This window comes from Dermochelys coriacea, chromosome 9 (assembly GCF_009764565.3).
Source record: "Dermochelys coriacea isolate rDerCor1 chromosome 9, rDerCor1.pri.v4, whole genome shotgun sequence".
NCBI lineage: Eukaryota > Metazoa > Chordata > Testudines > Dermochelyidae > Dermochelys > Dermochelys coriacea.
The window spans coordinates 72,854,430-72,926,518 of record NC_050076.1 but is presented as its reverse complement, the minus strand read 5'-3'; the positions used below and the strand labels follow the sequence as shown (position 1 = coordinate 72,926,518).

Below are 72,089 nucleotides of genomic sequence, written 5' to 3'. Positions count from 1 at the left end.
CTTTGTCAAAGACATGAAGGCCTATTCTCATAATAAGTTCGGTATATACATTGAAAAAGTTTTTGGACAAAAATACATCACTGTTTTGCACTTTGCCCAATGAGAAGCCACTCATTCTCACCTGCTATTGTTTTCACTATGATCTCCTGTTGATTGTAAAGGCTACTGATAAATTCAGTGAAATACCTTGGATAGGTAGAATAGGTTAAATATTAACTGTGACTAATTATGTTTAATTAACAAATCAACAACTACAATGGTTAATGGTGACTACTGTGTCTTAAAGTGACATTTTTAAGAAATATCACTACCTTATATCCTGATAATTAAGGAACTATTTCCATCTCATTTTAACATTCATAAGACACAAACCTCAAAAGTTACATAGATCTAGTCCGGAAAAGCATTAAAATGTTCATAGATGGCAATACAAGCCAGATTTATTCTGTAGTTAAGGTTACCCAGTAGTTTCCATTATTACCCCTGGATATCAGTGATAATGTTTTTGAACTTTCAAATTTTTATTTCAAAAAGTCTGAGCAACAACAGTACAGCTGTTTCCCCCCTGCCCCAATATGAAACAGTTCATTGTGTGCAGATAGCTGATACTTGTCTTCTCAAGCAAGCCTTTTCTCAACTTCGTTATTGCAAGAGGAATCTGGGGGATGCTACAAGGACACCCTGAAAGTATATCTCAAGAGAGGCATTGACCCCTTGAATTGGGAAGAGCTGGTTGGCAATAGATTGCAATGGCATTGCAACACACATCAATCCTCAGCCTGTTTTGAAGAGAATCACCTTGCTCAAGAGGCTGAGAAATGGCATAGGAGAAAGGAAAGTGTACAGCATCCCAGCCAGCTGTTGTGCTCTCTCCAAGAAATCACCTGTCATATAATGTGGAAAAACCTGTAGAGCATGTTTTGGATTCCTCAGCCATCTTAAGTCTCATCAATGATTCCCTCCCTACTGGCAGACATCCTCATATTGAGGGATAGCTGCTGCCAACAAAGGGGAAAACAGTTTATCTACTCACAGTGGGAAAAATTCTGGTTCCGTTCAAGTCAATGGCAAGACTTCCACTGACTTTAATAGAACCAGGATTTCATCACGTACATGAAAATAAACTGGTGGATTTGTTGATATACAGTGTAGTACCATTTGATGTATCACTTTTTAGAATTAAAAAAAATAATAAGTATGTGGTCACCCTCAAAAAACTTGCCATTTTTGCCATAAATAATGTTACCTCAATAGCTGTCAGATTCTCTGCTATAAATATAGGGATGAATAGGCTGCAAACAGAAAAGGTTATGTATTCCATTTAAGGCAAAGTTGACAAGTTTTTAAATCCAGATAAATGTATCCTATTGATTACAACTGGTGCTGTTAGTGTGATATGGTAGAATGACATGGTTTAAACTTTTTATCTCCAAGTATTTAAGAAGTACCACATATGTTCAAATCTACTTTTACCTCCAGAGCAGCAAAATATCATAGTTATTTCCTTTTCAAAGTAAAATAGGAATTTCTTTAGGAAAAAAACACCACAAAGTTGCAGTGGGGGAGGTTTAGATTGGATATTAGGAAAAACTTTTTCACTAGGAGGGTGGTGAAGCACTGGAATGGGTTACCTAGGGAAGTGGTAGAATCTCCTTCCTTAGAAGCTTTTAAAGGAAGGCTTGACAAAGCCCTGGCTGGGATGATTTAGGTGGGGATTGGTCCTGCTTTGAGCAGGGGGTTGGACTAGATGATCTCCTGAGGTCCTTTCCAACCCTGATATTCTATTAAACTAAATACTTGTCATAGGTAATGGAATATAAAAAATTAGTCCAGTCCTGCCCTTGGTTTCATTTTGCATCTCATTGATTTTTGCCTCTAATTTTATGGAGTTCTACTCTGGTAACACAGGGATGAATTGGGCCAAACAAACAACAAAAAAACACACCATGCTTCTTGCATATGTATCTGTTTGGACTATATACACAAGTGCCTATAAACATATCTTCAAAGTCATATTATTAAGCAATACTGTTTTCTTATAGCCTAAAATATACACACATTTCCCGACAATTACTTAGCCATTTGAATACTTACAATAGAAATGACAGGAAGAGCTGAATTTGAAAGCCATCAAAACTTTACTCCAGTTTTCTTGCTTTTGTATTTTTTCCTGTCTTTTCTTTTTGTAGATAAATCTCATTTTCCTTCAGTTTAACCAGTTCACCTATTCTTTGTCTTGCCATAAAAAATGGCTGTCAAAACTCGACCCATATATAAATAATGTAACACAAAACAGTAAAAACAGTATTATGCTACGTTAAGAAGACTTAAACATTCATTTTCAAGTTGACTCCTAATCTCTTATAACTTTTCATCAATCAGCAATGCTACCCTCTTCTCAGCCTTTCCAATAAATTTGAAGGTTCTGAATTTTTGGCAAAATATTGAGCACTTCTCTGGCAACTACTGCACATTATTCTTCCCCGCTGACAAAGCAGTAAGACCCATACCAACTCCAGCTCTGGCTGGATGCATTTCCCTTGAGTGTGAAAGCCACGATTCAGCTGGAGGAATAAACTCTACCAATATACATTGTGTACATTCTTGCGAGAGGTCTTTTAGTCAGAATAAAATCATGTCCTGATGCAGCCCTACATCATTTCAAACCACCTGTGACATTCATTGATTAAAAGTTTAATCCTTGAGTGCAGCTCCAAAAAACACAACAAAAGCAATGCTGGGCCTAAATCCAGCAGCAAGCAGCCATGGCTTTCCAAGGCTCAGCTACAAGCAAGTTTGGCAGAATGGCAGAGTTGACGAGGAAGGTGAAACAGCCTTGTTCTGTGCAACAGAGTTGCAGAGCAGCTTATCAAGATAAGAAATCACATCCATTCCTAAATGGGAATTAAGTGGTTACTGAGGACTAGATAAATATACCTTTCAAAATAAGAAGTGTTCAACTTCTATAGCTACAATGATCCACAGGATATCAACTGGATAGAGGCCTAGAAAAAACCGATTGCAGTGCAAATATAAAGTAGAGAAATGCTTACAGACAAAGATTCTTGTGCTTAATTAATAAAGAACTTTTTTCCCCACTTGAAGTTCTCTTATTTTGTGTATTACACTTCTTGGGTAACTTTGCAGAGTGGTATGCTGATAAGTGTGCAATTCCAACTAATAACCAGCAATGATTGTTTGAGTCCTTGTGCACCGTGTACAAAAATATACCCCATTTAGAAATTCTAAATTTGCTCCAAATCAAAGTTTTTATTGTTGCATGGTTGCAATATTTTTACTATTGGACTCTCTGTTTTCTATTTCTTTTGTTATACTGAGCAAACAACATATGCACCACTTCAGTTTCAAATGGTACTTGGCTCAATGTGCACACTTTGTAAAGGTCAAATATGGGTTGTAATCCCATGCTCTGCCACCAATTTGTTGGGTGACTTTGGGTACTTAGTCACTTCCCCCCACACATTTCTCCACTAGAGAAACTGGTATGATCGTACTTACCTCCTTGGTAAAGGAGTGTGAGATCTACAAACGTAGAGCAATAGATAAGACTTTCGTGGTAGTGTTATAAGTTTTTTTAAACTAGTTTAGAGGGAGCATCTGTACCACTTACAGCACAATAGAGTCAGAAGACCTGTATTTTAAACCTGACTGGTGCTGAGTCAGTGAGGACCTGCGGCAAGATTTAGTTTTGGTTTCTATATTGGAATCTTCTCCAGTGATATCTGGAAGCTTTCCTATCTGCATTTCTCCATGCACTTCCTTTTCTCCAATGCTTCATTAGCTTTCTACATGGATTTTAAGTGTTCCAGTATTCCATTTGCCTTCTGCCAGCCTGTTTGTATTCTTTAGGAATGTTTCCATGATGTCCTGGAATTTTCCACCTTCTCCATTGCTTCCCTGTACTTCCACTCTGACTAATTTCTCCTCCTCTGCCCGCCCCTCCCCCCCAAGAGAGGGATCTTGGATTATAGAATCCACTTCAATTTCTAGGAGTGATTTCCATGTAATGGATGCATAAGGATGGTCTAGAAAGGAAGGGTGGCCTTGTGGTAAAGACACTATCCAGCTCTGCCACAGATTTCCTTTGTGATTTTGAGCAAGTTACTTAGACAACCATGCATATTTCCATTAACATCAATAGGGTTTCATGTAGGCACAGGAGTTTGCTTATACACCTATCTTTTCAACACATACTCTCTGTGCCTCAGTTCCCCATCTGTGAAACAGGGATAATACTTTCTCTCACCCCCTTTTTCTTGTCTATTTAGATGATAAACTCTTGTCCTATTTACCGTATAAACACATAAGCCTAGTCTCAGTTGAAAATTCTAAGCTCTAGTGTAAGACTTCTAATAGTAGTCATGTTAATACCTTACTTTGAACACTTTAGATGACTAATGTTGGTATCCCCAATTTAAATTACTTTCCACTGGGTTGACACAATGTGGAATTATAGACCAGTCAGCTTAACTTTGATACATAGAAAGATATGGGAACATGTAACAAACAAATCAGTTTGTAACCACCTAAAGGATCATAGGGTTATAAGGAATAGCCAGCATGAACTTGTCAAGAACAAACTGTGCTAAACCAAAACAATTTCCTTCTTGGACAGGGTTACTGGCCTAGTAGATTGGGGGGGAAAAAGATGTACATGTGATATATATTTTGATTTTTGAGAGATTGACAGTCCCACATGACATTCTCATAAGCAAAATGAGGGAAAAGCCATCTAGATGAAATTACTATGGTAGGTCCACAACTGGATGAAAGTTTGTAGTTAAATATTACTTATCAAAGGTCCACTGTCAAACTGGGAGAACGTATCTAGTGGGTTCCATGTGGGGGTGGGGGCTGTCAATCCTGGGTCTGGTACTATGCAATATTTATTAACTATTTGATAATGGAGTGAAAAAAATATTTAAAAAAATTGTGGTGGACATCAAGCTTGGAGGGGTTGCAAGCTCTTTGGAGGACAAGATTAAAATTCAAAAGAACCTTGACAAATAAGAGAATTGGGCTAAAACCAACAAGACGAAATTCAATCTAGACAAGTGCAAAGTACTCCATTTAGGAAGAAAAAAATCAAATGCATAACTGGAGAAGAAAGTGGCTACAGCTGAAAAGGATCTGAGGTTATAGAGGATCACAAATTGAATGAAAAAGAGGCAACAATGCGAGGCAGTTTCAAAAATGGCTAATACCAATCCAGGGTGTATTAACAGGAGTATCACATGTAAGATGTGGAAGGTAATGGTCCTGCATTACCCGGCACTGATGAGGTCTCAGCTGGTGTACTGTGATCAGTTCTGGGGGCCATGTTTTAGGAAAGATGTGGAAAAAATTGAGAGAGACTACAGAGGAGAGCAACAAAATGATAAAAGGTTTAGAAAATCTGACCTATGAGGAAAAGTAAACAAACTGGGTATGCTTAATCTTGAGAAAAGAAGACTGAATTGGGTAATCTAGAATTCTTCAAATATGTTAACGGCTGTTATAAAAAGGAGGACAGGGATCAAATAATTTTCTTTGGTAAGTTAAGACAAGAAGTAATGAGTGTATTCTGCAATAAGGGAGATTTAGGTTAGATGTTAGGAAAAACTAAGAGTGGTTAACATCTGGAATAGGCTTCAAAAGGGGATTCTACCACTTCCCTCACTTTTATAAAAAGTTGGACAAACACCTGCCAGGGATGGTATAGATTTACCTGATACTGCCTCAGCAGAAGGGGCTGGGCCTGGTGACCTCTTGAGGTCCTTTTCCAGCTGTACATTTCTAAGGGAATTATTTCAGAGGAAGATGAAACTGGTTAGTGGCTGTCAGTTCAGAACTACCTTTCATCCTTTGATTAGTTCTCATATGCTTTTAAGATATTCAGAACCTATATCCTCCTTAGTCTGAAATCTGTTTTTCAGAGATTTTTTGAAGTTAAATAGCTGCTAACCTTCTGTGGTAGTGGAGACACCATTTACTGCTTCTCATGCAAAAATGCAAAACCTTGAGTTTCAGAAATAGAATCTTAATCAAGACTACCCTCAATTACAACAAACATACATTTTTGAGGTACAATTTACTCCCTCAACCTCTCAAAATGCAGTATATATGAAAATGTAGAAAAACCATCCAAAATATTTAATAAATTTCAATTGGTAGCTTATTGTTTAACACTGCAATCACAATTCACTTTTTTAATCGCAATTAATTTCTTTGAGTTAATCGTGTGAGTTAACTGTGATTAATCGAGAGCCCTAATTTTAATCAAGTAAGTCTTGACATCCTGACCCGCTTGCTGTTCTCATGTCCCACACTGTACAGAGAATGACCCAACACAGCTTCAATACTTTAGTGTGATGGACTTCCTATAGGAAATGTTAATCTTATAACCGTTATAGCAGTCTGTCTCAAATTCTCACCGCATCTTTCAAATTCTTAGCATATGATTTGCTATCTCCATTGATAAGCAATGCTCGTTATGCTAATCTCTTTACATTCCTTTATGAACACATCATCAGCCTTAGGCAAGTGCACATGCAAAAAACTGATCATAGCCATTTACTCCATTATACTTGCTAGTTATATTATTTTCCACTTTATAATAAGCAGTAAACGGATTTCTTTATTTCCTGTGTCTATTCACACGAGTTTCTCCTAATAGCTCTACAGCACTTATTGAACTGCAGGTTTCCAAAAACTGTACAGAACCAAGTAAGAGATACACTACTGGCCTGCTCTGCAGTTATCAATTTTGTGAAGTATTTCCAAAATTGCTATTTTCCCCCATATTTGTAACTTATCGATGTCCAATGCATGTCTGATAAAAATCCAGGCAGGCCCTGTGATAAGAATTTCAAACCTTAGTAACCTGTAAACTACCAGATTTTTTTTAACCTAATGCAGAAGCAGAATGATGCAGTTTTCATGGCTGAAGATCTTATCAGGTTCCATAAACTTCAAAAACAATTTAGAACTATCAAAATATGTGAACCTCATTTTTATGCAGTCCAATTTCTATCATATGTTCTTCATTTTTCCAATAACTGCCATTATCAAAGAAATGCAGTGTTAATAATGTTAAACCATCTTTCAGCTCATCTTTTGACAAATAGCCTTCTCTGGCTAATACCAGTAACTCATGGAGTAGCTCCTTAAAATACTACCAGTCTATTAATTTGGAGCCTGTAATCCTGGAAAAGAACATTTTTAGGCGTCCTCAACTATGCATGTTTCTCCACTGCTGTAACCTTGTTTCACATCCCAATTCTCTGAGATGCAGTGATCGCAGAAGTTAGGATGTGATTTATTCTTTCATTTCTTTATATTAACAATTTATATTGTTAAAGTTAACCCAAGAGAACCAAATCAAAAACATATTTGGTCAAAATAAGGGTACATAACACTCTCCAGTACACAGTGCAACTATCACAGCGATAATAAAATTAGTGGTCCATCCACTAAAGAAATAGCTGGATGGGAAACTGAAGTAAGGCATAGAGTTTCAACACATAGTATATTAAAAGGGTAAGGAACACAGCCTTGACCCTGCAAGCACTTGTGTACATATTTCACTTTAAGCAAGTAAGTAGTCCTGTTGACTTCAGTGGAAAAATTCACAAACTAAAGCATATATAGAAGTGATTGCACGATTGTGGTCTATAGTGGAACAAAACTCAAATAAATTATGCTACTATTAGAAGTTACTATGCATCACTTTAGATTGCCCTTGATAATATAAATCTATATAGAGCTATTTATGGGACACAGGTATCGTTAGTGACTTAGATAGATTAGATTCACTACCTGTGAATAGTATATCGTCAACATAGATTTAAATGGATGTTTTAATGAAGTTACTCTTCTTTTTCTTGATGTGCCAAAGCAGGTCTCTGTGCCTACATTTTAATCACTTGAATCATCTCAAAACTAACCAACATCTGACATGAGAGGAAGCCAAGAATAGAACTTGAAGCCACTTGAGTGAAATGGTGGGTTAGCATATCTAATTTGTTGCTGTTATTATGGAGCACAAGTTGAATTTATAGTGTACTAGATTTAGAATAGAAAAAGAATTACTGGCTCAGCAATTTAATTTGCAGTTAAGGCCAATTGCGCTGCAGATAGAGTTTTATTTTTGATCATACAGGGCTAAGGAGAAGTGTATAAAAGAATCCTTATTCCACTCAGTTTCAAGTTGCAGAAGAAATAGGGAGTAAATTGAATGTTTCTGTGATATTAAATTAACTGGTTTTCACGATAATCATGAGTCAGCCTGGGCTTTACAACTCAAGTAAAGGGATAATGAGTAAGAGCAGAACTTATTTCTGGTAATATTTCTCAAACGAATTAAATTCTTCTCAGCTGATTTCATTTCAACGATACATTTTCTACAACTACTCACAAATTAGACCAACAATCTACCAGCAGACTCAGAAGACCACAATTTTTTGGAAACTCTTAGAACAATGCAAAAATGTTACAAGTTTATATAAATCTGAGCAACCTTTCATCTAATACACAAGGACTAACCACAACCAAAATTTAAAAATAAATGACATGAAAATCCACAGTGGAAGACAGATGGGATAGCGAAATATTCCACTATTAACTTTTTATCATGCTGGAATTTGCAGAGGAAGGCTTTAATTGCATCAAAGCTTTAAATTAACCTTTCAAGTAAATTTTTCACTGCCTCTGCTTCAGCTTGATTAGCACAAATTACATTTCATACTAAACATGTCAAGCGATTTTCACAAAATGTGAAAATCTATGGTTTTTACTGAGTTCAATAGGTTTTTTTATGCCAATGTCCACATGAAAGTACTGCAAACTTGTTAATTGGAATTATTGGTAGCTTTCCAGAAGGTATTTGTTTGTTTACATCAGATGAGGAGCATAACAGCAACAAAAATATTTTTGTGATTACATTACTGTTGGAAGTAACTCCTGTAAGCAAGTTTACATATCAATGCCTTTTGGGTTAGGATTTGAACGTGCCAGTCAATATTGCATCTGAGATGGCTGTTAAACTTTTCTTGGGTTAGAATAGCCCTATAAAACTAGTTTATAAAAAAGAATGATCAGAGATAGACATCTCTCTACAAAATCTTCAGAAATATAGATATAATATTAGCTATAGTGTTGTTGAGATAACATCTTTTCTGCCATATATCAACCTTGAAGAGCAAATTAAACAGAATATCTGCAAAGCCCGCCCATTGCCACAAGCAATTTGTATGCAGGTAGACTCCTTTTCAAAGGTGAGCTGTAAAGCTTTTAGAAATAAAGCAGTTAAAGATTCCTAATCACTAACAAAATGTGTTTAGGACCAGAGCAGTGGTTCCCAAAACTTGTTCCGCCACTTGTGCAGGGAAAGCCCCTGCAGGGATGGTTTGTTTACCGGCCACGTCCACAGGTTCAACTGATCGCAGCTCCCAGTGGCTGCAGTTCGCTGCTCCAGGCCAACGAGAGCTGCTGGAAGCAGCGGCCAGTACGTCCCTCAGCCCACGCCGCTTCCAGCAGCTCCCATTGGCCTGGAGCAGCAAACCGCAGCCACTAGGAGCTGCAATCGGCTGAACCTGTGGACATGGCAGGTAAACATACCGGCCCGGCAGGGGCTTTCCCTGCACTAGCAGCGGAACAAGTTTGGGAACCACTGGCATAGAGTATTATGAATATGTTCACATTTTAAACTGCAAGTCATGTACACTTGTACTTTTCCTTCAAGAACTGAAATCATCAAAACTGCTTCCAGGGCCTATAGTCACTGTGTTGTAAGTAACAACTCCTGGAATGTTGCAGATACTGGCACTGTGGCAGGTTGACATGTCCAAGGAAAGTCACACTGATACAGACATCGCTGCCTCTACCCTCCTTTAAAAATATCAATCTTTAGTGGGTAGCTTCTCTCCTGTCTCTTAAAAGTTAGATCACACTCAGACCTCTTGGTTGGATTGTTTTCCTTAGGGAAAAAAAATGTCCGAGAGTTGTTTTGGGAATCATGTTAGAAGAAATTCTTATTTGTCCTGCACCACGTGTGGGAGGGAGTGCAAGGAAGATAGTAATAACTCTCTAGGTCCTTTTCTTACTCAACATGCTAATAAATTTTTTTAAAAAAGTGTAAGAACAACTTAGGAAGACCTATTGTGGAGAACAGTGAGTCTAAACAAAAGCTGATGTCATGGAGGAAGAGTAATTGGGTTTAGAGAGTAATCTTTCCGAAGTCCAGCAGAGGAAAGCTGAACTCAAATGAAGAAATGGAATTATACAATTACATTACCGATTATGATAGGTCTAACTCATGGACATTATTCAAACTAGTAGATGCTCAAAAGGAGCATCAACCTGCAGTCATAAATTGTCTCTTCAATTTTTTCTGTACAGTGAGTGTTGGTTGGTAATATTTTCTTAACTATTGAGTTTCTGGAGGAATTACGGTACTTTTTGAAATCATAGCAAATCTTAAAATAATTTTATTTGGGTATTAAATGTGTTTGAGTGATCCATTAAATTACAGAAGTGTGTGCTTAATCACATCTGAAGGAGAATTAAACTGTACAAAAGGTTCATAATAATTACACTTTTCACAGTATAATACTTCTTTGAACACAAGGTATAAACATGCATTTACTGCAATTTTAGTGAAACTTGCTGAATGAAAGTGGATGTATAAAGGTAACTTTGTTTATTATATTACCAAGTATGTATATTTGCACACCCTTAACACAAACATCACCTCATTGTTTTTTTTTTCCATTCTGCATGCACTATTTGTATTATCTACTACTTTTGCCCACTCATTTTTTAAAAATATTTGGACCTAGCTAAAACAAAAATCCCACCATGCTTGTTAAATAGAGTTATAACCATTTTCTGTAAGGTTGTCTCCCCCACCCTCCCCCATTTTACAGGTAAAGTTTGTCTCCTTGAAGATTTCTGGTATAATCACTGAATTTTAACCCTCTCTGGAATCCAAAGTCTATAGGATATGGATGATAGAGATGTCTTGATGGATTTTCAATATGACAATGGAACTTCAAACCTCAAATTGATAGCATATAAAACAAATCTATTTCATCACAAATCCTGGTCTTATTCCAATTCTCCTCTGAAAATGCTTCCTATCATTCTATAAATCAGCAAGGAAATTGCTGACACGATAATGAGAAAAGAAGGGATAATTACAAGCATGTTGAAAATAGAAAACAAGGTGAGAGGTGACATTTAAGCCAGGAATTTTTCTTTGGGTTGCAGGAACCTCCCCCACTTCCCCAAAAATCCAAGATTATTGACATTTCCAAAGGAGGCCTCACAGCTTGAACATTGCCTCTAACCTTGTTTTCAATTTCCAGCATGCTGTAGATTTTGTATTATTTCACCTTATATAGAGAGAGCGCAGATCAGCTATTTATGGGGTGAGAATTATCTGCAGCAATGAAAACCACAGTACCCAAATAGTCAGCACCTTACAAATTACCCATAAGATCACAGGGATGGGGTCACATGTTTTAAAAGGTCTTTCCTCCAATAAAAATATTTCAAGCTTCGCAAGGAATCAGTTCCTAAAAACCAATGTAATTCCATCAACAACTGACCATTAAAATCAAGAAAATGCTGCTTTGATACTCTTACTCTTTTTGTTTTGATACTGCTTCAGCTCTAGAACGACACATTTTTTTCAAATAGTTTCTTTGCAAAAAAAAATAAAATAAAAATAAAAAGTTTCAGTGAACCCAAAATTATTCACAGATTTGACAACTTGCTGAGTTTTGGCCAAGAAAGTCAGGGTGGATTTACAAGGAACCATTCTTAAAAACAGGAGGATGTGGTAATGCTGTTTCCTTTATAACATTTAGCTCAATGAGATGTGGTAGACCCAGGTTTAGATTTCCCCACACTCCCTCTGCCTGATGCAAAAGAGATTTTTTTTCCAGAACTTCCAAAGAACTGAAACAAACCAAAAAAAAAATCAGTTCTTTATCCAGCTGTAATTCTAGTTTCTTGTTTTTCATCTTTATATTTAAAATAGAACGTCAGACATTTTAGTTTGTGCAGTGGCTATTGACTAAGCATTCCTATATAAGAGAATCAGTTACACTTCTGACTGTTGTGTCACACCTTTCATTTTGGTTTTACTACAGCTGTTGGTTTTATTTTGACTACAAAACATCTGCAGTATAAAAATGGAGAACTATTCAAACCAGCAAGTAAACCCAAACCACTGGCCAACTCCAGGAGGCGGTTTGCCCAAATCAATACATTAGTCAAGTCATTGGAGATAAACTGTACAGACAGTGTACAGTTTTTGGTGTCTAAAGTGAAGTGTATAAATAGAGATGTAGATGACTAAGTGGACTGTTTTCCAAAAGTGCTGAACATTGGCCTTTTGCATTGAAGTCTGGGGCATATGGTAAATTAGGTAAATAAAATGGCTGTGCAATATAATTTTTAAATGTGGGCATCTAGCATATGGCAAATGCAATAAACGAATTTAAATTTGTGTCACAAAATTGGGATTTAGACATGTACTGTAAAAAAAAAACAAACCTCATTTTAAATGTTCTTCAGTACTGAAAGGAAAGATTTGAATATCCTGTTTAGAAGGTACCAAGTATCAGAGGGTAGCCGTGTTCGTTGTTTTTGTGGATACAGACTAGGAGTCCAGTGGCACCTTAAAAAGACTAACAGATTTATTTGGGCATAGTTTTCTTACCCACGAAAGCTTATGCCCAAATAAATCTGTTAGTCTTTAAAGGTGCCACCAGACTCCTCATTCTGTTTAGAAGGCTACATTCTAACATTGAGAAATAATAGTTAAGATGAACAGTATTTAATAAAGTAAAAAAAATCTAGAGGTCCATTTCAGATTATGCTTACTTCCCAAATGATTTGCATTGATCTCCCCACTTGGTCTGGAGAAATAAGGTCTAACCTTCTCTTCCAAGTATGCTGAAATATTTAAAAAGATGTTCTTTTTTTGGGCGTGAGGCCTGTACTTCTATCAGACTAATTGGGAAAGAATCTGTAAAAGATTTTTTTTATTATTTTTAGCTTTTGATCTTTAAACATGTTGACTTCTGTTTTATCATGCGCTAAATATCCAGGTGAGTTATTTTCAAAAATTGACTGGGAAAAAAAATATCTTTCCTGTACATTTTGAGGTCTCAGACCTTTGAGAGTTCTCTATGCTACTACAAATACACATCCAGGAATTTTGATAAAAATGAGAAAACATACATTAATTTCTAGCCGGTCTGTTAGCTTGATTTTTCTACTCTTGGTTAATGTGGTTAAATAATGTAAAAGGCAAGTGTTTTTGTCATAAATCACTGTATAGCTGACTGGTTCATATTACAGTAAGTGAAATTACATCTCTTCAAAACATTAGTGGTATATTTAATCCAGTGGCATTAGTATCTATACAAGTTTGTATATGGCACTGTATAAAAAAAACAAAATAAAACTTGTTTTACTGCATGTACTCAATAAAAGGTGCAAGATTAGGCCTACAACGACACTTCTAACTCAAGTAAAACTCCTACTGAAGGTCTCTAGCTGTTCTGCCAGAGTGAAAGGTGTTGGATTCAAACATTGCTGTCTGACTCGTTTTTTGGTAACAGGGTTCACACAAGTAATTTTTCTCCATTAAAATTCAAATGATTTAACACCTCCTGAGTTTTGTTTTAAGTTTCAGGTGTAATAATGAACTAAAAAGCTCAAAGGGAAACTGAGCCAAAGCTCAGTTTATCATCAGATTTATGACTTATGATAATGAAGCTGGAATCCAGCTAGCTTTGGGGTTTATTAAACATTTATAGAACTCAAATATTTAGAGAGTTTTCATTAAAATGCATAACATCTACTTTTTATGTTTATTTATACTGTGGAGCAACAACATGACTATGGAGAGACATATGAAAAGAGTGAACATACATGTCAAGTTGTAAGCTTTGAAAATATGCAAACTTATCTGAAATATTAAAACAAACAGAAAAGGGCAACACTTCACATTAAAGAACAAAGTCTGGCAATTTTCAAATTAAGTTATTTGGGGTTTCCCCCAGACAGTACAGATGTCTGATACAATCAGACAATCAGAGCAATCAGACAAAAGTGGCGTGGGGATGTTAACTTAACTACTGCGCTCATACAGCTCACTTGTCCTTGCATACATACTTTTTATCCCCAAACCTCTATTTACAGTCACGCTAAACATCTCTGAAAAGGGATTTATATTAGAAGTACACAGCCAAATTTTCCTCCAAGTTACACCGCTGCAACCTTATTGGCTTCAGAATTCAGCCCACTGAGTTTGTTATAATAAAGCAAAACCTACATTTCTATAATAAAAGGAACTGACACTGTAATAGCATACAGGTATGGCTCAGTGTCCCAAATCTGATGTTTCGCTATCATAGAAAGAACCCTGGTGTACCATCTATATGTCTCTATAAGAAGGGATCAGAGAATCTCTTTACTCTTATGATATACAGGTACCCCCTTTAATATTTAGTTCACCTTTTCCCCTCCTTCTTGAGAGCACAAGTGTGGATATGTGAGATTAATTGCTTCACTGGCCATACCAATAAATAAAATAAATTACTTTTGGGTCAACCAAAAATGAGTTTATTTTATTTTGAATAGAAAATTGGAATATTTTTAAAAAGTTACTTTTCAATCAAAACAATTGTGCAATTTGACATGAAATCACAAAATGTTTTTGTCAACTCCTACCTCAATTTTTCATTTAAAAGAGTTTGACAAAAAGAAGTTTGTCAAACTGTTAGTAGGAAATCATCCCAGGATATATAGTCAGTACCTGTACTCCCTCATCCCTCTTAAAACCCAATTTTAGCTACAGTTATACAAAATATTGCCCCTTTGAGTACTGGACTAAAACGTGAAAAAACACACATGTATGTTTACCTCTTGTCTAGACTCGGGCTGTGAAGACATATGTGTTATTGTTGGTTATGAGGCTAAGTCTCAAAGGTTCAAGATTAATAGAACTCTCGGTCCAGAGAGTTCAGATTCCACCAATCTCTTTCTTGGCTTGTCTTTTGACTTTCAACCCCTCCCTCTGAGGACTGAGACCACAAAATTGTGTGGAAAGCATTTCCTTTGTGGTTGGCAGAGGCTGATGTCAATGTTTTCATCATCAGGTTAAGGTACTTAGGTACTCTGCCATGTTTACCCAAACACCCAAGCTAGTTGCCATAAGGACATTTCAAAGGAGTTACCACCTTCATTTATCATTTTCAAAGGTTAATCACCCTCCACATTAGGGGCCAGGTAACTTAAATTTGAAAAGACTTTCTCTAGAATTTTAATTGACGTTTTTCCATGACAAGTCCCAACCCAAACAGTCTGTCATGTACAGAATAGTTATAGTGTCTCATGAAAACATATGCAAGCAAGGGATATATCACCACATAGGTATAGTTAAATTGATACAGTATAAATACAGCTTGACAACTCACTGTTTTCCAAAAAGAGCAAGTCTAACATTGTAAACACATCTTGTTCCCCTCCCCATAACAAATCAAAGTCCCAAAGTTTTCCATCAAGGTTTTTGTTCATCTGGAAAGTAATGTTTGATTCGCTATTAAGTTACTTCAGTTTTTCAGGTTTCAGAGTAGCAGCTGTGTTAGTCTGTATCAGCAAAAAGAAAAAGGAGTACTTGTGGCACCTTAGGAGACTAACACAGTTATTTGAGCATAAGCTTTCGTGAGCTACAGACCTAAAAGTGGCAATTCTTCCAAACTTCAAAAACAGACTCCAACGAGAGACTGCTGAATTGGAATTAATTTGCAAACTGGATGCAATTAATTTAGGCTTTAATAGAGACTAGGAGTGGATGGGTCATTACACAAAGTAAAACTATTTCCCCTTGTTTATTCCCACCTCCCCACAGTTCCTCAGATGTTCTTGTCAACCGCTGGAAATGACCCATCTTGATTATCACTACAAAAGGTTTTTTTCCCCGCTCTCCTGCAGGTAATAGCTCATCTTAAGTGACCACTCTCATTACAGTGTGTATGGTAACACCCATTGTTTCATGTTCTCTATGTATATAAATTTCCCAACTGTATTTTCCACTGAATGCATCCGATGAAGTGAGCTGTAGCTCACGAAAGCTTATGCTCAAATAACTGTGTTACTCTCTAAGATACCACAAGTACTCCTTTTCTTTTTGCGGATACAGATTAACACGGCTGCTACTCTGAAACCTTTCTTTTTCAGTACCTCATGTTAGAAAGCTGCAGATCCAGGGAGAGATGTTCTCAGCCTGGTGCTGTATCACCTATCACTTCAGTGCCAGTCAAAGGGGAAGTATGTTAAAAACTAAAGCACTCATGACATAAATAGGAGACTTGCTATGGATTTCCACAGGTTAAATGAATCAACCCCCTTGTAAACAACATATGATAATTTGTACTTGTCAGCATATATACTATGCAACATATTGTGTCATCTTGACTGGCTCTGTTTTATGGCAATCAGAATAGTAACCTATTACTTTAGCGACTCCTTAGTGTTAGTGTATGACAATATACATTTTTCATGCCTGATGATTCATTATAGAAGTGTCACAAAATATAGGAAAGAATGTTTACAAAAAGCTAGACTAGATCATGAATCATGATAGATGCTTTGTAGTGAGCATTTCAGAATCAAACAGTATTAGATCTGAAAAGGGATACAAGCTGTTTATTTTCTGCAGAAAATAATCAGATTTATCAGGTCTATTGTTAACATAACAGTGCAAATTCATAAAACATTAATAAAAGGAAAACATAAATCAGATTTTGCATCTCTTCAGAGAGCCTGCCAGTTTCTGCATATAAAGCTTCTCTCAAATCAAGATGGTAGTTAAACCAGAAGATGTTGAGAATTTTACTGCAAAGCTTTTTCTTATCAAACAAACCTAGTCCTGACAACTAAAGTTCCTCAAAGGGATACTCTTGTGATGTACTTGATTATCCATTTTCACCATCCCTTTAGTCAGTGGCTACAATTTTTTACTGAGACTAGAACTGCCAAACAATATAGCTTTCCAAATGAATCATAACCGAGACAAAAAAAATGCATGTATTTCCTTGTGTTGGTATGCATACCCAAAGCTCACACTTTCCAGCACCTTATACATGGTCTACAAAAGAACAAGCAAACAAATCAATCACAGAATTCACAGCACATTCTGTAACTAAAAGGGAAGGGATATAGTGTAAGGATATTCCTCTTCTGGATATGAAAGCAGCTCTTTCTTAGAAAAGAAACTTTTAAACCCAAACCTCTAGATCTCAGTTAATACGAAGAACGAAATCAGGTTGTCTCAATCAGAAAAAGCTACAATAAAGACAACAAAATTGCTTAATTCTCTGGCAGTGCTATTGAGGAGGCTGTGCTATTTCACAATGAAAAGACTAGTCAGAACACAGATAATGGGTAAATTCACTGTCAGCCAAAAAGGTGAGTTTCTTATACAGGTAAAGTGCAGCTCAAACATAGATCCTTTAAATTCTTCCTAATTATATCTATCCAAATCAAGAATTTAGATTAAATTAAATAATCACATGATTTAATCTGATAAACATACATCTGAATCTTCATTGTTTCTGCTTAACTAAACGATCGGTACATGATTTCTGTCTAATATCATCTGAACCTTAAGTACATTACTACCTCTGCAAATTCACTTAGAGTTTTCTTCTTGGAAACAACAGATGATACACAATATTTAAGATGGCCAACAACAACTTCTATCACACTGAACACAGAGCGCTCAGAGGGACTATAAAGACAACTAAGAAAAGAGTTTTAGAATGCCAGCAGAGGGCAGTATTTTACCATGTTTTAAACTTCAGAATTAGCTTTGCTCCCTGAAGCCACCATAAAACGGGTATATTTTATGCAAAATATTAATCTTATACTATATTTGATTTAAAATATTCCCTTTTTTCCCCAGTGTTGCATACTGCAGTACATCACTTGGTAAATTAGATGTTTTTAAAATAGTCTTCCTTAAGCTGTTTACTAATAACAAGTGATAACATTTGTTAAGGTAAAATAAAGTCACTTACCTTCACATATCTAGTCACAGCTTCCATTTTATATTGGCAAACGGAAATTTTTAAGGGGAAGCAATACACATCTTATAAAGAGAGACAAGGCCACACTGAACACCAGGTCTCGACACCCTTGGAGTTTGACCTTGATCTGAAGTGTGAGGCTCAAACTCAGGTAAATAACTTCTGTAAAAATCAGAAAGCTGAATGCATCTGTTTAATAGTGAATAAAGTAAACCTAGGATTTTGTGTATTAGTGTAGGTTAATGTAATTAAATAGCTATAAATTGCACTTCATAATATTCTGTATCTGAGTGCAACCTGTATATACACATTATAAACACATTTTAAACAGAAAAATACATCTACAACTTAAAATGATGGAATTTAAACTTTTATGCAATTAGGAAAATGACAAGTACATTTGTCTTAATGTTTACTAACTTTTAAAACATTTAAAAACGCTCCTTTCATCCACATTCTGGCAACTGGGGTTTGCATAATCTGCAAACCTCTAATGCACCACAACTCTACACTTTTCAACTTTTAAAATTAGGTAAAAAACAGGTTTGCATTCCTCTGTCAGTCACAGATTAATTATGCGTTCGCAAAATTAGCTGATGGACCTGCTCATATCTGTCAACTACTTCAGTTTGCTGAATCTACAAACCAATAGGCTGATTTGTGTTAAGTGGCCCTCTAAAGTGTTCCAAAAATTTACCAGTAAGTGCTACAAAACAATGAGATCTATTAAAAAAAGCTAAGTTTGAAGAGAATAGTCTTCTTACTCAGCAAACAACCTTAAAAACAACCAAAAAACCCACCAGCAATTTGTTCCAAATTTCCTGTGTCTCAATGATGGAATTTGTTCACTTGATAAGCTTTTTTTCTTTTTTTTTTAAAGTAGTTTCAAATATTAACCACACGTAAATTCATGCAGCAGTACCTTTTAGTGTGCAAACAGCATGAATCATCATCTGGCTAACATGTCTACCCCACAATCAATCTCCCCAGGTACCGAAGACTCCAGTTTCCCCACGACTGCTCCTGAAACAAAGTTCTGCATTGCCAATGCTAAAATCTCAAGTATTTGAAAACCCTTGTTATGGTGCCTAAAACCAAATTGAATTTTAACATTAAAAAAAACAAAGGATGGAGGGTCCTGTATTGTCTATATTGTTTATTTTCTTATTCAGTTAATTAAAAACTGCAACTTTTAAAAATGTAAAGTAAGCTGCTTTAGAATCTCCATCCTGTTACACCTGTGTGCACAGAGTCCAGGGCCCTTGGTGCAGAATTTCAATCCATCTTAAACACAATATATTCCCCTGATAGAGGCTAAAATGGGTGCCAACAACAATGGAAAGGCCCTTTTTGGGGTCAGAACTAATGTGATCTCACAACCTTTAATGAAATAATTAACATGTGCAGCCTTCCCTGAAATGGCAATATTCTAACTAAATAGGATACTATAAAGATACATTTTGAGAAGTGTTCCTGTTAAAAAATACTAGGATTTATTAGAGTGTCAATAAGCTATCTCCTTAGTTCCACAATATCTGGTATTTCTGATGGGTGTCTACAGCCTCATACCTTTAAACTCAGATCATTTTCTAAATGCCTCAATTCTGAAGGCAATTATGAGGTGCTTAACTTTAAATGTGGAAACTACTCATATGCCTATGATAGGCATAACTGTTTGTAGGATCAGGGCTTGAATGCCCAATAAGGGGGAAAATGTAAATATGATGAATATAGGGCAAGGGGGAAATCAGGCTGTCTTTACAAATTCACAGCCTAGTATTAAGGAATTAAATCAGACCACTAAATGAAAACTTCAAAGCAATGCAAGGTAAGAACAAATACTAATTACATGTTTTTTCTACTTTATATGACTGTTATATTTACTCATTCTTTACTCCCCCCATACTTGATTCCATTTTTCCTCTATATTTAATTATCTAAAAACTAACCAGTTTGCTCTCTTTAGAAACTGTCTGCAATTGTAATACACAGAACACTTAGACATTTTCCACTGTTAATGCTCCAAGCAGTCTGTTGCAATATTTAAACATACTTAGTCTGTAGCAGCCATAAGCTATGAAAAGAGGTACATCAGTTCATGGAGCACGTCAGTTGGTTGAAGGCACTGGGTCTTTCGGCCTGTATCTCAACAGTCATCTACAACCAGGTATAATAATACACATTGTTTAATTTTCCATATCTTGATTTAACAGGGTGAATGCATGCATTCCATCCTTATGTCTGAAATGCTTGGTTTTACAGTATGAACCAGACACTTTGTGTTAGCTGAATGAGGTATTTTATAAACAAAACAAACAAGTTTCTGACACAAACACAGTTGTGCAGAGAAGCTTTACTATTCCACAATTAATAGCCTGAGCACCCACAGGTTTGCACTGCAAGTGGATTCCTAGGTTAGCTGAAGTATAGAACAAGGTGGAAACAGTGATGATGTAATAAACAGACTTGTCCAAGGTATTTCACTTACCACCACACAAAAATTTGATTAAAACACAAATATAACATCATCAGCACACATTAAATGGATTACGAACTGGCTAAGTGATAGGTCTCATAATATAATTGTAAACAGGGAACCACCACCACATAGGTATGTTTACAGTGGAGTCCTGCAAGGACTGGTTCTTGGCCCTATGCTGTTTAACATTCCTCCTCCCCCCAATGACCTGGAAGAAAACAAAGTCACTGATAAAGTTTGCAGATGACAAATTGGGAGAGTGGTAAATAGCATTTCTTGGTAAACTCAGTACAAGTCAACAATATAAATTTTGCTATAGCAAAATGTAAGTGTGTGTGTCTAGGAACAAAGAATGTAGGACATACTTACAGTCACTATTGCAACTGGATGAGAAAAATCCAAAACAAGCCTGGTGCTCTTACCATTGTGTCTAGTTTCCTCTGCCTGCTGCTTTCAAGGGAACAGGGACAGCCCTCACTGCTTCAATAGCTACTCTGCTGTCATCACCATTGGACTAAGTAGTAACAACTGGCTTCTCCAGGAGAGGAAGTATATCCTTCTCTTCAGTGGTGTCAGTGTCTAGCCAGGTTTCTTGTGGTACCCAGTTCAGCTACAGGGATAGGTTGAGAAGAGAGGACATTTCTCAAGTTCACCCTTCCCAATCCTCTCTTGCTATAGGGAATTAATAGCAGCCATCTTTAATCTCTTCTCACGGCTAGACTAAATGTTATGGAAAGCACAGAGGAGCAGACTGAAGATGAGGGTATGGATTTGTGACAGCAGCAGCCTTTCCTGTCCTGTGGTAATGCAGGGTTTTTTGTTTTTTTAAAAACACCTATGGTGGACACAATAGAGGTGCTGTGGGACCATTAAGGTCCCAGCTCTGCTTTCCTCCAAGAACAACTACAGGATGGAGGAAGTGGACATTATAGTCATTGTAATGAATATATATATTCATAATTCATTGTAGTAAAGTATATGGATTAGCATCCCATGACAGTGATGGGGCCAACCTGTCCCACTAGTCCATGGGAAGCAGGATGCCACTGAACAGGCCCCATTCCCAGCACTTGCTGGTCCTCAAACTGATTGCGGATGATACTAAACTGGGAGGAGTGGTAGATACGCTGGAGGGGAGGGATAGGATACAGAAGGACCTAGACAAATTGGAGGATTGGGCCAAAAGAAATCTAATGAGGTTCAATAAGGATAAGTGCAGGGTCCTGCACTTAGGATGGAAGAATCCAATGCACCGCTACAGACTAGGGACCGAATGGCTCGGCAGCAGTTCTGCGGAAAAGGACCTAGGGGTGACAGTGGACGAGAAGCTGGATATGAGTCAGCAGTGTGCCCTTGTTGCCAAGAAGGCCAATGGCATTTTGGGATGTATAAGTAGGGGCATAGCGAGCAGATCGAGGGACGTGATCGTTCCCCTCTATTCGACACTGGTGAGGCCTCATCTGGAGTACTGTGTCCAGTTTTGGGCCCCACACTACAAGAAGGATGTGGATAAATTGGAAAGAGTACAGCGAAGGGCAACAAAAATGATTAGGGGTCTAGAGCACATGACTTATGAGGAGAGGCTGAGGGAGCTGGGATTGTTTAGTCTGCAGAAGAGAAGAATGAGGGGGGATTTGATAGCTGCTTTCAACTACCTGAAAGGGGGTTTCAAAGAGGATGGCTCTAGACTGTTCTCAATGGTAGCAGATGACAGAACGAGGAGTAATGGTCTCAAGTTGCAATGGGGGAGGTTTAGATTGGATATTAGGAAAAACTTTTTCACTAAGAGGGTGGTGAAACACTGGAATGCGTTACCTAGGGAGGTGGTAGAATCTCCTTCCTTAGAGGTTTTTAAGGTCAGGCTTGACAAAGCCCTGGCTAGGATGATTTAACTGGGACTTGGTCCTGCTTTGAGCAGGGGGTTGGACTAGATGACCTTCTGGGGTCCCTTCCAACCCTGATATTCTATGATTCTATGATTCTATAAAGTAATCTGCATTAAACTCATTCCCATGAGTCATATTAGTGCAGTTTAAGGTATTTAGAATGCACTATTTATTGTGTTTGAAACTTTTGTATCTGCTTAGCTAAACCACTGAGAATGAATCACTTACTTCCTCTAACATTCATCTTTGTAATGTGTTTCTCCCTAATCAAATAATCAGTAAGTGTTCAAATCTTATAAAGGTACAATTTACTGTGCAATGCAGTTAAAGAACTTCATTTGTTTTAGTAACAAATTAAAACAGAAATACAACTGGAATGCAATCTAATTCTAGTTGGATATATAATTGTAAAGTGTTATTCCTTTGCCCCCCAAAATCAAGACTGAAATTTTAATGGAGCATATATGTTACATGTAGGGTTTACATCTCAGCATTTAAGACATGCATTTATCCCCATGAAGGAATAATTGATTAGTTTAAGTAATTGCTTCTAATAGTGAACAGTTAAAAAGTGATGAAAACAGGTAACTGTTTAACAATTTTTGAAAGGTTTATCTGCTGAACTGTAATCCATATTGAGGAACAGCCACCAGATGTTTCAATTACAGTGGAATCTGATATTAACAGTTACTTGGTGATTAGAAAATAAAGATCTCTACAGACAGGTGGTCTTAGGAGAGGTGCATTTATCTTGAAGTTGCTTATTGAGGATCAAGCAATGCAGAAACAGGTGGCCTCCATAATGAGCTAGTCATTATGCATCATTCATTTATTCTTTGCCAAGGTGTTTGATCCAACACTATGTATTTGTGGTATTATTCACATTATATAGTTTTTTTTCCCTGATAATGAAAGAGTGTGTCTTCTTTTGTTCAGGGAAAAGACCTGCACTACTTTCTTTAGGCAAACAAGAACCTGTATTATTTGCTTTGAAGCTCAGACTCCTGGATTGTAAGGTACTCATCTTGAAGCATACCCAGAAACTTTAGGCAATATAAAATGTAACTACTCTCCTCCTGAATGGGCTGGGCCGCAGTTAGTGTACAAACAAAAGTTCTCCTATCTCTGCACCAACTCCCTGGGTCACTTCCATGCACAGTTCAAAGTGTAGATAACTTTTAGATACTCAGTCACCAGTGGACTAGTTACCTGATAAACTCTCACTAAGGTTAATATAAATTATGCCTTAGTGTTGAACTTCCTAATACCAGCAGCAAGGCATTCACCGATGAAGACCTTTGTAGCATTCATTCATAGTAGGGAAGAGAGGATTCAGTTGTGATGAATGGAAGAACATCTCTTCATTCAGGCTGCTGAAGAGCAGAGTGGACTCCAAGTTTACTATCACCACACAGGTGTTTTTACCAAGTCCTGGCCTAGAGAAGACAAACACGGAATAAACATGCTATATCATCTCCCCATCCCTCTTTGGAATTCACTGATTTTGATGGTCTAACAGAGCTTAGGCTTGGAGAGGGTGGCTACACAATATAAGGAGTATTTATCATATTTAAACAGCAGGGAGGGGAGAGCTTGGCTTTGTTTAGTAATTTAACACCAGAACTAAAAACGAGACTCACATTTGAGATCTGCCATGGTTTAATCTCACATAGGATGGACATTTTTAGTTTTTAATGCCCCTTGCTGGAGACAACCTAAGTTACTTATTTGTTTTTAGTATTTTATTTATTTTGTAGTCAGGGCCACCTCTAGGATTTTTGCCGCCCCAAGCAAAAATTTTTTTGGCCGCCCCCACTTGTTTTTTTGTCCCTCTCACCCCAACTCCGCCCTTTCCTAACCCTTTCCCCAAACCCCCAGCCCCGCCTCCTCCCCTGGGCTGCCGCTCCCCCCCCCGCAACAGCTCACCTCTGCTCCGCCTGCTCCCCTGAACATGCCGCCACTCTGCTTCTCCCCCCTCCCTCCTCTCTCTCAGGCAAGGGAGAGGCAGCGTGCTCAGGGCAGCAGGCGGAACAGAGGTGAGCGGGGACGGGGGGGAGCACAGGAAGTAGTGGGGGGGCATAGAGGAACCGGTTCCTGCCCCAGCTCACCTCTGCTCCACCACAGCCGCCTCCCCTGAGTGCACTGCCGCTTGGCTTCTCCCTCCCTCCCTCCCTCCCAGGCTTGCCGTGCCAAACAGTTGTTTGGCGTGCAGAAAGCCTGGAAGGGAGGTGGGAGAAGTGGAGTGGTTGCGGTGGTGTGCTCAGGGGAGCAGTCAGAGGTGAGCTGGGGCAGCATGGCCGGCACTGGAATGCCGCCCCTAGAAATGTGCTGCCCCAAGCACCTGCTTGATTTTGCTGGTGCCTAGAGCCGGCCCTGTCTGTAGTTCATGTGCCTAGTAGCTATTGTGATTAGAGGTACAGAAATAAGATGTGAAGCAGGGACCGACGATGAACAGTGTTTTCACAAAACAAACAAAAAAACCCCCAGTATTTTAAAATTATGAATTCTAACAGTTGAATAAATTATGATATGATATAACTGGTAATTACATCTTCTTTGAGCTGTTGGCTAAAAAAAATTAATGTCTAGTAAACAAGTCCCACTGGCTCTGCTTTGGAAAAAAAAATTCAGAACCAAACAATTAACCCAATAGGCCCAGAAAAGGAACAGGAAGTCTAAAAGCATCTTTTATTTACATATTACTTTAAAAAAAATCATTCGTTTTGTCTAGAGATTTGAGAAAGGCACCAGGGAGCTCAAAAGAGAAGCAACAGTTCTAAGTGTGCAGGAAAGGTTTCTAATGTCTAAGGTTTCTCTGCTAAAAAGACAGTCAAGGTGGCTCAGAAAACTGAGGCAACAGTTTCATTAAGTTAAACACGAGACAGGGACAATGTTACTCAGCCTATGAGGTTCCTCCCTACATAAAAAGTGTTTCTCATCTCCCAGTATATGGTTATCCTATTCATAAATAGAATACAAGATTTAAGGGCTAGATCCAACAAGGTGCTAAACACTCTGCTCTGTATCCTGCAAAGCACTTAAGCATGTGCTTAAACTTTCATATTATTAAAGTAATCACATTGATTTCAGTAGCTTCAAAAACTTCAGAGGGACTGCTCACCTGCATCATGTACTTAAGGCTATGTCTACCCAGCCCTGCGGTTCAGAATGCCTGCTGGGGGATGGGAGGGTATGTGTGAAATGCGGGCACATTAGCATGCTGCACTATAACTTTCCCATGTGAACACTGTGGGCACAAAACTAAAAAGTTACCTAGTTCACATTAACATAGTCCTCTTTAATTAACACAGACTAGGTACCTTATTTTTTAGGCTGCTCTTGCAGCATCCATACATGGGAGTTACAGCACAGCACTTTAATATATGCTGCAATTCATACTGTAGCCAGCACTTCAGGGTGCTGTGTACATAAGCGCTAAGTGCTTTGCTGGATCAGGACCTTCAAGGATCAAGTCTTAGAATGAAAATGTCTTTGCTCTCCTGCCCCCCAGTGCCATATTTTTAAACCATTCTTTAAATCAAAAAAATTACAGTTACATGATTGTAAAAAAGGCACATATTGTAAGATTCTCATGACTATAAAAAATTTTAAAAAGCCACCCACTCTTGTCAAGGTGTCCACTAAAAACCCAGTTCTACTCTCATTGAGGGAAATGGTGAAATGTCCATTGACTTCAGTGCTGCACAGTTAGGGTCTAAAAGGGTGTAGGAACAAAGAAAAAACAATAATGATTTTTTGGCATTTATCGTTAGGCACACAAGAAATCAGCTCGCCTTCCGAGACACCAGCATTACAGAGACAGGCAACAAAGGGTTATCCAAGCCATCTTCCTGAGATCATGCATCATCTTCATTTAAAGGAGTTTAGGTTTGGCCCAATTGTATTAATGAAGGATGTGCTACATCCTCGTAGTAAAAAAATCCAACAAAAATAAAAGCTTATCTGCTCCCCAGTCACTCATCTCTCACCTTGCAGGGTCCCAGGATCCAGGCTGATCCCAGAAGTCTACACAGCAATGAAACAGCCTCAAAGCCTGAGCCCAGGGGCAGCTGGTGTTTTTTCTTTATTGTGTAAACATGCTTACTGAAATCAATGGCAACACTCACATTGAATTCCACGGGGCCAGGACTTCACCCACAGTCAGACAGGGCTAAGTGGCTGAAAGCGATGCTGACTCAAGTGCTCCTTTGTGAAAATATAAGGACTAGATACTGCCCTCAGTCAGATTCTCTCATAGAGATCAAAGTAAACTTAGTATGGAGATCAAAGCCAGAACTGGGCTTTAAGGGGTCTATGGGAATCTGAGCCTCACAACAGAAAACCACAAGCAAAAATGAAATGCACATCATTCCTCAGTGAAATGAGATACACCATCTAAAATACAGAAGATGGAAGAGCTTAGTGATCAAAGCTACAGAATGCTCATTTTCCACTCTGCTGCCCCCATGACAAACAAAGGTCAATATGCTTCTATCTAAAAAAATAAAAAATATAAAGTGTCCCAAGAGTAAAATCATTTTCTTAAATTGAATATGTAACAGCTTGCTATGGAATACCTAATGTGTGTGTTCATAACTCAGTTAAGGGTCTTTTATTAACATGGATTAATGCAACCTATTATAGCACATCTTTTAAAAAAACAGACTCATGGTTAATATGAGCTGAGATTCATCTAGAGCTGGAGTTGCAAAATCAAAGTTTTCAGAGAGTTATTCTAACCTTTACAGGGAAACTGGAGAAACATCTTTCTGCCACAATATAGCATCCAAGTGGTCTTATTAAAGAAGTGTGTTTCAGATATAGTTTTCATGCAGTCATGTTTAACAGAGATTAATAATTATGCAGAACATTTATGCAGATAAGTGGAAAGAATCAAATATATTAAAATAGATTTTCAAAGCTTGGTCCAAACCAAGACTATCTATAGAACGAAACTCATTATGGATTTTCTAATATTTTAGGGTGATATTAGAGACTTTCTTCCACTGTTATAGAAGGGCCAAAAATTAATTGCAGCTACTACTGTTTCGCAGCACAGGAGGAGAAGAGGAAGAAGCTACAAAGGGAGACAACTTTCCTGTACACTACAGAGCTGAGCTCCATATCAACTCACAACATAGCAAATCAAAAGGAGCAAAACTGTGGAAATGTAAAAAGTATGCTCTGCAAGTCGACTAATGCCAAATCCAGCTGTAATAGAAGTCAGGATCTGTGCTGTACTAGAACCCCAAAGCCCTCCCTCCACATCAGGCAGAGGGGATTCATTCAAGAATGCAAAGCTATGTTCAGACCCAAGTTTTTCCCATGTGCTGAGTTAATGGGAGTTTTCCCTGTGTAAGGGAGGGTGAATCAGGCCCCAAGTGTAGCGTCCTCTCACTGCAAGTGTGCACTATACAAGAGTGAAAATGAAAAAAAAGTAGTCAGGCTGATTCAGTTTCATATATATTTTACACACACACACACACACACACACACACACACACACACACACACACGAAAAGTACTTTAGATTAAGGGATTTGGCAACACGTTCAGGCCTTCAATACCCCTTGCTGACTGTTTCTTTGGCTCCCCAGAAAAAAAAAGAATCCTTTAACTACAGTCCTATTGACAAATGTATTTGTTTCTTTCTAACACTCCCCTAACACACACACACACACACACACACACACACCCTTCCGAATATAAGAACAGCCATACTCTGTCAGATCAAATGTCCATCTAGCCCAGTATCCTGTCTTCCGACAGTGGCCAATGCCAGGTGCCCCATAGGGAATGAAGAGAACAGGTAATCATCAAGTGATCCATTCCCTGTCACTCATTTCCAGCTTCTGGCAAACAGAGGATAGGGACACCATCCCTACCCATCCTGGCTAAAAGCCATTGATGGACCTATCCTCCATGAATTTGTCTTGGCTTTTACAACATCTTCTGGCAAGACGTTCCACAGGTTGACTGAGCATTATGTGAAGAAATACTTCCTTTTGTTTGTTTTAAACCTGCTTCCTATTAATTCCATTTGGTGACCCCTAGCTCATGTGTTATATGAGGAGTAAATAACACTTCCTTATTTACTTTCTCCATACCACCCAAGATTTTATAGGCCTCTTCTTATAGACCTTATTTTATAGACCACCCTTCTTAGTGGTCTCTTTCCAAGCTGAAAAGTCCCAGTCTTATTAATTTCTTCTCATATGGAAGCGGTTCCATATCCCTAATCTGCTATGAGCACATGATGTTTTCTGGATTACCAGAACACAACTTTGTAGAACTAGTGGCTGGAGGAGACTAGGTCTGTGTCCAATTACATGTAGAACAGAGTCAAATATAATTCCACACGGAAATAGTTACTCAGTTTTTAAATGAGATGCAATACTTGAAACTGATCCTCTTTAGGGGTAGGCATGAGCATTTCAATATGCAGCACTTCTACAGCATTTTCATCCAAGGATCCCAAAGCACTTCATGCGCACTGACCACATAAAATCTTTATATCCCCATAAGATAATAAATTGGGTAGAACATGGCAGCTGGGTAGTCCTGTACAACAAGGCAGGAACAATTCATACAAATGGAGGAGACTACAGTGGATGTTTTAAATAGACAAGAAATAGTTGAAGTTTGGCAAGGTATTAGGACTACCACCAAATTTTTCCATACTTCTCTCTAGAAGTTATGATGACTAGGCACCCCTTTTTTGCTGGAAAGACAATTAGTTTATATTAACTGTTGGCACAAAACAGTTCTGTGAACGGAAGCCTCTTTAAGTGTTGCTGTATCTCCAGCATCTCTTTTTGAAAAAGCTGAGTTAGCCCCATGCAAGCAACATCTGAGCCATTTAACTGCTCTGTCAGCATTTTATAGTAAACACACACACAAGGCTGAGGCATTTATGCCTCAGGCTCAAACTGTGCACACTGTTAATCATATTGAAGATTGGCTAGTCCATATATTTTGTAAAAGCGTATCCACAAAGATGCATCATGGGAAGACAGGGTTCCAATGACTGAAGTTAAATGCCTTTTTTTGGGGTGGCTGGGGGTTGGGGGAGAAAGAGAAGGGAAGAATGACAAAAAAAAGTCAGTCAATAACAAAGCATATTTTAGATCTAATCCAAAGGATGAGCTTCAAACACTGGATTCTAATTTTACTTACACAAATGTAAACCAGAAGTGACTTCAATTATTCCAGTGCAACATGCTTACTTGAGATTAAAACACCATCAATCTGAAAACCTCACTAAAGAACTATTTCTTAAAACACACTAAGGCAGTTTAAAAGGACAACTATAACAAACACCTTAGTTTGTGAAACTTCTCTCTTAAAAGAGAAGTTCTTCAGCTTGAAGACCTGATCTATGGAGTATTTGTTCACAAAATGAAAAACGTGGCCAGAACAAGCTGACTATGGGTATGTCTACACTACGAAATTAGGTCGAATTTAAGAAGTCGGTTTTGTAGAAAGCGTTTTTACACAGTCGAGTGTGTGTAGTCCTGGGTGCTCTTTTAACCAGGCGCCTGGGAGTGACTCAGCCAGGTCATTTCCCTTCTTTCGTCTCATGGCGATTGAGTCCTACCGGCAGCGCACTGTCTTTTAATTTGCAGCTAGCAGAAGACAATGACTAGTAGTCATACTGCATCATCTTCTGCCAAGCACCCAGGAGGTGATGATGGCTAGCGGTCGTAGTGCACAGTCTGCTGCCAGCATGATGTATAAAGATAGATGAAGTGGCTCAAAACAAGAAATAGACCAGATTTGTTTTGTATTCATTTTCTCCTCCCTCCCTCTGTGAAATCGACGGCCTGCTAAACCCAGTTTTGAGTTCTATCCTTGAGGCGGCCATTCAGTTTCTCGCAAAGCCACCCCCTTTGTTGATTTTAATTCCCTGTAAGTCAACCCTGTAAGCCATGTTGTCAGTCGCCCCTCCCTCCGTCAGTGCAACAGCAGACAATGGTTCCACAACTTTTTTCTGTGCAGACGCCATACCACGGCAAGCATGGAGCCTGTGCAGATCACTTTGGCAATTAGGAGCACATTAAACACCACACGCATTATTCAGCAGTATATGCAGCACCAGAACCTGGCAAAGCGAAACCGGGCGAGTAGGCGACATCAGTGCAGTGACGAGAGTGATGAGTACATGGACACAGACTTCTTTCAAAGCACAGGCCCTGCCAATGTGGGCATCATGGTGCTAATCGGGCAGGTTCATGCAGTGGAACGCTGATTCTGGGCTCAGGAAACAAGCACAGACTGGTGGGACCACATAGCATTGCGGGTGTGGGACGTTTTCCAGTGGCTGCAAAACTTTCACATGCGTAAGGGCACTTTCATGGAACTTTGTGACTTGCTTTCCCCTGCCCTGAGGTGCAAGAATACCAAGATGAGAGCAGCCCTCACAGTTGAGAAGCAAGTGGCAATAGCCCTGTGGAAGCTTGCAATGCCAGACAGCTACCGGTCAGTCAGGAATCAATTTGGAGTGGGCAAATGTACTGTGGGGGCTGCTGTGATGCAAGTAGCCAACACAATCAAAGATCTGCTCATATCAAGGGTAGTGATCCTGGGAAATGTGCAGGTCATAGTAGATGGCTTTGCTGCAATGGGATTCCTTAACTGTGGTGGGGCCATAGACGGAACCCATATCCCTATCTTGGCACCGGAGCACCAAGCCAGCAAGTACATAAACCTCAAGGGGTACTTTTCAATAGTGCTGCAAGCACTGGTGGATCACAAGGGACGTTTCATCAATGTGGGATGGCCGGGAAAGGTACATGTCGCTCGCATCTTCAGGAACTGTGGTCTGTTTCAAAAGCTGCAGGAAGGGACTTTCTTCCCAGACCAGAAAATAACCATTGGGGATGTTGAAATGCCTATAGTTATCCTTGGGGACCCAGCCTACCCCTTAATGCCATGGCCGATGAAGCCATACATAGGCAGCCTGTAGTCAGAAGCTGTTCTACAGGCTGAGCAACTACAGAATGGTGGTAGAATGTGCATTTGGACATTTAAAAGCACGCTGGAGCAGTTTACTGACTCGGTTAGACCTCAGCGAAACCAATATCCTGAAGGACGAGCCATCGCTCTCTCAGATCTTGGGAGACAGACCAGTCCTTGCTTACAGACAGCCCCCCAATCTGAAGCAAATACTCACCAGCAACCACACACCACACAACAGAACCACTAACCCAGGAACCTATCCTTGCAACAAAGCCCGTTGCCAACTCTGTCCACATATCTATTCAGGGGATACCATCATAGGGCCTAATCACATCAGCCACACTATCAGAGGCTCGTTCACCTGCGCATCTACCAATGTGATATATGCCATCATGTGCCAGCAATGCCCCTCTGCCATGTACATTGGCCAAACTGGACAGTCTCTACGTAAAAGAATGAATGGACACAAATCAGACGTCAAGAATTATAACATTCAAAAACCAGTTGGAGAACACTTCAATCTCTCTGGTCACTCGATCACAGACCTAAGAGTGGCTATACTTCAACAAAAAAGCTTCAAAAACAGACTCCAACGAGAGACTGCTGAATTGGAATTAATTTGCAAACTGGATACAATTAACTTAGGCTTGAATAGAGACTGGGAATGGATGAGTCATTACACAAAGTAAAACTATTTCCCCATGGTATTTCTCCCTCCCAGCCCCCCCCCCCCCACTGTTCCTCTGATATTCTTGTTAACTGCTGGAATTAGCCTACCTGCTTGTCACCATGGAAGGTTTTCCTCCTTCCCCCCCCTGCTGTGGGTGATGGCTTATCTTAAGTGATCACTCTCCTTACAGTGTGTATGATAAACCCATTGTTTCATGTTCTCTGTGTGTGTGTATATAAATTTCTCCTCTGTTTTTTCCACCAAATGCATCCGATGAAGTGAGCTGTAGCTCACGAAAGCTTATGCTCTAATAAATTTGTTAGTCTCTAAGGTGCCACAAGTACTCCTTTTCTTTTTGCGAATATTCCTACTGTTATTACTGCTGGCTGTGTGCTCCACAATATCTGTGAGAGTAAGGGGGAGACGTTTATGGCGGGGTGGAAAGTTGAGGCAAATCGCCTGGCTGCTGGTTACACACAGCCCTACACCAGGGCGGTTAGAAGAGCACAGGAGTGTGCAGTGCGCATCAGAGAAGCTTTGAAAACCAGTTTCATGACTGGCCAGGCTACGGTGTGAAAGTTCTGTTTGTTTCTCCTTGATGAAACCCCCCACCCCTTGGTTCACTCTACTTCCCTGTAAGCTAACCACCCTACCCACCTCCCTTCGATCACCGCTTGCAGAGGCAATAAAGTCATTATTGCTTCACATTCATGCATTCTTTATTAATTCATCACACAAATAGGGGGATAATTACCAAGGTAGCCCAGGAGGGGTAGTGGAGGAGGGAAGGACAAGGCCACACAGCACTTTAAAAGTTTAAAACTTATTGAATGCCAGCCTTCTGTTACTTGGGCAATCCTCTGGGGTGGAGTAGCTGGGTGACCGGAGGCCCCCGCATCACGTTCTTGGGTGTCTGGGTAAGGAGGTTATGGAACTTGGAGAGGAGGGTGGTTGGTTACACAGGGCCTGTAGCAGCGGTCTGTGCTCCTGCTGCCTCTCCTGCAGCTCAACCATACGCTGGAGCATATTAGTTTGATCCTCCAGCAGCCTCAGCATTGCATCCTGCCTCCTCTCATCATGCAGCTGCCACCTTTCAGCTTCAGCCCTCTCTTCAGTGTGCCACCTCTCCTCCTGGTCATTTTGTGCTTTCCTGCACTCTGACACTCTGCCTCCATGCATTCGTCTGTGCTCTGTCAGTGTGGGAGGACAGCATGAGCTCAGAGAATATTTCATTTAGTGCATTGTTTTCGCCTTCTAATCTTCGCTAGCCTCTGGGAAGGAGAAGATCCTGTATCCTTGAAACACATGCAGCTGGTGGGGGGAAAAAAAAAGGAACAGTGGTATTTGAAAAGACATTTTATAGAACGATGGGTACACTCTTTCACAGTAAACCTTGCTGTTAACATTACATACATAGCACATGTGCTTTCGTTACAAGGTCGCATTTTTCCTCTCCCCACCACATGGCTAACAGCGGGGAACATTTCTGAATGTTCCCTTAAAAAAAAAAAGCACCCTATTTCAACCACATGACCATGAATGATATCATTCTGCTGAGGATAATACAGTGAGATAAAGAATGGATGTTGTTTGAACGCCAGCAAACATACACTGCAATGCTTTGTTCTACAATGATTCCCTAGTACGTGCTACTGGCCTGGAGTGGTAAAGTGTCCTACCATGGTGGATGGAATAAGGCTGCCCTCCCCAGAAACCTTTTGCAAAGGCTTTGGGAGTATATCCAGGAGAGCCACGAATGCCATGGCAAATTAATCATTAAACATGCTGGCTTTTAAACCTTGTATAGTATTTTAAAAGGTACACTCACCAGAGGTCCCTTCTCCACCTGGTGGGTCCGGGAGGCAGCCTTGGGTGGGCTCGGGGGTACTGAATCCAGGTCCAGGGTGAGAAACAATTCCTGGCTGTCGGGAAAACCGGTTTCTCCGCTTGTTTGCTGTGAGGCATCTACAGCCTCCTCATCATCGTCTTCCTCATCCCCAAAACCTGCTTCCGTGTTGCTTCCATCTCCATTGAAGGAGTCAAACAACACAGCTGGGGTAGCGGTGGCTGAACCCCCTAAAATGGCATGTAGCTCATCATAGAAGCGGCATGTTTGGGGCTCTGACCCGGAGTGGCCGTTCGCCTCTCTGGTAGGCTTGCCTCAGCTCCTTAAGTTTCTCATGGCACTGCTTCGGGTCCCTGTTATGGCCTCTGTCCTTCATGCCCTGGGAGATTTTCACAAATGTTTTGGCATTTCGAAAACTGGAACGTAGTTCTGATAGCACAGATTCCTCTCCCCATACAGCGATCAGATCCCCTACCTCCCGTTCGGTCCATGCTGGAGCTCTTTTGCGATTCTGGGACTCCATCATGGTCACCTCTGCTGATGAGCTCTGCATGGTCACCTGCAGCTTGCCACACTGGCCAAACAGGAAATTGAAATTTAAAAGTTTGTGGGCCTTTTCCTGCCTACCTGGTCAATGCATCTGAGTTGAGAGTGCTGTCCAGAGCGATCACAATGGAGCACTCTGTGATAGCTCCCGGAGGCCTATACCATCTAATTGCGTCCACAGTATCCCAAATTCGACCCAGCAAAACAGATTTCAGCGCTAATCCCTTTGTCGGGGGTGGAGTAAGGAAATCGATTTTAATAGCCCTTTAAGTCGAAAAAAAGGGCTTCATCATATGGACAGGTGCAGGGTTACATCGATTTAATGCTGCTAAATTCAACCTCAATGCCTAGTGTAGATCAGGGCTTTCAGAAAAATTCTGCAGATCACTACTGGTTCCAGAACATCAGATTCAGACACAGGAGTGGAGTTTGTATATGTGACAAGCAATGGCTGATAGGAGAAAAAATAAAAGGGATTTATTGCTATACATTATCCAGTACCAAGGGAAGCAGTTTGCTTTGATCCAACATGTGAAAACAACTCCTAGACACAATTTAGATCTGTCTGTGTCTCAGACGATCCTGGCTAAAAGTGTGTTGGGGTTGAGTTTGGGCTGGCATTCGTTTGAATGCTTTAATAAAGAAGGAATAGAACCTATCAAGGGGGATTACTGGCAGAAGTTTTGCTAGAATAGTCACACTACCCTTCCCCATGCAGAATAAAACCAATTAATACTGCAGATGCAGCAAATGCAGTCACAGTCATACAAGTACATTATACTTCCCTGTTCAAAAAGATACAGTGTCCATGTCAGATACCAGCAGGGTTAGGAGAATTAGTTTTGGTGACCACAGTGCCATGCTATTAATAGAGCTAGCCTCCCAAAACTCAAAAAGGGCGCCTGCTGTAGTCTGGCTATTCATATCTTTAAAGCAAAACAATGCAATTTCTATCTTCTAGGTGATTTGGAGTCATAGTCAAACAAGTCTGGATCTATCAGGTGACCTTTACACTCACAGGGCCCACTCCTGTTCTCATTGAAGTTAAGGTATTTTCCCCACATACTTAAATCGCAGCAAGATTTTAACTTTTGCAGTTAAGTATGGTTTTATCCTGTCTTTGCATAACTATACTCTGGTAACATGGCTGCCATTTCTTCCCTCATTTATGCTTTTGCCAGCTAAATACAGTCCAGAGGAAAAATGCACACTCAATTGTCCATAGCTGAAAGGGGATAAAACACCCCTTTTTATCTTGCAGGGATGTTGTAACAATACATTACTCACTGTGACATGGCACATGTTCTGTCCATAGAAAACCCAGATTCTAACCTTGCAAAAATTGTGTCATTGTTCAAGCCATGCAGAAAAAAATAGTTTGGATCAACTGTCTCTTTGCTGTTGCCTCCCTGAAAGGCAAGCCCTAACCACCTCCCACTCTCTGACCATTTACAACATCCTTACTCTAAAAGCCAGACTTCTTGCTCAGTAACTAATCCTTTCTGTAGTCTGTGGTGCTCCAACTCACAAGTAAAGGTACCAAAATTTGCCTTAGGAAGCACGCCTTCCTCAAAAGTGATAATGGGGAATTCTTAATTAAAATAATTACTACATAATCTATAGATGAGGCTACCAAGTTTTATGATGTTTATTCCTGAAAAATTATTGTTCCAGGGTTTCTTCATATATTTCTTTAAGAGCTATGCAGGCTTAGAAATTAATTCCAATTTCTCAGTAGAACTTGAATTATGACTGTCTGTAGTAGTTTTCCTTTACATGATAGCACTTTTCAAAATCAAAGAGTTACTCAGGAACAACATCTGAACAAGTGCAAAAAATCCCATTGAAGGATATACTAAGAAATTCTCTCTCATACTTCCGTCTTCAGTTAGAGAAAACTATTACTAGGAAAGTGGCATGTAATGCATAATTTTGGATTTTTTGTTTTGCTGGGGGTGAGGTTCTCTTGTATTTTGAAGGGGAATTTTTTTTAAAAAATACGGCTTTGCTGATTTTAGTTTTAAACAATCTAATAAGAACTGACTCTTGCAATAGATAAAATACATTCACTGTCTGAATAAGCACTACTTTTCTATAATACTAAGTTCAGTGATAAAGTGCAAAAGCTTTTGCCTTAAAATGAGCTTCTCCCATTTTATTTTTAATGCTGCTGAGAATCTTCAAACAGATAATCATTTGTACCTCAGGCAATTATGCAGAGAATGCGGCCATTAGTTGCCCAACATTAGATATCAGACAGTGCAAGAAGATGTTTCAGTTACTCACACTCAAAAACAAGTGATCTTAGATCTCCTACCCTTTGCAAAGAGTGCTAAAACCAGGAAATATTTGAAGTGCAGATAGTGAAACCACCGTGTGTGTGTGTGTGTACACGCATGCTGTTCTATCATTTTGAACGTTAGTTTTAGCATCACAGTTTCAAGAAGCATCTAAAACTTTCCATACACAATGAAGTTACAGTCACATCCATGATGGTACACATATGCAAATGCTGTCTAACCAAAGTTGTAGTATAGGATATCCACTTTCAGTTACATTGGCCATTATTTTCCACTGTTCTGTGGCATAATATAGGAATCTGAACACAAATATTTTAAAATGAAAAAAAGAAAATTTGATGGCCGTGATTTTTTTTCAAATCTCCATTTGCATGGTGTTGGGGGTTTTTGTAACCCATAACTTAAAGGCCAAAAAGATTAGGAGAAGTTGTAGCTTGTTAGTATAGCATCCATATAGGTTTCACATAATTTTAGAAGTTCACTGTTTCATGATGCTTATTGATTGTCCCTTGGCTTAAGCACTCTGATTTACTCTTCTGCAAGAATGCTGTAGATGTAAAATTATTTATGTTATTTTACAGCATATGCTCCTTAAACTTAATAGTTTATTGTATGTGTTGCTGGCCAAAGGTAGCAAAAAAAAAGAATGCACATCACAATAATACAAGTAGTTACTTTAATAAAAACATTTCCCTGAACACTATAATTCAGCTGTATCAAACACTAATTAGTGCTTCCCCCCCGCCCAAGCCACAAGAGTGATTTAACTGGTTAGTCTCAAAATAGGGGGAAAAAAAAAAACAGAGAGGAGACTATCCAACAATCTCTAAACAATCATCTATGCTCATCAAACATTCTTTACCATGTATATATTATTTTATCGTTGCTTTTTAGGTATGAGTTAGCAAAGCACTTAAAGTCAATGAACTTTAAGTACATTCTTAAAACTTACCATGTAATTTAGGTTACATGAAATCTCTATGACAGTGTATTAAGACATAATATAATCTCACACTTTAATGGTTACATGAGTTAGATTATCAAATGATACGGTGGACCCTGACCTTTTAGGGACTGATCAAATTAAACATTTTTGGGAAGAAAGAATTTATGTGGCTAAATTAACCAATACATAGATTAAACAAACTGAACGGAGGTTGAAAAAAAAAATGAAATAATCTTTCCCACACAATTTTCATGTTTGCGTCTATACACCCCAATAGAGCAAGTTGTTTAATTTACATTTATCTATTAATTTAACCCCTTGTATATTTAGTACACAAGTCACAAACAGATCCTGATTATGAAAAAATATTGAAATTCATTTAATAGTTTACACAAATAGTTCTGTTGATTGGTTGACTGTGAACTGCTTGCTTTGACTACTGTTTTGCAGAGCAATGCAACTACATCACATGGTATTGCTTCCATGTCAGATACTTTTAGAATTTGTATTTTCATGAATAGTTGTAGTTGTCCAAATATTCAAGGATAATGGAAGTCCATGAGTCTGAGTAAGCCAAAGCTTGGCACATTTATTTGTATAAAAAAAAAACTAAACACTAATCAATGTTTTTACTACTTAACCAGCTGTACTCCCTAGTTCCAAAGTGTCTCAGTGACAAATTTGACACATACAGAGTTCTTGATACAATAGACAAGTGGCAAACACCACCAAAAAGATATTCATAGATTCATAGATACTAAGGTCAGAAGGGACCATTCTGATCATCTAGTCCGACCTCCTGCACAGCGCAGGCCACAGAATCTCACCCACCCACTCCTATGAAAAACCTCACCCATCTGAGCTATTGAAGTCCTTAAATCATGGTTCAAAGACTTCAAGGAGCAGAGAAGCCTCCCTCAAGTCAACCATGCCCCATGCTACAGAGGAAGGCGAAAAACCTCCAGGGCCTCTCCAATCTGCCCTGGAGGAAAATTCCTTCTCGACCCCAAATATGGCAATCAGCTAAACCCTGAGCATATGGGCAAGATTCACCAGCCAGATACCCAGGAAAGAATTTTCTATAGTAACTCAGATCCCATCCATCTAATATCCCATCTCAGGGGATTTGGACTATTTACCCTGAATATTTAAAGATCAAATCAAATATTAGAAACCTGTTTCCAGCCCTGTCTGGCAGATTCAAGGAATATGGAGAAGTACTCTACCGTTGGAATGTTTATCTCTTATAAATATCCAAAACATTAAAGCCTTGCCATCCTCAGAAGTTATATAATGCAAGAGTACCACAGCAAATGATGCACTGAATTTCTTGTACAATTCCTGTCACCATCATACAAAATTAAAGCATTAAAGTTAACAGTTCTGAGGTAATTAGCACCAATTAATGTAAAATATAACTTCATTTATAAAGCATATCATTCAATACGCAAGCCAAGCTGTGCTAATTCAATAACCCTTCACTAAAATATCTTACTTATTAGCAATGATTGGGTAATATGGCTGTCTAGGGTGAAGACCAGTTGAAACTGGGTATTTCACTGTCAGCAAGTTGGAATTGTGCTTCATTACTTTTAGATCAATGTACTAATTAAGAAATTGTAACTTATTTAAAACAAAAGAAGCTAGAAAGATGCAATTTATATTAAATGCTTTAAAGACTGAAATTCTCCTGACAGGTATTGTTCATCTCAAGATTCCAACTCAGACCTTAAGCTTCTAAGCTGGAAATTTTGCTTCTGTCACTTTCCTTCCCATCTTATTAACTTGGAAAAATTTCAGACATACATGCACTAATATTCAAAATAGAATCAGCTCAGACATAAGTGTTCAGGTCTCTCCATGGGTTGGGTTTTGGTTTGTCTTAAGAGTTGACTACTTACTTCAAAAACATATATACTCATTGTGTGCTGCTGCTATTGCTAATTATGAATAAGGTTCTCTTACAATGATTTATAAGTTAAAGAAGAACAGAAGTGGTAAACATGATAGCGGTAATGAGTATGATGGTGGTATATTTACAGGAATGTGGTCACCTTTCAAATTTGAAAGTTTATAGTACTATGGTATAGCTGTATAAAACTCACAAAACATTGACATAAATGAATAAATAGCAGCTCGTAATGTAATTTAAGATTCACTCAGTTTGTCACTATATTTTACTGTCAAAATGCGTGAAGCAGGTAGGAAGGATAAATTAGTGAGGGGAGAAAAGTATTTTGATTTGTAAACAGAACAAACATAGCACGCGTAGTTAACTATATGTACGCACCATCAAACTGTTATTTTGTTATTGTCATCTTAAACTGGGAAGACATGGCAAAGACGCTACTCTTACAGAAATTAGAGCACTAAATGAATTAATTTTTTCATAAGGTCCTACACATTTTAAGAGACCAGATTTTGGAGGCTTATAAGAGAATATATAATCTCTTTAGGTACTTTATAAGCCACAATGATTTTCTTCAGTATTTATGAGAGGTTTACTCAATGTCACCAAGGAAAACAGCAAAAAAGAAAACAGAAAAAACAAAGAAGAAAACAGAAAAAAGATGGGGGATTCCATGAAAACATTATACTTTATCTTGTCACAGTAGGACATAGAAAATACTGAACTGCACCACATATCTAAATGATGTGAGGAGTTTTGGCTTTAGACAGGTATGGGTTAGAGCAAGAAGTGTGTTCCTCAAGAGTCATCTACAGTGTATTTAAAGGAAAGCCATATCCTCTTCAGTATCTGAATTTTATCCACAGCCCACTTTCACTTTGCTGCAAGTGCCTGCCCACTGGGAGACCATGTGCATGGAAAGAATAGCACGTCTATATATGGGCATGGCTCCACCCACACCATGAAGAAGTTATGTGATTTGTTGCAAGCATGGAGAATATTTCCCCTACTTCTGAAGTGACTACCAGTAGTCACAAATGTAGAGGAGGACAGAAGATACTGCTTCTCTTTATTCCAAAACCAAGGGGTATGTAGGTGCTCATTTACAGAGTGAAAGTAAAAGTGATAGGACCTACACTGCCTCCTCCACAGCTGGGAGTAATTACTACCTGGCTTCCATCTCCACTTCATGCAAGATGTACTCTCTGTCCCAGAGTATGAAACAGTCTCCCCTATAACTGCTCACTGTATTGTCTGTAAATGTGCCATTCAACATTAATACAGCAGGCTCCGAGGGGCAAAATGAGTGGAACCCTGCTTCAGATTGGGCGAGTGCGACCTGGGAACATAAGAGACCATATTTAGAAAACACCAGAGCAGACATCCAATCCAGCTTGTTTTTGCAGGAAAGAAATCTATAGTAGGGGAACAGAAACACTTAAAGATGCAATTCTGGAATTACCCCCAAAATTTTTTTAAGAATGGTTAGCTTTCCATACCTGCTGGAGTCTGGTCTCTTGAGTCCCTCAATGGTTTTCATCTGTGCCTTACTATCTACTGTACTAAAGTTGAGCTAGTTTCTAAAGGATAGACTGGAAAGAAATTATACAGGATGAAAAAAAAAAAGACAGGCATGCTGCATAGAAAGAAAAGCAATGTCTCACTTAATAGGTCTGCATTTTGCTATTATGGCAAAGATTAACCTACCAAAAGTTATTTTTAAAATTATCTATGGTATAGACTATTTTCTTGAAAAAGTTACATTCTGAATCAATTAAAATAAAAAGACGAATTTTTCCATTCTCCACTCTAGAGTGGTAAACGAGTAGCATTATTCAGGCATAACTATGCAAACGGGTATAACTATCCTTCCAAACTCCGATTTTGATCCCATTCTTCCAATAGGATTTGACTGAATATTGGATTGAGGCTTTGACTGATTCTGCTAGAAGCAAAGCTTATTCTCAAAGACAAGCAAAGCCACTAAAGATGCACTGGAAAATAAATGGAGTACTTGTGGCACCTTAGAGACTAACAAATTTATTAGAGCATAAGCTTTCGTGAGCTACAGCTCACTTCATAGCTCACGAAAGCTTATGCTCTAATAAATTTGTTAGTCTCTAAGGTGCCACAAGTACTCCTTTTCTTTTTGCGAATACAGACTAACACGGCTGCTACTCTGAAACCTGGAAAATAAATGGCGCTGTGTTTTGTGAAGTACCTTCAAAAAGGATGATTTGGCAGAAAAATACAAACCACAAACTGTATTGTATCCATACAAACTGTGGATACAGACCACAGTTAATTTTTTTTAAAAAAATCTATATATTCCAGATAGAAGAGGATATTGGAAAAGTAGCATGAGAGCCTGGCTGTTTGAAAATGGATGCAGGACACATCATTGTCGAAAATGGAATTTCATTTGTTTAAATTTGAAAGCTGCGCTTGCTACAGTGCAGTGTTCGCTGTCATATTCCGTGGCCCTGAGCATTTGCTGGGTTTGGTGCATTGGTCACACAGTCCTTGTAATTATATATCTGTATGTTATCACTAATACACACTACATGGCTACAAGTTTTACTGTTTATCAGTAAGCACCATTACTCTCCCACCTCCCTTTCACATTCAGCTACAGAAGAGAGAAAACAAATACACTTTGAGAACACATTCTTGAAGGTAAGGTCTTATCAGTCCAGGGCTAGTGTCTCTCTTTGAATGACCTTGACAAGGTCAGAGGGAATAGGAATTAAATGATTGCAGGCTGCTGTGCTCAATAATACACATCACAAATTTGTTTGCAATGTGTTCTGCAGTCTCAGCTCAGAAAAGCAGAAATGGAATGTTAATAGTATAAAAATGTCTCCATGCTGCTACCAGACTTGCAGTATAAAATGCAAGAAAAGAAGTGTCTTACAATCAGATCATTCTTTATCCATATCTATTTAGATGTATGCTCTTATGCTTTGTACACATTCATAAAACCGCTATGTCAGGACCCCCAAAACATTGGTAACATCCTAGAAATAGTTGTAAGATTTACCCCCCCCCCCCCAAAAACCCCATCAGATGTGATGGCAATTGGATCAAAAGCATTACCAGTATGTTTTGATTGCTTTATAAACAATAATTAGGAAATTCTCTTCCTTTCTAAGTCACTGCATTTATTTCTTTTTAATCTTGACCCTGGACCACAAAAAATTCAGAGGAAAAATATTCTCTTTCCTCTGCTGCTATAAAAGCTTTCAATACATCTGCTAAATTACCAAAGACAGGTAGGATGAGCCTTCTCATGACACTGTTTTCAATGCGATCACTGTTTTTCAGAGCACTTGCCAAGAGAGTTTCCCATTGTCAGAAAATAGAGGAAGGTCTCCCATGCAGACTGAAGGAGCCCATCAGTTGCAATGTGCTTAAATATACAAAATAGATAGTTGTCAGGAACTCCAGCTTTTAATTAATTCCAGCTTGGGTGGGTTGTGGCCTCACCAGAAGAGAAGCAAATGAAACAGACTCGGGATATTTCCTTCTGGGATATTTTAGTCACAATAAGTACAGAGTTCCTGTTCAACCTGGAACAAAGATAGCAACAAAGTTCTGCCAGAGAAACTCTGTCTTCAGAACTCCAGCTACTACATACATTTCTCCTCACCTGTAGCCAGAGGCAGTTCCTGTCTTTCTGTTTCTTCAAATATACCCATTACCCAATCTGTTGTGTGTCTGGGTCTGCTTACTCCACCCCCACCACACACACAAAACTCCTAGGCTACACTCAAAGTGCCTCTTTCACAGGCTATCAGGCACCCAAGAGCCAATGTCTATCTCAGTCCAAACAAGCATACTCACATTCTTCCACTATATGTGGGGGAAAAAAAAAACATTGCCTTTAATGCTGTTTTTACATGTTCCTAGCTACACTGTTAACACTCTCCTAATGACTGAGGTGGGAGCGATTGCGTTAGCTAGGTCCATCTGATCCCATACAAGTATTATAATAGAGCAAATATCAGTTGTATTTTTACTCACCCATAACTATTCTTGGGACATATAGATCAATGTATATAATTTAGGAACAAGTTAAAAGAGAAAGCCAGCAGCATATCCAGCTTTTTAGACAGCTAAAAACAAACAAAGTCTGCTATTTATTTCTCAGGCATCACACCCTTTACTCTAGTCTGTCAGGCCATTATGGCTCTCTCTACCAGCAGCGTGTACAGGGATATTGAACCACCCAGCCCAGCATCTTTTGCTCCATTATTTGCTCAGCACTCTAACTATTTAGGGAAAGGTCTTGTAATTGGTGATCCACTTGCTGAGCCTGGCAACATAGGGAGCTTCCACACCACTGGTCAGAGCAAAATGCAGGATACAGATGAGGAGAGATTACCCTATCTTGCTTATCAGTATGGGTACTACTAGATTGGTATCAGCCAAGTAAAATGCTATACGTGTCTGCCTATGGCTGCTAGTATTTCAGATTATATCTGTATTCACTTTAAAAGAGAGCAGCTTTCTTTGGCCAAGAGGACAATCTGGCGTTTCCTATGGAAGTAAGATTCTAGTAAGTTTTGCAGAAGATTAGCTTATACAAGTCAGCAATGAGTATTTATGACCTAACTTCAAGTTTCTCAGAGAGGCTGGAAAATTTTGGGAAACTCCCAAAGACCTCTCTCTTCACTTTCCTCCCCTTACTGCCATGCAGTCCTTCCCTTATAGGAAGGGTGAGTCTGTTTTCCCCCAGGTGGGTCTAATCCTTAAATACCTGTCTGCCTTCCATGTGCCATAGAATGAGCTAATTGGGCTCTCCAGTTCCCCATGATTCTGTCCCTGCCAGTGTGTAATTTACATCCCCCTTCCCTTCACAAGGACATTTAGAAACAGATGACAATGTTTAATTCAATTTTGAAATGTTGATTCATAACCAAATGAACTTTTCTTTGCAATGTGTTGTTTGTTTCAGTTTTTTCAAAACGGACTTGTTTCATATTTCATTTCTTTTTGGCATTCTCCCTGTTTTCCTCACCTACCCCGCCCCCCAAAAAACCCAAAAACAAAAAAACAAACAACCACCTCTTTCCTTCCACTTGAAGGGGGCAGGGGGAGAGTTTTACAAGTGCAGGAAAATTCACTCTAACTTTAGTTTACTTATTCTAACTGGTAAATGGTGGAATAAGACTATGTTTTCTAATTTTCAAAGGTTGATTAGAAGCAATCCTGAGTTTTTGGTGTTTTCACTTTTCCCCCACCCAAATCAGGGAAAAAAAGTTTTACTGAAATTACCATTTTCCAGTGGGAAAAATTAATTTCCCTTAAATTATATTTTCCAATAGGAAAAAAAACTGTCAACAAATTTCAAGCAGCTCTAAGCAATACTATGTCAGTACTCCATGTGGTACCAAGTGGTAGAAGAATCATTAAATCTGAAATATAAAGCCAAAATGAAGCTTAAATAATTCACACCAACCTCTAATATACTCCCTATAATCACCCATTCAGTATTTCAGTGACAAAAAATATAAATCTTGTCTGAGATGTTAATCTTATAGCACTTAGGTCTGACTATACATAGGCATAGGAGTAGGCTATGACAAAATTAGATCAGTTTGAACATGATCTTCTTTCTATTATCAGAAAAATATATCCCCACCTACCTTTTCAGGTTTTTATTAAAATATTTATTTTGGGCACTACAGAGTAACAAATTGCATAAGTGGCTCAACAGATAATGATATCAAGCACGGGCAACTGGTTTACACTGGAGTTTATTATTCCCATTTTCTTATATTATGGAAACATTATTGGAAATGTTAAGACAAAATACCGGAAACACCTACACTACAAAACACAGCAGTGTTATCTGAATTATTTTTACCTTAGCCCCAAATCCTAAGAAATTACTTGATAAATAGAACAGCAAGTTAACATTAGACTCTAATGATACTGTAGCACAGTGGTCACTTACTAAGAGCCCCTTCAGGGGCACAGATTACTTTATAGATTCATAGATTCATAGATACTAAGGTCAGAAGGGACCATTCTGATCATCTAGTCCGACCTCCTGCACAGCGCAGGCCACAGAATCTCACCCACCCGCTCCTATGAAAAACCTCACCCATGTCTGAGCTATTGAAGTCCTTAAATCATGGTTCAAAGACTTCAAGGAGCAGAGAAGCCTCCCTCAAGTCAACCATGCCCCATGCTACAGAGGAAGGCGAAAAACCTCCAGGGCCTCTCCAATCTGCCCTGGAGGAAAATTCCTTCCCGACCCCAAATATGGCAATCAGCTAAACCCTGAGCATATGGGCAAGATTCACCAGCCAGATACTACAGAAAATTCTTTCCTGGGTAACTCAGATCCCATCCATCTAATATCCCATCTCAGGGGATTTGGACTATTTACCCTGAATACCTCCCAGCTTTGTATCGTCTGCAAACTTTATTAGCACACTCCCACTTTTTGTGCCAAGGTCAGTAATAAAAAGATTAAATAAGATTGGTCCCAAAACCGATCCCTGAGGAACTCCACTGGTAACCTCCCTCCAACCTGACAGTTCGCCTTTCAGTAGGACCCGTTGCAGTCTCCCCTTTAACCAATTCCTTATCCACCTTTTGATGTTCATATTGATCCCCATCTTCTCCAATTTAACTAATAATTCCCCATGTGGCACGGTATCAAATGCCTTACTGAAATCTAGGTAAATTAGATCCACTGCATTTCCTTTATGTAAAAAATCTGTTACTTTTTCAAAAAAGGAAATTAGGTTGGTTTGGCACGATCTACCTTTTGTAAAACCATGTTGTATTTTGTCCCATTTACCATTGACTTCAATGTCCTTAACTAATTTCTCCTTCAAAATTTTTTCCAGGACCTTGCATACTACAGATGTCAAACTAACTGGCCTGTAGTTACCCGGATCACTTTTTTTCCTTTCTTAAAAATAGGAACTATATTAGCAATTCTCCAATCATTCGGTACTACTCCTGAGTTTACAGATTCATTAAAAATTCTTGCTAATGGGCTTGCAATTTCAGGTGCCAATTCCTTTCATATTCTTGGATGAAGATTATCTGGGCCCCCCAATTTAGTCCCATTAAGCTGTTTCAGTTTTGCTTCTACCTCAGATATGGTAATATCTACCTCTATATCCTCATTCCCATTTGTCATGCTACCATTATCCCCAAGATCCTCTTTAGCCTTATTAAAGACTGAGGCAAAGTATTTGTTTAGATATTGGGCCATGCGTAGATTATCTTTAACCTCCACTCCATCCTCAGTGTTAGCGGGCCCACTTCTTCTTTCTTAGTTTTCTTCTTATGTATGTGGCTATAGAACCTTTTACTATTGGTTTTAATTCCCTTTGCAAGGTCCAACTCTACTCAACTTTTAGCCTGTCTCACTTTATCCCTACATCTTCTGACCTCAATTAGGTAGCTTTCCTTGCTGATCCCTCCTGTCTTCCACTCCCTGTATGCTTTCTGCTTCTTCTTAATCACCTCTCTGAGATGCTTGCTCATCCAGCTTGGTCTACAACTCCTTCCTATGAATTTTTTCCCCTTTCTTGGGATACAGGCTTCCGATAGCTTCTGCAGTTTAGATTTAAAGTAATCCCAGGCCTCCTCTACCTTTAGATCCATAAATTCTTTAGTCCAATCCACTTCCCTAACTAATTTCCTTAATTTTTGAAAATCAGCCCTTTTGAAATCAAAAACCCTAGTTGCAGATTTATTTTTGTTAATCCTTCCATTTAGTTTGAAATGAATTAGCTCATGATCACTTGAGCCAAGATTGTCCCCTACAACCATTTCTTCTATGAGGTCCTCGCTACTCACCAAAATTAAATCTAAAATGGCATCCCCTCTAGTCAGTTCAGCAACTACTTGATGAAGGAATCCATCAGCTATCGCATCTAGGAAAATCTGAGCCCTATTATTATTACTGGCACTGGTCCTCCAGTCTATATCTGGGAAGTTAAAGTCTCCCATGATCACGCAGTTTCCATTAGTATTTACTTTATTAAAGACATTAAAAAGGGCTCTATCCATATCCAAATTAGATCCCAGAGGTCTATAGAACACCCCAAGCACTATCGTAGGAGAGGCTTTACTAGTTTTCTTCCCCAATGTAATTTTTGCCCTGACGGACTCTGTCTTATCCATTCCGTCGCTTCTTATTTCTTTACACTCTACCTCAACATTGATATTCAATGCTACTCCACCCCCTTTACCTTTGTTTTTGTCTTTCCTAAAGAGCACATACCCTTCAATACCTGTAGTCCAGTCATGACTACTATTCCACCATGTTTCTGTTATCCCTACAATATCTGGTTTCACTTCCTGCACCAGTAGCTCTATCCTCCATTTTGTTACCTAGGCTCCTCGCATTGGTGTATAAACATCTTAATTTTTGCTGTTTGGCCTTGCTCACATTTTGTACCCTATTAGGCACAGTCATTCTACAGCCAGTATAACCTATTAGACTAGTATCCACACCGCCCTCCCTCCTTATATACTTTCTCCTACCCATGGCTGTATCCTTTCTTACTTAGTCTTCTTCCCTCTCAATGCTAAAATCTGGTGTGGAGATTTCCTGAACATCTCCCATCCATCTCTCTCTAATTCCTAGTTTAAAGCTCTCTTTATCAGTTGTGCCAGCCTAGAAGTCTATTTTCTTCCCTACTCAGATGAAGTCCATCCCGAGAGAATTGACCTCTCTCCGTGAATGCCTCGCAGTGGCCATACATCCCAAAGCCCTCCTTATAGCACCACTGCCTAAGCCACCTGTTGACAGTCATAATCTTGTTACACCTTTGTTGCCCTTCTCTAGGAACAGGAAGGATACCACTAAAGATCACCTGAGCCTCAATTTCCTTAAGCGTCTTCCCCAGCCTAGCATAGTCTCCCTTAATACTTTCCAGCGAGAATCTAGCCGTATCATTTGTTCCCACATGAAGGATAATTAGGGGATTCTTTCTCGCTCCCTTTAGGATCCTTTTCAACCTCAGTTCTACATCCCGTATCTTAGCACCCGGAAGAAAGCACACCCTTCTATTCTCAGGATCAGCTCTAGTTACAGGCCTGTCTATTCTTCTCAATAAAGAGTCCCCGATCACATAGACCTGCCTTTTCCTGGTGACTGTGCTATTCTCCAGTCTCTCCCCTGTTCCCTCTGGCTGCAAGTTCTTTCCATTCCTATTTTCCCTTATAATCTTCTTCAACCCATCCTGTATCCTCCTGGGGCTCATATTTGGTGACGTCTCCCTTGACTCTTCTGCTTTTCCTATAGGACTAGCCTCTCTTCTCTTCTTCCTTACCCTTCCATCTTCAACAAGTACCTGCTGAGCCCCTTCTTCATTTTCCAACTCTGCATACCTGTTCCTAAGCTCTATTTCTCCTTCACTAGCCCGTCTTTTCCTCTGCCTGGTTCTTTTAGTCACATGTTTCCACTGACCACTTTCCTCACCCAGTCTCCCCTCAAAATTCCCCAGCCCTGCTTCCATCTGTGAGTCTGAGCTTTTCCCTTCAGATACCTCATATCTTTGCTCCATCATCTGCTCAAACCCCTTCCTAAACTCAATGAGACTTTCCACCTGCATCTCCAAACCTCGGATCTTTTCCTCCATCAGCTCTATCAGACGACATTTCATGCAGAAAAAACTCTTACCGGTTCCCCCCTCCAGGATCATGTACATACCACAGCTTCCACATCCAGTCATCCTCAATGTGTCTTCCACTGCAGGAGTCACTCCCACAGCTGCCTCTGTATCTGTCATCGCCTTCCCACCTAAATACTGTTAATCTGGGAACCACCCCCCAAGCAAAAGCAAACCCCAAACAAGCACCACAATACAAACTCCGTTTACAAACTCCCACTCAAACTCCCCTGTTTAGACCTCTGTTTGCTAGCTCCTGTGCCGCTGCAGCTGTCTGCCCCTATTAGCCCCCAACCCCTTCTTCTGGGTCCTTTAAGCACTCCAAATAGAGCTTCTGTGAGCCAGACCAGAGACTTCCCATGCTGGTTTAATATCAAATAAAGTTCACCTAGACCTCAGAGTCTTTATTATAAAATAATCCAAACAATCGTCAATGAGCCCAAGACAACGTCCAAAATAATAATTCAAGAGTTCATACTTATTTCCCATTCTTCAGCCACAACCAGAGCTCTTCCACTGTCAGACTGCTCCATCTGAGTGGAGTTCATCCCTGCTTTCTTTTGGTATTAGTATCTCCTAATTCCTGAGTTTCTCTCAACTACCCCACCATCTTCCTGCTGCCTTCTACATTTGAAATTATCTGATTCCCTCAGGTGGGGCTCATCTTGTTTAGCCCCAGGCTCTCCAACCAGAGAGCAAGCACCCCGTTACAGATACCATAAACACTCCATAAAATTATTTACTGCTCCCATAACTTCCCCTCTCTCACTCTTGTCCCACTGGAAGACGACATGATTGATTTTGCTAATTTGATTTACCTCTGAAGCCTGTTCACAGTTATTTTTAAATACTTCCATTTAGCAACAAAGCAGCTTGAATGATTACTTTTGCAGAAACATTCAGCAGATATGTAGCATAAGGCTATGGCAAAACTTCCCTCAGCAATGCTGTGGCTGCCTTGAGATTTCCAAATACTGTATGTACAGTATTAAATCATAAAGTACTAAGTAAAGATAAAGGTATTGACAGAAAGCAACAAAAGCAAAAACACTCTAGTTAAGTCCTAAAATCTACCCTTTACTCATTGACCAGCACAGACCTACATCATCTTCCCCTCATACTTTAGATTTGGCTGCACATAAAATTGCAGGCCACAATATCCTTCTCTAAGGATGCTTTCTTTAAGCCAAGGAGAGAGAGATTGATGACTAAGACTACTGGGGGACTGAAGTCAGAAATAAAAGAAACCAGAAGATGCCTGTCCCCAGATTTCTTGCTTTATCCCATTGATAAATAACGTCAGATATAAAAGAATCGCCCCTTTTGCCATTTTAAGCTTCCTTTGCCACTTTCAGAACCTTCAAAAGTTGCATTTCATGTATAGCACTTTCTTTTCAAAGGAAATTTGAAGCCAATACAGTTGTGACAAGTGACATACATCCTCTCACACTCAGCCATACATTTTGACAGATTTTGTTGTTTGAGGCCAGGAGTAGTTGGAAGAGGCAATCCAATTTCCTGGAACTACAGCTGTCTGTATGTAGCTTTGTATCCCTGGGCATTCACCAAAGGAAAAGGTCTTGCCAGAGCATTTGAAATTCAAGCCTGCCTCCCTTCTACAAGATTAATTTGGGAGTATAAAGCTTGGTTAGACAACCTACTAAATACTGAGGGTAATCTACACTGGCAGAGTTACAGTGCCAGCAGTTAAAGTGCCACTCAGAGAGCACTGAAGGGAAACTGCTGTTGTGTGTTCACACTGTCAGCTGCCTGCGCAATAGCGTGTTCACACTTGCAGAGGTATTCAGAGTGGTGCGCTCTGGGCAGCTATCCCACAGAGCATCTCTTCCTCTTCTGCTGCTAAGAGTTCTGGGAAGGCAGAAGGGGTTGTGGGGCATGTTGGGTCCTGTCCCAATGCCCCATGATGCATTGCTTTGCATCCAAGAAATCCCTGTGCTTCCGTCCGCATTTGGTGCCATCTTTCAATGGTTTGTGTACTGTGCGCTCTGCTCTGCCTCTTCGGTCTGCAGGAACGGATCCTGCACTGTTGATCAATATTCTACTCACTCTTACTAACACATCACAAGTGGCAATGGATTTATTCCTTAAACTACAAAGGCAAGAGCAGTTCGACATTGATCTCGCCATGTGTAATAGCTATGACCTGAGATTGTTTGTGGCATTTACAGAGGTGCTGACCACAGTGGAAAACTGCTTTTGGGCTCGGAAAACAAGCACTGAGTGGTGGGATCACATCATCATGTACGTCTGGGATGACAAGCAGTGGCTGCAGAACTTTCAGATGAGGAAAGACACTTTTATGGGACTGTATGCTGACCTTGCCCGCACATTGCAGTGAAAGGACACGAGAGTGAGAGCTGCCCTGCCATTGGAGAAGCACATGGCGATTGCACTGTGGAAGCTGGCTACTCCAGACTGCTACCGATTGATTGCTAACCAGTTCGGAGTGGGAAAGTCGACCATTGGACTCATGTTGATGGAAGTGTGCAGGGCCATTAATTGCATCCTGCTCCGAAAGACCATGACTCTGGGCAACACGCATGACGTGGATGGCTTTGCATAAATGGGCTTCCCTAACTATGGAGGGGTGATAGATGGCATACATATTACAATTCTGGCACCTGACCACCTAGCCACAAAGTACATTAATCGGAAAGGGTATTTTATATTGGTTCTCCAGGTGCTTGTGGATCACCATGGGTGTTTCACTGACATTAACACAGGCTGGTCTGGAAAGGTGAATGACGCACACATCTTTTGGAACACTGGCCTGTTCAGGAAGCTGTGAGCAGAGACTTTCTTCGCAGACCAGAAGATCACCATGGGGAAGTCAAAATGCCCATTGTGATCCTGGGAGATCCTGCCTACCCCTTAATGCAGTGTCTCATGAAGCCATACACAGGGCACATCGACAGCAGCAAGGAGCTGTTCAACAGGCTGAGCAAGTGCAGAATGACTGTTATGTGTGCTTTTGGCAGTTTAAAGGCCCACTGGTGCTGCCTATATGGGAGGCTGGACCTTGCCGATGACAATATTCCTACGCTTATAGCCGCATGCTGTACACTCCATAATATTTGTGTAGGGTAGGGTGAAAGCTTCACTTAGGGCTGGACTGCTGAGGCTTAGTGCCTGGAGGCTGAATTTGAACAGCCAGAGACCAGGGCTATTAGAGAGGTGCAGCGCAGGGCCATAAGGATCAGGGATGCCTTGAGGCAGCAATTTGAAGCTGAAAGCCAATAATATTTATTGCTATGCTCAGGAGTGCAGTGCTTGTAATGCTAGGAGGTGATTTTGATTCGTGCAGACGATGCACTGTGAAGGTTTAAGAAAATTGCCTGTTGCTTTGGAGGGATCTGTTTGCTTTCAATTGATGGAATAAAGATTGCTTTCAAACCATAACAATTGTTTTATTGAAAAACAACAACCAGAGGAGAGAGAGAAACAAAAAAAAAACCACATCAGCACTGACGGGGATGGGGGAAGGGAGAGTCCCAGGAGGAGGTGTGGTCCCAGGTTGGTTAAATATTTGTGTATGTACAGCTATCATATCCAACCTTCTCCTCTTAAATGGGTACTGTACTTCAGCAGGGCTAAACTGCAGCGGGATGGGTGTTAAGTGCTGTGTGTACTGGGAATTCGCAGTGCTCGACTCTGATGGGCAGGAGTGGAATGTCACAGGTACAGACTGGAGCCAGGAGCTTGATAAGAGTGTGTTGGCAGTGTCTAGGGGAAGCATGGGAAAGAGTTTTAAGACAGTGGCTGCTGGGGATGCTGGGCACGGAGCTGCTCAGTTTAAAGAGCTAGTAGCACATGGAGTGCGTCTATTTGGTGCTCTATAATGTTTAACAGCCGCTCCATGGCTTCATTCTGGAGCGCCACATTCTCCTTTCCTTTCCTGTTCTCGCTGTCCCACCACACCTTCCATTCTTGTTTTGCAGCTGCAGAGTGCATCATGACATCATGCAGAAACTCCTCCTTAGTTCTTCATGGCTGCTTTCTAATTCTGCAGCCGTTCAGCTGGCAATAACAAAGAGGGAGGCTGGGCTTCCAAGGTCATCTCTGTGAAGCCAAAAATGCAATGTTTTACAGAAGCAGTATTGTTTGCAACACACAGATCACTGATTCAGTGATTTAAAACACAGCCACTATTCATATAACTATCACTAACTGGCTGACCCCAGGCAAGCACACATGAGCCACAAGACCCCCAAAATGGAGAGTAACTGCAGGGGCAGGGGAAATCAGTGTTCCAGTACACTAAGCATGTGGCTCTTGGGAAGAGCCAGCACTGTAGGGGTGGGGGGGCGCTTATAATCATTCCTGTCCCCACATTTTCCACAGGCTGTGTTCATTATGGAAGATACCTCACTGCTGAAGGTGAGCAGGAAATCAAGGGAGGGTCTTTTCCAAGACTGTTGCTTCTGCCCTGGCCCTTATGCGGCTCATCTGTGTGCAGCAATGGTCCCCGTCCCGCCCCGTGTGGTGGCAGAGTAGCATGGGAAAATTATCCTTAATGGGGCAAGAAACAAAGCAGCTCTGCCAAAGAACCTGCAGCAGCTTATTGGCCAGTAACTCCATGAGAGTTTCCTGGACATCTCTGAGGCAGGTTCCTGTGAAGTTAGGGAGTCAACACCCTGTTCCACCGCTCAGACTACGCATGTGGTGGTACATGCATCATACAGACACAAGCCTGCTTTCTGCAACCCTCCTGCCCCCAACAACTCGCTTCAGCAATTCCCAGAATCAAAGCCACTTACCAGAGGCCTCCTCTCCTGTTTGTACTTTGCCAAGCTCTAACAGCTGTGACTGGCTAGCCTCCTCTGGAGTAGAGAAGAGGTCCTGGCTGCATGCATCACTGATCTCCTAGTTATCCTCCGCCTCTGGGTCCCTCTCCCACTCCACATCTTCATCCAATATTTCCTCCTCCTGGCTCGGTCCACTCTCAACTGGCACGTGAGCCACTAAAGTATCCACAGTGGCCTTTTCAGTGGAGGTGGGATCGCCACTGAGCATCGGGTCCAACTCTTTGTAAAACTGGCAGCTCATGGGTGCAGCACCAGAGTGGTGATTTGCCTCCCGCGCCTTGTGGCAGGCATTCTGCAGCTCCTTCACTTTTACTCTGCACTGCAGTGTGCCCTGATCATGGCATGCATGGTGAAATTTGTCCATAGGTATCATAATTCCTATAGCTGGAGCACAACTGGGACTGGACAGCCTCCTTTCCCCAAATGCTGATGAAGTCCAGCAGCTTGGCATTGCTCCAAGCAGGGGATCGCCTGGTGCGTGGAGCAAGCATCTTCAACTGGAAAGATGCACTGAGACTACTGCACAGATCACCGAGCAAACAGGAAGGGGACTTTCAAAATTCTTAAGTAATTTGAGGAGTGGGTCACAGTTGGTCACTTGAGGGCAGAGCAGTGGAGTTCAAACTGATGACCAGAGAGGCAAGAACAGGCATTGTGGGACACCTCCCAGAGGACAATCGCAGCACTATAATCGACCAGGGTGTCTACACTGGTACCATGGCACTGTAGTCCTGGTGCAGAAAGCTGTATGCCTCTCATCAGAGTGGGTTTTTTACAGCGCTGCAGCTGCGTGGTTTCTGCTTGGCAGTGTGTACACCTTGGGAGTTACAATACAGAAAGCTGCTTTACTGCGCAGAAACTTGCCAGTGTAGACAAAGCCTGACTTTTAAAACTTCTGAAAGCACCAATGTAGGACAAGAACAATTTGTTACAGAGAGCTTCCATTATTGTAAGTCCGCCATTTTCAATTAGACCCAACAAAACATTTGCAGCATATTCACTTGTTTATTCAAGCACCTGACTTTGTACATACCAAAATACAGGTTTGTTGGTGCATTTATGTCTCCTTCCCTCCCACCACCAAACTGTAAATTAGAGTTGAAAAGCATAACAAAATCCTCTTACCCATCCATTTTTTTCAGGTCATGGCCAACACCTGTATGGTCCTCCTTAACTGTCATTAATGAAGAGTAGAGATATTTCCATCCAACCCAGGGATGTTTTGGATGGAAGTCTGCACTTCTTTGCTCATGATGTGGAAAACAAAAACAATGTTTGTCCCAGAAAGTATCTGCAAACACCTCAGATCTTAGGAATTAGAGATGATTAATTAGCCTGTTCTTCTCACTGAGTTTACACTAGACCAGGGCTGGCCAACCTCAGCCTGAGAAGGAGTCAGAATTTACCAATGTGCATTGCCAAAGAGCCACAGTAATACGTCAGCAGCCCCCCATCAGCTCCCCTACCTCCGACTCCCAGCGTCTCCCACCCACCGGTGCTTCCCCTCCCTCCCTGCACCTCCCGATCAGCTGTTTCGTGTCATGCAGGAGGCTCTAGGGGGGAAGGGGGAAGGAGCGAGGTCACTGCAGGAGAGGGGGAAGAAAGGGGTGAGGGCAGGACCTGTGGCAGAGCCAGGGGTTGAGCAGTGAGCATCCCCCGACACATTGGAAAGTTGGTGCCTGTAGCTCCAGCCCCGGAGTCAGTGCCTGTACAAGGAGCCACATATTAACTTCTGAAGAGCCTCATGTGGCTCTGGAGCCACAGGTTGGCCACCCCTGCATTAGACAATGAACTTCCCAGGAGAGAAGATATAAAGGAATAATTCAGAGGTTCAAAGGACTCAGTATGGAAAAATGGATTTTAAGAACCAGATTAAATCTCCAGAGGCTTTAATCAGGGTTCTGAGAGAAGACACCACTTAAACCATGGGTTCCCAAACTGGGGGTCAGGACCCCCCCAGGGGATCGCCAGATTATTATATGCGGGGGGGGGAATGTCATGAGGTATTAGCCTTCACCCCCAAACCGTGTTTTTTGCCTCCAGCATTTATAATGGTGTTAAATATATAAAAAAGTGATTTTTATTTTATAAGGGGGGGGGTCGCAGTCAGAGACTTGCTCTGTGAAAGGGGTCACCAGTACAAAAATTTGAATACCACTGACCAGAAGTAACCCAGTTATTGTGGGATGATTCTAACTGGATGCACTACAGAGATTCTGGGAAAGGTAACACTCAATGGCTGAACCCTTCTCAATCACCTCAATGAATTTTGAGAACTATGAAAAGGATTTTTTTTTAAATCAGGAATTAATTCAACTATGTACTAGAGTCAGAACACTAACTGAACTATGCAGTACATGACTGAGGTCCTTTTTTTTTTTGAGAATGTGGATGTGCATAACTAGGGCTAGGTTAACTCATAAGCAAATTAGGTACTTGCGTAGGTCCCATATTCTGGAGAGGAAGGGTGATATTAAAAACAAACAAACAAAGAAAATCCCTTAATTGAGCCCCTAGTGTTGCCACCTAGAAAATGGGATTGCACTCACAGCACCACTCAAATTTGGCTCAGGGTTTTCTCCATCATGAGGGAGGAGCAGCCGGGAAAATTCAAGTGGTCTTAAAGAAAAGGAGTACTTGTGGCACCTTAGAGACTAACAAATTTATTAGAGCATAAGCTTTCGTGAGCTACAGCTAACTTCATCGGATGCATTTGGTGGAAAAAACAGAGCAGAGATTTATATACACACACAGAGAACATGAAACAATGGGTTTATCATACACACTGTAAGGAGAGTGATCACTTAAGATAAGCCATCACCAGCAGCGGGGGGGGAAAGGAGGAAAACCTTTCATGGTGACAAGCAAGGTAGGCTAATTCCAGCAGTTAACAAGAATATCAGAGGAATAGTGGGGGGTGGGGGTGGGGGGGAGAAATACCATGGGGAAATAGTCTTACTTTGTGTAATGACTCATCCATTCCCAGTCTCTATTCAAGCCTAAGTTAATTGTATCCAGTTTGCAGATTAATTCCAATTCAGCAGTCTCTCCTTGGAGTCTGTTTTTGAAGCTTTTTTGTTGAAGGATAGCCACTCTTAGGTCTGTGATCAAGTGACCAGAGAGATTGAAGTGTTCTCCAACTGGTTTTTGAATGTTATAATTCTTGACGTCTGATTTGTGTCCATTCATTCTTTTACGTAGAGACTGTCCAGTTTGGCCAATGTACATGGCAGAGGGGCCTTGCTGGCACATGATGGCATATATCACATTGGTAGATGCGCAGGTGAACGAGCCTCTGATAGTGTGGCTGATGTGATTAGGCCCTATGATGGTATCCCCTGAATAGATATGTGGACAGAGTTGGCAACGGGCTTTGTTGCAAGGATAGGTTCCTGGGTTAGTGGTTCTGTTGTGTGGTGTGTGGTTGCTGGTGAGTATTTGCTTCAGATTGGGGGGCTGTCTGTAAGCAAGGACTGGCCTGTCTCCAAGATCTGTGAGAGTGATGGGTCGTCCTTCAGGATAGGTTGTAGATCCTTGATGATGCGTTGGAGAGGTTTTAGTTGGGGGCTGAAGGTGATGGCTAGTGGCATTCTGTTATTTTCTTTGTTGGGCCTGTCCTGTAGTAGGTGACTTCTGGGTACTCTTCTGGCTCTGTCAATCTGTTTCTTCACTTCAGCAGGTGGGTATTGTAGTTGTAGGAATGCATGATAGAGATCTTGTAGGTGTTTGTCTCTGTCTGAGGGGTTGGAGCAAATGCGGTTATATCGTAGAGCTTGGCTGTAGACAATGGATCGAGTGGTATGATCTGGATGAAAGCTAGAGGCATGTAGGTAGGAATAGCGGTCAGTAGGTTTCCGATATAGGGTGGTGTTTATGTGACCATCGCTTATTAGCACCGTAGTGTCCAGGAAGTGGATCTCTTGTGTGGACTGGTCCAGGCTGAGGTTGATGGTGGGATGGAAATTGTTGAAATCATGGTGGAATTCCTCAAGAGCTTCTTTTCCATGGGTCCAGATGATGAAGATGTCATTAATGTAGCGCAAGTACAGTAGGGGAATTAGGAGACGAGAGCTGAGGAAGCGTAGTTCTAAGTCAGCCATAAAAATGTTGGCATACTGTGGGGCCATGCAGGTACCTATCGCAGTGCCGCTGATTTGAAGGTATACATTGTCACCAAATGTGAAATAGTTATGGGTGAGGACAAAGTCACAAAGTTCAGCCACCAGATTAGCCGTGACAGTATCGGGGATACTGTTCCTGACGGCTTGTAGTCCATCTTTGTGTGGAATGTTGGTGTAGAGGGCTTCTACATCCATAGTAGCTAGGATGGTGTTTTTAGGAAGATCACCAATGGACTGTAGTTTCCTCAGGAAGTCAGTGGTGTCTCGAAGATAGCTGGGAGTGCTGGTAACGAAGGGCCTGAGGAGGGAGTCTACAAAGCCAGACAATCCTGCTGTCAGGGTGCCATAGCCTGAGATGATGGGGCATCCAGGATTTCCAGGTTTATGGATCTTGGGTAGCAGATAGAATACCCCAGGTCGAGGTTCTAGGGGTGTGTCTGTGCGGATTTGTTCTTGTGCTTTTTCAGGGAGTTTCTTGAGCAAATGCTGTAGTTTCTTTTGGTAACTCTCAGTGGGATCAGAGGGTAATGGCTTGTAGAAAGTGGTGTTGGAGAGCTGCCTAGTAGCCTCTTGTTCATACTCCGACGTATTCATGATGACGACAGCACCTCCTTTGTCAGCCTTTTTGATTATGATGCCAGAGTTGTTTCTGAGGCTGTGGATGGCACTGTGTTCTGCATGGCTGAGGTTATGGGGTAAGCGATGCTGCTTTTCCACAATTTCAGCTCGTGCACGTCGGTGGAAGCACTCTATGTAGAAATCCAGGCTGCTGTTTCGACCTTCAGGAGGAGTCCACCCAGAATCCTTCTTTTTGTAGTGTTGGCAGGAAGGTCTCTGTGGGTTAATATGTTGGTGAGAGGTCTGTTGGAAATATTATTGAGTCTGAGACGTCGAAAATAAGATTCTAGGTCACCACAGAACTGTATCATTTTCGTGGGGGTGGAGGGGCAAAAGGAGAGGCCCCGAGATAGGACAGATTCTTCTGCTCGGGAAATACTTACATGCCTCTAGCTTTCATCCAGATCATACCACTTGATCCATTGTCTATAGCCAAGCTCTACGATATAACCGCATTTGCTCCAACCCCTCAGACAGAGACAAACACCTACAAGATCTCTATCATGCATTCCTACAACTACAATACCCACCTGCTGAAGTGAAGAAACAGATTGACAGAGCCAGAAGAGTACCCAGAAGTCACCTACTACAGGACAGGCCCAACAAAGAAAATAACAGAACGCCACTAGCCATCACCTTCAGCTCCCAACTAAAACCTCTCCAACACATCATCAAGGATCTACAACCTATCCTGAAGGACGACCCATCACTCTCACAGATCTTGGGAGACAGGCCAGTCCTTGCTTACAGACAGCCCCCCAATCTGAAGCAAATACTCACCAGCAACCACACACCACACAAGAGAACCACTAACCCAGGAACCTATCCTTGCAACAAAGCCCGTTGCCAACTCTGTCCACATATCTATTCAGGGGATACCATCATAGGGCCTAATCACATCAGCCACACTATCAGAGGCTCGTTCACCTGCGCATCTACCAATGTGATATATGCCATCATGTGCCAGCAATGCCCCTCTGCCATGTACATTGGCCAAACTGGACAGTCTCTACGTAAAAGAATGAATGGACACAAATCAGACGTCAAGAATTATAACATTCAAAAACCAGTTGGAGAACACTTCAATCTCTCTGGTCACTTGATCACAGACCTAAGAGTGGCTATACTTCAACAAAAAAGCTTCAAAAACAGACTCCAACGAGAGACTGCTGAATTGGAATTAATCTGTAAACTGGATATAATTAATTTAGGCTTGAATAGAGACTGAGAATGGATGAGTCATTACACAAAGTAAGACTATTTCCCCATGGTATTTCTCCCCCCCACCCCACCCTCCACTGTTCCTCTGATATTCTTGTTAACTGCTGGAATTAGCCTACCTTGCTTGTCACCATGAAGGTTTTCCTCCTTTCCCCCCCCTGCTGCTGGTGATGGCTTATCTTAAGTGATCACTCTCCTTACAGTGTGTATGATAAACCCATTGTTTCATGTTCTCTGTGTGTGTATATAAATCTCTCCTCTGTTTTTTTCCAACAAATGCATCCGATGAAGTGAGCTGTAGCTCACGAAAGCTTATGCTCTAATAAATTTGTTAGTCTCTAAGGTGCCACAAGTACTCCTTTTCTTTTTGCGAATACAGACTAACACGGCTGCTACTCTGAAACCTGTCAAGTGGTCTTATGACCCCATATGCAAGATCATACCACCGCTCAATTAAGTAAGTGACCTTCTTTCAATAAGCACACAAATCTGTACCAGTGGATGAGTAGACAAAGCCAGACACACAGCTGAGACGTACTTTGCCATTCCCAACAGAGTAAAGGACAGAGGATAGCACTTGGTAAAGAAACCACTTATTGCTGCTGGAGAAGGAAGTGAAAAGGCTGGAACGGGAATTTACTATGGTGAAATGTATGGGAGGGAACATCATGCAAATGTATTTTTCCCTTCTTTCCATTTATTGGCTGTTTGTTGTTATTCATATTTGAAGGGGGCCCCCAGAAGTGAATGTTTACCTTGGGTCCAGAGTTGGGTTAATCCAGCCCTATGCATAGCTCTTCGTGAACCAGCAAAAGGACCCAAGGTAATCAAAGTCTATTTGTCCCAAACCACATAGATATCCCTACTTTGCACTGCCAATGTCTAAGGTTAGAAATGAGCCAAAATTGGTTGCAATTTGGTTTGCCTGAATGCTCAGAGAACTTGAATTAAGGTTTCTGATTTACACAAAGTCACTACTGATTCCATGGGCAATCCAGTAGCTACTTTTGCTAGTTACTTGTTAATTCTAGTATAAATGTTTCCACTTTTTTTCTTTTGCATTTTTAAAAACCTTTGAACATCCCCCTACATAGGAGATAAAATAATATATAAAAAGCCCGGGCTACTATGATTTTTATTCTAAACTAGAAACCTCTCTTCCTTTAGCACTAGGATAGGAGAGCTTCCCCTGAATCTGCAAAAGACAGGATGCTTTCTTTCTGTATAGTGTGAGTGGAGAGGGGTTTGTATTTGTTTTTGACAATTCAGAAATTTAGTATTTAGACTGTTAAATTAACATTGAGCATCTATTGTATAATGGTTGGAGATCTTGTAAATATGAAAAACAAAGTATAGAGCCTGCAACCAAATATATACCTCCTAAAACAGGAATGACAAATGCTGTGTACTACAATGGAGCAGAGGACAGAAATTCCCTTTCATGAAGGATTTTGAGATTTGCAATTTGTGTTTGTTCCAATTCAGAACAAAACTTGAAAAATGCTAAATTCTCAAAAACAAAATCAGATTAAAAATGCTTTGTTTCAATTTCAATTTTAAAATTACAATATACGATACAGAATAAAAATTGAAACAAAAAGTAGTTTCAAAACGAAAAAGTGAAACACTTCGCACATGTGTTGAATTGGGATGTTTTGACAGTGTTTTACAAAACAAAATTTAAGCAAAATCAACATGATTTTATGAAGCATTTGAATTTCAATAAAACTGCATTTTCCAGTGGAAAATGGTCCTTTCAAAGTTATTTCCCACCAGTTTTACAGTATACATAATTTGTTGTCTGAGCCCTATTCTGGCATGCTGAAAACATTTGGATGTCCTTGTAAAATTCTTCTGTAAATTACTCATTCTCTGTCAGATTTTTATTTGCTTTGGGTTTTTTAAATTTGGCAAGCAGAGAATAGTAACATCTCCATTTACAGTATATCGATTTTTAGAAATCAAATTGCAGAGGCCATAAGGAAGAGGTGAGAAAAGGTCTCAAACTCTTAATGTAGGAATCAATAAGGTTCTAGAGAACTGAGTGAAAAGCAAGAATAGCAAATCAAGGAAAATGACAGAAATACACAGCATTCATTCCTCAATTCAGAAAAAAAACATATTGAAAGCTATAAAATTAAAATCGAAACTGCTGATCTCTGATATTATGGGACAAACTTCCCAAAGCTCCTTATTCCACTGACTCTATCCTTTATTTATTATTTTTCTTTTTAAACAGTTTGTGATGGCTGGACTTTTGCTAGACACCAGAGTACATGCTTGGACAAATGTTAGGCCACAAGCAAGAAACAGGTTTCAGAATAGCAGCCGTGTTAATCTGTATCCGCAAAAAGAAAAGGAGTACTTGTGGCACCTTTATTAAGCAAGAAACAGTAAAGTTTCAGTGCTTTAGAGTGAGCTCCGTTTCAGCAGAAAATTGAAAATACAGACATTTATCAAGTCCTGACTGCTATTGGCCACTTGAATTTTTTTCAAAAGCCATCCAAGTCAATCACTGCAATACTGGGTCTGAAATAACTAGTCTTCCATTCCTTAGAGAGTAGTATTGACTGTATAAAGCAGAGAATGATTCAGCTATGTAACAAAAAAGCCAACAAGTAGGTACTTGTACTAGGGGATCAAGCACTGAGTGTTATATGGGAAAGGGGTAACAAAGTGTCAAGAATCAGATTATTAATGTGTCCTCAGATGTATTTGGTACAACTTGAAAGAGAACATGAAATTCTTGTTTGAGCGTGAATGCTGATACCAGCATTGTTTTGCAAGCACAAGCTTGTTTAGCAAGAAACTTCTGATGCTCCATACTGCAGGAGAGGATTTCTTGTGAGACACTTAGGGCTTGTCTACATTACCCACTGGATCGACGGGCAGAGATTGATCCAGCTGGGGTCGATTTATCACATCTACTAGATGCGATAAATCGACCGCCGAGCGCTCTTCCATTGACTCCGGTACTCCACCAGGGCGAGAGGCGCAGGCAGAGTTGATGGGAGAGTGTCAGCCATTGACTTATCACAGTGAAGACATCGTGGTAAGTAGATCTAAGTACATCGACTTCAGCTACGTTATTTTAAAAAAAGATCTGACAGGTCTTACCTGATCTTGCAGATTTTATAATTCAAAAGATTTAAATGAGCATTTAGCCTTTTTGTCCCACCACTTTCACAGAATGTTCTGGGACTGTACTGAGTTCTCATGGGTTCTATATATCTTCCAAAATGCTGTGTGATTTCTCTTTTAGAATTAGTGATGAGCAAACAAATATCTGATCTTTTGAAGGGTAATAACTCCCTCATACTCACATTGCACACATTTGGCTAAACCAAGTCCCTTGTGCGCCAGAAATAAAGTTTAAAACTAACCATCTCCAGACCAGAGGAGCCTTTACATAACCTCCACTATATAGTTCTATTACCTCAAGTCAGGTTTGTATATCTTTGACTCCCTGATAGGCTACTAAGGTGGCCTGCAGCAAACTTGATCTTCCAAGATGGAGTTGCATTTTTAAACAAATTAAAAAATGCACTCTCTTCCATGAAGCTCAGTTGCCTTAGAAAGCTTATTAACAAACAAAAATACATTTTTCAAAATATGCTGTCATGGGCAAGGCAAGCACAACCTGTGGTCATCACTGCATCTACTTGCAAAACATACCTGTTAATGCTCAACCATCAAGGTTGGAATTTGGTGTTGCCATTTATATCAAGGAACAACACTTACTTTCATAATGTTGATGTGTTGGAAATCCCCAATCCAAGCTGAACTTCAAAAAATAATGGTGAGTAAAAAAGAAAAGAAGCAAGAGAATGCTTAAATCACTTCTCTCTCTGATGTGGAGAGAGAACTGGAGGTGATATCTAACAGCAATCTTTCCACATCACTGCAGGAGGGTATAACCTGGCTAGCACCTCATGAGGACTCTGTCTTAGGGCTGGATGCTCACTGGGCTTCTTCCACCCCCACAGCATCCTTTCTGTTCCCCCGTCAATAAGTTCAAACAATCACAGCCTAACCAATCCCCCAGCTGCAAAGCAGAGCACTGCTTCCACCCAACGGAGAAGGGGGGGAGCCTAGAGAAAGCGACCTGTGATCTTAATGTGCTCTATTCCTTCATGTTCCAAATGAGGGCAGGCACAGTGTGAAAAGATGCAATGTATTCCTAAAAGCTCCGAGAAACCAAACATACATATGCCCCCTTCACATTCTCATATTTACGTAAAGCTATCCTGGCCTCATTAGAATCTATTGCAGAGTTCCCATTAACTTCAGTGAAGCAGAATTTTACCTAAACTATGTAAAATGATAATAATCTCTCTTTGTCACCAGGATTATCCACATCTTACTGAATACCTCTTACTTTTACTATTTTTAGTGATCAAAGATATGGATATTGTAGTCCAAAATACGGTTATATCTGATCTTGCTTGTCAAATTTGATTTTCATGTTATATGTTAGTTAAACATATAACATTGGGTAAAATGTAGATAGTGGATAGCCTATTATGGATTATACTACAGCTGTATTATTTGGGGCAAATTGTAACTAAGGGATTCTATTTTAGAATTTTTGCCTGGTGCATCTTACCTTAGTATCCAAGCAACCAACCATAGGGCATACATGTATGTTCATTTTATTTGTAGTTTTGTTATGGACCTCAGTTACCCTAGGCATGGCTATATTCACATCTTACACATTACTACAACAATATTTGTATAAACTGTGCCTTATGAGATATCACATGAAAGTTAATATTGCACTGGTTATTAATAAAATGCATCTGTTAACTTAATATGTGAAGTTATGAATTCCCTCTGTATGGTGTTACTAGAACATGTGTAAGACAAGACAGCCTAGCCTAAGTAAAAGTCATAAACAGGTCTGTCTAGACAAAGGAATGTGGGTTTACCTCAATTTACATATTAGTGAAAACCAAGTTGTCAAGATAAACCAGGATGGTTATGCTGTTTCTGAATTTAAAAGATAAAGAATAAACATGGATCCTCCACCCCAGAGAGATACAGGATACTAAATCCACAGGAGCCCTCCCAGTCTTGTAAGACAAAGATTTCCCTTTGGGGATATAAGGAACAGAAAGACTCTCCACCTTTATCTTTTACCTTAAGAGACAAAGAAACCAAGTGATTTGATCTCTGTGATGGAACCTGGCCTTGCTGGCCAGTAAAAAGCTGGAAAGGAAACTATGGGTAAAAGAAACCATTTTGAACAAAGGCTGTATCTTGCTAAATTAAATGTGTGTTTTTCACTTGTATTTGCTTGTAACCATCTCTGCCTTTATCTCTTTTACTTAGTATCATGTAATCCATGCTCTTTTGTTAATAAATTTGTTTTACTTTTACCATAAACCAATTCAGTGCTGTGTTTGAAGGGAAGGGTGTATTTTCCCCAGTTAAATTAATAAGCTGTGATGTACTGACTAACAGAGCAGCAAACTTAGTATCCTTTATGAATGTACAGTGATAGGGACTGTGCATTGGAAAGAAACATCTCTTAAGAGCTCGGGGATGAAGTTATCTAGTTACCTGCTAGCAAGATTGAGCCAAAAGACCCTTGAGGAGTTTGCTGATGAGGAAGACTCTCTGGTGAGACAGGGAGCTGACACAGTCTAATCTCCAGCAAAACTCACTCTTGCTGAGGCAGAGAGGTGACAGAGGCTCACAGTTCTGGGTATCCCCAGCAGTGTGCTCAACCACCAAGTCTTCAGCACCAGCAAGCAATGTCTAGAGGACCCTCGGACGGGACTCTCTGCCTCTTATTGTATTACCAGAGCATCTAGGAGTCCTAGTCAAATTGTCATCTTCTGCAAAATGGTATCTGAAGGATTAAGGTACAGGCTTCCAAGGTATTTGTTTTTTTTTAAATGCCATTTGGTAGACCATGTCAAGGAAAATGCTGGGCCCCAATCTTGCAATGACTTACATAGGTTATCTTTGTCCACTGAGTAGTCTCATTTATTGCAAGTGTGTAAAGGTAAGCACATGCACAATTCTTTGCAGAATCAGGGCTTAAATAGTAAAACCTTTTTGAAAGTATTGATTTATTGGCTCTGCTCTTCCTGTGTTGAAGTATAAACCATACCAATGAGAAAGTAGTGAAAAATATTTAATCAGTTAAGCAGTCTAACTGGACAAATTCTTGGATGATATCCCCAAACCTGAGAAGTGTTAGTTTATTCATATCCTGACAACATACAAAAAAAACATCTAAAAATTGGAAATGAATGTCAAAATACGATAAAAGGACAGGATTAAGAACAGGATGAAAGGAGGGAAAACTTTACAACAATGGTTCATTTATCAAAGTTCATATGAAAATATATATTACATTAATAACAAATTGGTTCATCATGATTAACCTTATTGCACTGAATATCCAATGGGAAAGAAAATATATTTAGAAAGCAATACAATATCTGTGACACTGAAGGAAGGGCATGCTCTGAATCAGAAATGAAAACATATTTGATTGGCCAGAATTACAGACCATTTGGCTAATCACTGTGAGCCTGAACCTGCTCCCACTGAAATCACTGAAGGTTTTGCCAGTACTTTCAAAGGTAACAGGATTGGATAGTTCTAAAGAAGCTCATGTCTTCTCAACAAGAGTTTCTGGGATCATTGCCCTTATTAAAGATGTTCCTAATATCTCTTTCCCACCATTCTACATTCTTAAAACACACAGGCTTTCTATCTTCCTGCAATGTACTGTTCACAAGGACTATTCAGGATACTGACTCTTGGCATCAAATTTATCTTGTTCAACTGAAAAACCCAGCTGCAACATATCTTGACCATAGGTGGCATTTTATTTATAGGCATTTCTACAGAATTCATCACTGTAGTTGGCATTTATATATAAATGCCTTGCTATTATCCATATATGAACACTTTACAGAAGAAAATAATTCATTTCTATAAGAACTCATCTCATATAGGCTGCAGTCATTCATTACTTAGTACAACATCATGTTTCTACATTACACATACACACATGCTAAATTGCTGTGGAGCAGTTGGGATTTTTAGAAGTCATCCTATGGGAGATAGATAAGTCGACACAGTGCAGAAGAAGTAGTTAAAGAGGCATGGCACATGCAATTTACCACATGGTTCTGCAGTTTATCTCAAGGATATCACCACTATTATTATATATCTATGTCTCCAATGTAGGCAATTCTCTATGTATGAGATTTTTAAAGGACCTTAGCACCCAACAGCTCCCATTTAGGCATCTAACAATGGGAGCTGCTGAGAATTTTGGAAGTAACCCATCATATCTACTTACTAATAGACATGTGCTTATTAGCTAGATTAGCCCAAATTTTTTTTTCTGCGGGGGTGGGAAGGGAGAAGTAAGATAAATTGTAATTTATGCAGTCTCCCAGCTAACTAAGGATATGTCTTCATTGCCGAGTTAACTCAGGTAATTAGTTCTGGCGTTAGCCTTGCCTAGATGTGAGCAATCACATTGCAAAAAGATGCTCCAGTTACTGTGTCCTCACTGGCACTACACTCCCCAATGTGTGCCACTAGAACTTCTGGGGGCCTATCCTGTGGTTCTTTGTGCCGCAATAAACTGAGCAGATCTACGATTTTTCCCAGTGAATTGTGGGGGGAATGTGTTTGTCATTCTGAGCACATGGGGGGAATTGTGGGAAGGCATTGGAGGACTATCAGTATTTGAGTGATTGAGCCTGGGTCCACACTGCAAAGTAGGTGGGTTACCATCATAGGCAAAATCAGTAATAGAGGTTTAGCCCACAGCCCCAGCTGTGTCAACTAGGCCAGGTAGAAATCACCAACACCCCAGTGAGGGGATTTTGTTTATGGACAGGAGGGAAGATAGGGGCAACATCCACATTAGAGCCTAGGTTAACTCTCAAGTGAAGACATAGCCTGAAGGTTTACAGTGTCTTCATATAGCAATGTGTATCCTGTTTTCTTGTGCTGCTTATCCAAAGCCTCATTTTTCGTATAGGCTTAGACCTCTCCATAGATTTTTTGACTGTACTTAAAATATACATGTGGTACAAAGCAAATTTTGGAAAATTTTCTTGGTGCTTTGTTGTGAACATAGGACATGATTTGCAACCAGCAGTCTCCATCTTTTAGATTCATAGTTTGCAGGCTCAGATAACTGCAGGCACATTTTGTGCTATATAGATGTCTTACTATCTGTTTGTGACTAAAAATTATGAACAACAAATTGTATCTGCAAATAATTCCAATGTGCAAACACTTAACTTAAAAAAAAACCTTTACAACTGCAGACATAAACACACAAACAAACAAACAAAAAAGAATTGGAGGTTGGTTAGGGCCAGGCTGAAAATATGACCCTTAATTTAAAAATAAAATATAATGAATACATCACACTTAGCCTAGTGGAATTCAAAATAGAAGAGCTAAGGTCATGGTCTTTTTCTTGGTCTCCAGCAGAATTACATTAAATTGATTAGTGTAATACTGTAATAAAGTGCAATAAAGAGGCACAGGTCTCTAACTATCAGAAATAGTACTTCTACTGGTGTGGGCTCAGCATGTCACAAGTACTCAGTTAACTGGAAATCAGTTTGATAGGCTGCTAATGATACTGCTGTCCAACCCGTTGCAGTCTCAGTTGATGTGACAGAGAAAGGACAATCTCTTACATAATTAACCCAAACCACATTGGGTTTACAAGTTCAAGAGTAAGGCTTGAACTGAAACTGAAAGTAAGTAGAGAGCCAGGGCAGATTATAGAGTAGCAGCCGTGTTATGTATGTTCTGTATCCGCAAAAAGAAAAGGAGTACTTGTGGCACCTTAGAGACTAACAAATTTATTTGAGCATAAGCTTTCGTGAGCTACAGCTCACTTCATCGGATGCATGTAGTGGAAAATACAGTAGGAGATTTACTTACACAGAGACCATGAAACAATGGGTGTTACCATACACACTGTAACAAGAGGGATCAGGTAAGGTGAGCTATTACCAGCAGGAGAGCTGGGGGGGAAAACCTTTTGTAGTGATAATCAAGGTGGGCCATTTCCAGCAGCTGACAAGAACATGTGAGGAACAGTGGGGGGGTGGGAAATAAACATGGGAAAATATTTTTACTTTGTGTAATGATCCATCCACTACCAGTCTTTATTCAAGCCTAAGTTAATTGTATCCAATTTGCAAATTAATTCCAATTCGGCAGTGTCTCATTGGAGTCTCTTTTTGAAGTTTTTTGTTGAAGAATTGCCACTTTTAGGTCTGTAATCGAATGACCAAAGAGATTGAAGTGTTCTCCGACTGGTTTTTGAATGCTATAACTCTTTACATCTGATTTGTGTCCATTTATTTTTTTATGTAGAGACTGTCCAGTTTCGCTAATGTACATGGCTAAGGGGCATTGCTGGCACATGATGGTATATATCACATTGGTAAATGCACAGATGAATGAGACTCTGATAGTGAGGCTGATGTGATTAGGCCCTATGATGGTGTCCCCTGAATAGATATGTGGACACAGTTGGCAATGGGCTTCATTGCAAGGATAGGTTCCTGGGTTAGTGTTTTTGTTGTGTGGTGTGTGGTTTCTGGTGAGTATTTGCTTCAGGTTGTGAGGCTGTCTGTAAGCAAGGACTGGCCTGTCTCCCAAGATCTGTGAGAGTGATGGGTCATCCTTCAGGATAGGTTGAAGATCTTTGATGATGCGTTGTAGAGGTTTTAGTTGGGGGCTGAAGGTGATGGCTAGTGGCGTTCTGTTATTTTCTTTGTTGGGCCTGTCCTGTAGTAGGTAACTTCTGGGTATTCTTCTGGCTCTGTCAATCTGTTTCTTCACTTCAGCAGGTGGGTATTGTAGTGGTAAGAATTCTTGATAGAGATCCTGTAGGTGTTTGTCTCTGTCTGAAGGGTTGGAGCAAATGTGGTTTATCGTAGAGCTTTGCTGTAGACAATGGATCGTGTGGTGTGGTCTGGATGAAAGCTGGAGGCATGTAGGTAGGCATAGCGGTCAGTAGGTTTCTGGTGTAGGGTGGTGTTTATGTGACCATTACTTATTCACACAGTAATGACCAGGAAGTAGATCTCTTGTGTGGACCGGTCCAGGCTGAGGTTGATGGTGGGATGGAAATTGTTGAAATCATGGTGGAATTCCTCAAGGGCTTTGTCAAGGTTTGTCCGGTCCTTCCTGCATTAAAACTGCTCCCACGCCACGCTTGGACGCATCTGTGGTTACTAGGAACTGTTTATCAAAGTCTGGAGCCCTTAGCACAGAGTCAGACATGAGTGTCACTTTAAGCGGTTAAAGGCCTTCTGACACTCTTTGGTCCACTGAATGGCATTTGGCTGTTTCTTTTTGGTTAGGTCAGTCAGTGAAGTGGCAATTTGGCTGTATTACGGTACAAATCGCCTGTAATATCCGGCCAAGCCTAAGAAGGATTGAACCTGTTTCTTTGACTTTGGGACAGGCCACTTTTGGATAGCATACACTTTGGCCTGTAGGGGGTTGATAATTCCTTGACCCACCTGGTGTCCAAGATAAGTCACTCTGTTTAGGCCTATTTGACACTTCTTAGCCTTAACAATTAGTCCTGACTCCCTTATGTGCTCAAAGACTTTTTTGTAGATGTTCCAGGTGTTCTGGCCAATATTCCGAAAATATGGCCACATTGTCAAGGTAGGCGATTGCATATTCTCCTAATCCCGCTAGGAGACCATCTACAAATCTTTGGAAGGTGGCGGGTGCATTTCACAGCCCGAAAGGGAGAACAATAAATCCATACAGCCTGACATGTGTGGTGAAGGCTGACCTTTCCTTGGTGGATTCATCTAGCGGTACCTGCTAAGTGGTTAAGTCCAAGGTAGAGATTAACTGGGCCCATCCCAGTTTCTCTAATAGTTCATCTGTGCGTGGCATTGGATAGTTGTCTGGATGAGTTACAGCATTTAGCTTACGGTGGTCCATGCAAAAACTTATCTGCCCATCTGGTTTGGGAACTAGAACCACTGGAGATGCCCATGCACTGCCAGATTACACCCATCTGCAGCATATCCTGGATCTCCCGTTCTATAGCAGTTTTAGCTTGAGCAGACACCCAGTAAGGTTGGACTTTAATTGGGTGAGCATAACCTGTGTCAATGGAGTGGTATGCCCATTCAATCAGTCCTGGGGTGGCTGAGAACATTGGCGCATAGCTAGTGCACAGCTCCTTGATCTGCTATTGCTGTATACACCCAAGGGTCATGGAGATGTTTACCTCTTCTACACCACCATCACTTTTCCCTTCATAGTCGACAGCTTCAGGCCACTCAGCGTCATCTCCTCCCTGGGCTGTAAACTGACAAACCTTTAATTCTCTGGAATAAAAAGGCTTTAGAGAATGAATATGGTACACCTTAGGCTTTCGGTTGAAGGTGGGGAACGCGATGAGATAATTAACAGCTCCCAGGTGCTCTTGGACCGTGAATGGCCCTTCCCACGACGCTTCCATTTTATGGGCCTGGAGCACCTTTAAGACCATAACCTGGTCTCCTACTTTGAAGGAACGCTCTCTGGCATGTTTATCATACCAGGCTTTTTGCTGTTTTTAAGCATCCTTTAGGTTTTCTTTAGCAAGGGCTAAAGAGGTTCAGAGGGTGTTTTGTAGGTTGGTTACAAAGTCCAGAATGTTAGTCCCTGGAGAAAGTGTAAACCCCTCCCATTGCTGCTTCACCAACTGTAATGGTCCCTTAACCTCATGGCCATATACAAATTCAAATGGTGAAAACCCTAAACTGGGATGTGGCACAGCTCTGTAGGCAAACAGCAACTGCTGCAACACTAGGTCCCATTCATTGGAGTGTTCATTTACGAATTTTCGTATCATGGCCCCCAAGTTCCATTAAACTTCTCCACCACGCCATTTGTTTGATGGTGGTAAGGAGTGGCAACCAAGTGATTTACCCCATGAGCTTCCCAAAGGCTTTCCATAGTTCCTGCCAGGAAATTAGTTCCTGCATC

The 72,089-nt window shown here is 40.3% G+C and overlaps 2 long non-coding RNA genes across 2 annotated transcripts; both read right to left on the bottom strand.

The window, feature by feature from the left end:
* Window positions 1-41,369: 41,369 nt before the first annotated feature.
* LOC122455813 lies at window positions 41,370-41,896 on the bottom strand. Its single transcript, XR_006274303.1, has 2 exons — window positions 41,834-41,896; window positions 41,370-41,641 (listed from the first exon to the last, which is right to left on the bottom strand). It is a non-coding gene; the product is annotated as an uncharacterized LOC122455813 (long non-coding RNA).
* A 6,506-nt stretch (window positions 41,897-48,402) lies between these two features.
* LOC122455812 lies at window positions 48,403-63,107 on the bottom strand. Its single transcript, XR_006274302.1, has 3 exons — window positions 62,932-63,107; window positions 58,567-58,570; window positions 48,403-48,413 (listed from the first exon to the last, which is right to left on the bottom strand). It is a non-coding gene; the product is annotated as an uncharacterized LOC122455812 (long non-coding RNA).
* Between the last annotated feature and the right edge of the window lie 8,982 nt (window positions 63,108-72,089).